Here is a 72,089-nt window from a genome sequence, read left to right on the forward strand (position 1 = left end):
TCCCGATGCTCTGCAAGCCCCCCTGTGTCGAGTGGAAGCAGAGGCTTCAGAAACCGGAGTCCCAGATCAGGGGAGCCAAGTCAGTCTTTCTCTAGGTCTGCATTTGTCAGAAGGCAAGATGAGGGGGGCAGAGGCTGGCTGGGACACAGTTTCAAGCCCCTCCAGTTCAGGTCCATGGACCCACTTTCTCTCTTTACCTTTGAACTCTTCCTAAAATGCTTTAACTGAAATGAGCACTGAAAGGAGGAGAAAATTGGAATGCTAGAAATATTTTTTAGGTTCTAAAGGTCAGGCTCCATTCCTTAACACCCAAGTGTTCTCTTTTAGAGGACTTTGGAATTTTAAGGTCGATTTTTCTCATTGTAGAAACACTAGAGAAAGTTTGAAAACTATCTGGAGGTGTAAGGAAGAATAAAAGTCACTCATAATACCTAGAATTAACCATCGGTAGTACTGCGTGTATGTAAGCACATAAGAAATAAAGGTGGTCATTACATGAATGTTAGCTTAAAAAGGAACAAAAACTGCCTACAAGCAGTATGTTGGGTGTATATATTTTTCAATAGCTTATTGCAGTGAAGCGTATATAATAAAACATGCCACTTGAGCCATTTTTTTTTTTTTAAGGAGCATAATTCGGTGGCAGTAACACTCCTCTTTCCTATCCCCGTTGCTGTGGGACAGACACACTGGTCGTGGCTCTTCGAGCTTCCATGCCCATGGCAGGTGCACAAAGGGAACATCAGCAACCATGGCCTGGGAAGAGGGAAGGGACCAAGGCTCAGAGACGCAGAAGGGGAACCCCCGCTGAGGTGTGCCTAGAGGTTCGAGGATGTGCCAGCAAGAGACAGAGCATCCGCTGCACTTGCGGGGTCCCCGAAGAATAAGGAAAGGATCTCTCCCACTTAAACCCCAGCCCATCGTCAAGGCTCTGGTGTAGAGCCCACCATGGAAGGGTGGGTCTTCTAAGTCAAGAGCTGAAACCTGCAGCGTTCAGAAGGGACACGGATCCCTTTGAAGCAAGCCTGGGTTTTTCAGTGAGGAGAGTCTGGATCACTCTACTAGGCAGCACCCGAGGCCTGCTGACGTGCAGGCTGAGCAGGGGAGAAAGCCCTAATGGGTAACGGAGGGGAGAGGGGTTGGTCACTTACAAGCTGGGGGGCTACCCGCGGTCGTGCAGCTGGAGCTTGTCCCGCTCACCCACCTGTCTGGACTCCGGCAGACGCTGCGGTGAGCCATGCTCGTGGAAGGAGACTGCACTGAGCAATCTCGCAACAGGGCAGAGGCGGCGACTGGGCAGGACTAGGATAAAGGAGGGGCTGTGTCAGGCACCTCTGGGGCTCTGCCACCTGTCCTTCAGCCCTCCCGTCCCCTCACCCATCGCTGCCGCACCAGCCTCACGCAGGCCTAAGTTTTCAATACCTCCTGTCTTCTCACTTTTTGCCCCACGTCTTCTTTGACACCTCAGAATGTGAGGTCCACAGAAGCTCACTCAACACTCATGCTTGTGCTGCCCTGGACATAGAGGGAGGCCACTGATGGGTAAGCTTTGACCAATGAGGAATGGAGTTGGGGGACATAGCCTCCCCTCCCCCATCCATTCAAAGGATTCTGAAGCACATTCTCTATAGCTCTTCAGAGGGTCCTAGTGGGACAGAGCCCACCCTCCCCTTGCTTACAGGGTAACAAGCTCCATAACATCCTTGCACTGGCTTTCTCTCTTTTCCTGTCTCACTCCTTCTATCCCTCTACTGCTCTTTCCTCAAATAACTTCCCCAAGTTATATGCTTGCAAGCCCTTATCTTAGGCTATGCTTTCTAGGAGAACCCAAGGCTCAGACTGGCAGTGTGCGTCCAATTCCACGTCAATATCATAAGCCTGTCTCCCTATCAGTATCAAGTATATAACATTTTTAATGGTTCTAACATAAGGCAGGCTCTGGGGCTACCCTGCATGTTAAGTAACCTTGGACGAGTTAACTTTGGTGTCGATTTTCTTATACATCAGTAAAAATAGGAATACCTTCATAGAGTTGAGAATGTTAATTCAGATTGTTTTGGACTTTGCCTGGCTCAGAATAGCTAACACAATTTTCCCACTGCTTCCACAGTTTTTCCACTGTTTAATTCACTGTGTGAACCCGATCCGCATGAACAGTCTGTCGTTAACAATGCCCACTGTAGGAACAGGCTCGGTGAGCCATTTCTGCATTTCAGACCATTTCTTTGGGAAAGAATTCTACAAGTAGGGTTTACGGGTCCAAATAGCCCCTACCTATTGCTATGACAGCACTTAGCCTGCTGTCGTCCATTAGCCCCAAAATAGAAGTCCTTGGACTTTTTGAAACTTGTTGTATCCCCAGCACTTGACAAATTGAGCCCCTCCTATGGGTCAGCCCCAATGTTCAATAAACACAAACTACAGTATTGGTATACATTTTTGGAGTGTTTTCCAGAATAGGGGATACATCTTTAATGTATTTTTAGTTAGCTTATAGAGTATAAAGATCTAAAATTGATCATGTGGTCAGAGTTGACAGAACTGACACTCGGAATATATTACTATAATGTAAACATACCTATCCACCCCCATGTTAAAAAAAAAAAAAGTAAACATGTTTCATATTCCAACTGTGTCAACAACCAAGGGGTAGAAATGGATCTCTTAAGAAAATAAACATTTGGCCTTCGTAATTAAAAGTCAGTATTAGACAAAGACCCCAAATGGGAGGCAGGTAATTGCCTTGCCTCTTAGCTCATGCCTTGGTGGTTCCTCCCTACAGACCATGAGAGGAACAGCTGCTTTGCCAAGGCTCACCTGGTTAGAATTTTTCATGGAGCGTGACTTCAAGGAAAAAAAAAAAAAGCCCAGTCAAGCAAAACTGTGCAAATTAATTTGGGTTTATGTTACCAAGTGCGTATCCCAACCGGGTGTCTGCAAATGGGTCTAAGGGAAAATTGAAACATAAAATGCTATATAAACAGAAAAATAATTGACTACTTTGGAAGCAATAAAATTAGTACCTTCTGGAAAATTAAACTCAGTTACAAAGGAATACTAAGTGTAAACACAACTGATGGAAAGGACATGACATACACAGCTATTAATTTGGAGATGGTGGGATTTTAGAAACTTCGACCTATCAAGTGTGCATCTTCGTGCCTGTCGTGGTATGTACCAGAGGCGTGGGGCTGAGGGCGTTCGCTCTTCCACCAAGATTATATAGTCACAGTGCAATGCAGGTTTTAACGAAGTACAATGGGAGCACAGATGCTGTAGCGATTCGCTTTGCTTGTCATCAGGGGGATGGTTATGGAGACCTTTTCTTGTATCTATTTCCAGGAATAATGAAGACAAGAGGAGTCACCCTGCTCTTTAAGATCCAAAAGTATTTTCACTTGACCACCATCTCACAAGATGAGAAACCCACTGCCCTAGTCATCTCCTTTGGAATTCTAGGGTGGGAGGCCTCTGGGGAGGTTTGTGCTTCTCCTGATTATATAACAGCTATGGCGAGGAGTTCCCGATTCTAACGAATTAGACCATTTTATCCATTACCTGGCTGTCTATATGGGTGGGTGGGTCCCTTTTCCCTGGTTCATGGTCCCATCTTTTACCCCTTGACCACCACCGATACCAGCTGTGTGGCACCAGACTTACTGAGTGGTTGGACAATGGGGGGGCGGGTCTCACAGTATAGCATCAACAGCAATTCAACTTGAGTGTTTAAAGATTATTTCTTGAAGGTCACAGCAAAGGCAATATGGTCAAAGATACTGTAACAGCACTGTATGGTGACGAGGTAGCTACACTTGTCGTAGCAGAAAAGCAGAGTCACTGCTGTACACCTAATGTAATCTTGTGTGTCAACTATATTCAGATTTACAAAAAAGACTTAATCTAATATTTTTTAGAAATAAGACTATCTACTTGGCCACTAGGAGTGTGACTTATTTCTTACTCCCTTCAACTTGTGCTTCTTGATGCTGTTCACCCCAAACACCCTATTTTTGATAGCTAAATTATTCTATGTTAAAATTTTTATTTCCCTTTAATAGATTTTTTTTGGGATCTATTATGGTAGTTTCTTAAAAAATGGGGTGGGGTGCATAATTAGTGCTGTAACGGGGAAAAAAATAACGGGGACACTGGAGTCCAAAAGAACGCTTTTCAAAACCTGGATCTTTTCTGAATTGTGTAACCAAGGACAAATTAGCATCTGAGCCACTGTGCCCTTGAACTGAACAGGACAACTCTCAGCTAGCTCACAAGATGTTGGAGGAGTTGGTGAAATGATATATGGGGGACATCCACAGATAGGAAAAACCATGGAGAATTTAGGGAAAGATGGAAGGAATCTGGCAGCCTGTGGCCAATGAGCCTAGAGACAAATGGGCTTTTGTATTTTTTGTTTCTTCACATACTCATTCTTTTCCGGCCAGGTTAGTTGTAATGGGTTTTTTTGTTTCATTTTGTTTTAATAGACTATTCTGGTTATCCAAACTTAAAAGTTCGAAAAGTTTTAAAAGACTGGGCCTGTCTTCTCCCAGGCCATGACTAGTGGGAGCTTTAGTAATGAACTGCCCCATCCTAGCGGGCTGGTGTCAATCATTTCTGCTAGCTACTGGCCTCCATCGGCTTTGGGGGGCTGCAACACCCCTCCTACTTGTGATTCCAGGACCATGCTGCTGAAGGCAAACATACAACAGCTGGTCTGACAAGGTTGCGGGCAGTTGTGAACATATCAGGACAACAACGATAGAGATTGGGATTCTCCTGGAACATCTGCAACACGGTTTCTAGAGTAACGGGACGATGGAGGACAGAAGGCAGCAAGAGGCTGGGATGGGATGGAAATGAAGAACCCAGGTTAGGGCCAAGCTCGGCAGTCCCACCTGACCTCCGTGGAGCTTTTACAGCAAAAAGAGCTTTAGTTTCTAGGAGTCGGAGTTCCTTCTTGCCCTGTTTCCTCTTATCTTATCAAAACACAATTTCAGCAGCTAGAGAATGCAGGTAGGTAGGGCCCCTCTGTCTGCTGATTCCTTCCATATGTGGGTTATTTCATTTTCCAAGGGGCCCCGGGTTTGGGGAAAACTACTTGTCCACTGTAATCACCTATGAGCTAGTATAAACTCAAGCTTTACTGCAATTTATTAGTCACTGACATGCCAAAAGGAAAAAAAAAGTTTAAAGGAACTAAGAAAACAGCCACTCAAGATTTTAATCTGAGGTTCATTTGAGCATGTTCGGGGTTTAAAAATTTTTTTTAAAAATAGCAGATCCATTTCTATCAGCATCCATACAATATCCTGCATAGCTATTTTAAAGCCCACATGGCTTGTGTGAGCCCACGTTTCCAAAACAGTTCTAGAATGGGTTTCCGTGGCTCTCCCCTGATCCCCAGGAATACTGGTGTTTGAAGTCCTCTCATGAGAAATCAAACACTGGGTCTGTAGGAATCTTGCTCTGTCAATTCCAGATTGCTCGAAACCTCTTTTAGGGCAAGGGTATGCCCTAGGGCTGGTGAAGGTCTTTTCTATCATCTGAAAAGCCACCCCCTTAGCGTTAAGCTTCCTACACAGAAGCTTAGCTTCCTACACAGAAGTAGGACTGGGATAAGTACTATAGAGAAGTGTAGGCATAAACCTGTTTCATCTGCACCACTGTGGTACTTCCAAGAGAAATGCTAAGTAGAAGAGATCAAGGCTGAGTAGGCATTAACTGGGCAGACCATGTCAAGTCATGGGGTGGTGGTTCACGCTGCCCAGAACATGAAGCCTTGGGAGATTTGGATTCTGGGCAGTGGCAGAAGGAATACTCTGCTCACTGTTCTTTAGGATCTGCATCTCCTACCCCAAGGTAGCCCTCCATTTGGAGATGGAGTTTGGAGTTTTAAGATGTTGCCACTCCTGCTCTTAATGGTTTTAAGCATTTCTGGGCAGTGCGCCTCCTTGGCATTGTAAATGCTTGATTACTTTCCTTCCCGAGTCCAGGGACTACTGCAGAATCTAGAATTGCTGAGATTTCTGCTTGTCTCCCTTATTTGCTTACATGCTGGTAGAAGTGTTAATGGACAGAAATCTTCCAAGCTAGTTTCCAAATTTTCCAATCCTGTAAAAAAGAAAAAGGAGGAACTCCCTGACTAATTGGACTTTAAGTCAAAAATTTTTCCCTCTGAATTGGTTGTCAGAAATCAATGACCAGTGAATGATGTGCAGATTTCTCCCACATTCAAGCCTCGCCTGCTCACATTGCTGTACGGGATTAGAGTAAACGGAAAATGTCAACAGCCAGACCCATGATGAGGGGCACCTGGATATCTTGGCCCCCATTCTGTAGTAATGATCATTGGATGCTTCATTAGTGAGAATGTTAACAAGATTAAGTAAATATTTCTGCTGAATCAGCTCCAGTCAAAATTATATTGCTTTTGGCCACAAACATCGCAAGACCTATGGAGCAAAGGTCAGTTATAACGTATTCTAATTATCATTGGGAACGTTCACATCAAAAAGTCATTCTAACCTTGTTTATATTAGATCCACAAAAAGAATTACTCCTTCATTGTTGTCAGTGTGTAGTCATTTTATTTTTTATTTTTTTTTTAATTTTATTATGTTGTGTTAGTCACCATACATTAGTTTTTGATGTAGTGTTCCATGATTCATTGTTTGCGTATAACATCCAGTGCTCCATGCAGTACGTGCCCTCCTTAATACCCATCACCGGGCTAACCAATCCCCCTCCCCCTCCCCTCTAGAACCCTCAGTTTGTTTCTCAGAGTCCATAGTCTCTCATGGTTCATCTCTCCCTCTGATTTCCCTCCCTTCATTTTTCCCTTCCTTCTCCTAATGTCACCTTAAAAAAGTGATTTTTCACATTTTTAGACATAGTTCAAAAATGCAAAAGGGAAAGAGCTCGTGACATATTGCCATATTTCCTAAGTTGTTCTTTTCCCATTTCTCTAACATGCAAAGCAGTTGTCCAGCAGTCTCCTTTCCCTTCCCAAACTTCCTGAATTCTAAACCTCAACTGGAGTGCCTCCCACTTTTGTAACTTAACTACCTGGATATATCCATTTCTCTTCTGCCACAAAATGCCTGCCCTCTCCAATGTAAATTACTATTTGGGTCATGTAACTGCTCGTAATTCTTTCCCTTATTAATTACCCTAATTCTGCAAAATAAGTGTCCAGGAACCAAGGTGGTAAGATGGAATTTTCTTCTGGAAAGTGTACCTGTATGAGGGAGGAAGGAATGAATCTGTGACAAGGGAACAGTTAGTGTACAAATATCCACAACCCCTTTGTTTTAGTCTTATAGGGCCACTTCTTCCACTGTTGTAAATCCCTGCAGGGAAAGGAATAAACCTGACCATGCATAGAAGAGGCCCCTGGCCATTGGATTAAGCAGTACACTAGGAGTTGGGTATACAAATAAGCTTGTTGGAAACCATTTTAAGATTTATTGGTCAGTGGAATCTTTGCCAATCATCCACTCTAATCATCATGGAGCACCTAACATGTGGTTCTCGGAGATCCTGAGAGCAGATAACCCATGCACTTGTGGAACTTTCGTTTCATTATGGCCCATTAAAACATCACCTTTCTTCAGGGCAATGAATGTTTCAGAGCCCCTGTTTAACCTCATGCAGCAGAGACAGGACTCCCAAGTCTGAACAGGGTTGTCTGAGACACATTGCTCTCCCACCTTATAAGGGCAGCATTCATTCCTATGGAACCATATACACAATGCCTCCCTAGGGGCCTCCCTTGGCTGGTGCTCTGAGCCACCTGATCCTTCCCATCTCAGAACCTGTTTGATTCTCCCTGTATGTGAATCAGCTGCCCTAATGACATACACTATTCCAGCTCCCTTCCTTATATGGCAAACCAGGTTTCCATGAGTTAGCAAGAGAACTAACTGGTTATATTCTTTTCATGCTTTCCCCATATTTATTCTATAAATATCTCTTGAGACCTGAGCTATGAAAATCATTGTGGCTGATGCCGGCAAAAAAACCCAGAAAGATTATCAAACTTCTTGTGAATAGGGACAGCCTGATTGGGTGAGTGGGGTTAGTTAGAAGGTGAGAGGTTTCACCCTTTATTAGATACAAAAGGTGATCAATAGTGCTGGGAGATATGGACGTCTGATGCTTTAGCATATAGAGGGATGTCTGACTCAGGCAGGGAAGAGGGTGGTCGTCATCAGAGGAGTCTTCATGGAAGAGACTCCAGAAATGAGTTATGAAAAATAAGTGGGAAATTCACCAAATCAAAAGTGAGCCGGTGTTCTCTAGAAAGCCGAGCCTGAGGAAAGGATTAAAGTGCTGAGGATTTATTTAAGGGATGCCACACCAGGGAAGCAAGGAGAGGAGAAAGGGAAGGGAGGCAAGGAAGGATTGAAGCAAAGTTAAGTGCTACATTATACTGGCAGCTACTTTGTGATAAACTGAAGAGACCTAGCATACTGCTTGGCAGATGTGCTTGTAACAGCATGGGGGACTTCTCCAGAGAGGCCCCAAGGAGAAATTGCACCTGAGAATACTCCATGGCAGAGAAGATCTTTTATCTCCCCAGTTATCTCCCACATCATGGAGCACCTAACATGTGGTTTGTTAAATCTGGACTGTGGCAAACACCATGCTATGCTTTGAGGATATGGAAATAAATCAGACAATCTTGCTATGATGAACACCCTATTCCCAGCATTTTATAGACCGCATTAAGATTTTATACAGCAACTGAAGTCCCAGTCTACTGTAGTCACAAAACCATTCATCGGGATAGGGCATTTAATCTTACAGCCCTGTGAGATTACATCTGGTGTTTCCACAGCCCTGCCTAGGATGTCTGCCTCTATCAACTTCCTGATCTAATTATTCTGGATGATCTCACTTCTCCGCCAAGGCTGGTTCTGTTGGCGAAGTCAAGACAAGTAGTCATGATAGCAGCTTATATTTAGAGTCCCTTAAAGCATGTTACATACTTAAAATGATAAACCGTTTTTCATCAATTGTGGAAACCACTGTATAATGAAGTTTCTCAAAGTATGGTCCACTTCAAATACCTGGGGATACTTTTTATAACAGACTCTTGGGCCTTACTCTCGAATAACTTAGATCTATAGGGCTGAGGAATCGATTTTCAGCTCTCCCTGAAGTTATGGGCATGGAAGTGTGAGACTCAAAGTAATTCCTACCTCTCTTCTTCATGATAGATTAGGAGACAGCCTTTGGGCTCCCTAGTAACACTATTAGTAGATAGTAGGGCCAGGACCCATGTGCCCTTAACCTTTAGGGAAGACTTTCCCAACCTCACACCATTGACATTTTGGACCAGATAATTATTGAAGGCGCTCTTCTGTTCATTGTGGGATATTTGCATCTACTCACCAGATGTCAGTAACGTACCTCCAAGTTGTGATAGCCAAAATTATCTCCAGCCATTGCCAAATGTTTTCTGGGGAGCCCAGTTGCCATCCCTACCGTGGTTGAGAACCACTGCTTTTATTTCATAAGCAATAATTATGCCATGAGTTCTCCTATCAGATGGACTTGTGTTTGAATCTTGGCTTCACCACTTATCAGTTATAGGATCTTAAGTCAGAATCTTAACAAGCATATGAAATAGATAGTGAGAACTCAAAGTCATAGCTTCAAGGGAGAAAGTCATACCTCCCCCCAACATATTCAGATTCCTCCTCCCCATAGGCCTTATCGAAGCAGCATACCACCACTATGTTTCTCCAGGAAGAGACTGGTTGCTTGCCATACCAAGACTGCTTCAAGACAAGTCCTCTTGGTCCTACTCCCCACTTTAGGCTTTACTGCCCATAGGACCCTCAAATATTGACATAGCATGGGCAGTATTAATATTTCCTCTAAAATGGGAACAGAGTAAGGCAGACTTCATCAGTGCAACCTTTATCCCTCAGCATTGATGGCTTTATTGTGTTCCAATCAGCTCCCAGTGACTGCATCTCTGCTATCTCCAGAATGCTGCCTAGCTGCCACATGGATGTGGGGATTGACCACCACCCAGAAGCAGCCCTCAACTAAGGATGGCTGAGAGAGTGATGTAAATGCCTCAGTTGTCTTGCCACTCAGTGGGGAAATCCTGAGGGATACACCATTCTGAGATTAAGCTCCAGCCACCAACTGTGGTAGCTAGCTTAATACATTCACTACTGACTGTATTCCCTCTTTTTCTCCATTCCCCTGCCTGTGCTCACTGCACCTTCCAAGTCAACCACTTGCATCACATCTTTGTCTCAGGGTCTGCATCTGGGGGAACAAAGTCTCCAAAAAGTTAACATTTGTAAAGTATCTGGTTCATTGTCTTTCAGCTCACCCCAGTAGTAAAGTCCACCTCTCATGGGAGAAAGGCTATTCAACCAAGATGCTTTAAATCACTATTAACCCTGTCCCAAATTTACTGTAAGGCAAGAATTGACAGCAGAGGGAAGAAACTATGTACTCTGAACACTTTGCATCGCAAGTGCTCCAATGTGTCCGTTCTCAGCAAGAAGGTAGTATATTAGGAAAGGCAGTTGAGCCTTGACAGTGTTGCTGTTTCTCCATTCCACAGAATTGGAGAGAGCCCAGGAAGCCTCTGGAAGCTTTCCACCATCAATTGCCATTGCACAGCCTAGAAAGAACATGACACTCTCCCCAAAAATCAAGATCCACGGATTTTGTTAAGTCTTCACCAACTGTTTTATATTTTATCAGCCTAAACACAGAAAAGTCTTTCAACAGATGGATTGCATCAGATTCTGTAAACATTGTAATTGTTTGGCAGGATTACTGCTTACGCGGAAAAATGTAATTTGCAAGGATACACACAGATGACATATTCCCCCAATACACACAGTGACACAGTTTGCTGTAAATGAGACCCCATCGTATTCCTTTTGTATGGTGCTAACACATCAAATCTAGAATTAAACAGCAATTATCTCCAACACCTCAGACTGCTGTTTCTGCCATTTTGCTGTTTCATGGGAGCTTGAGCAATGAAATAATGCACATCTTCCATGCTTTTCTTCCCAGCATGTTCGGAGACCCTGGAGGGCAGCCAAGTGATACAGCATTACAATGAAATCAGCCCTTTTGATGAGGTGTGGGCAGAGCAGGTCTTTTATTTTACAACAAGAGAAGCATCCCGAAGCTGAAGCATTTCGTTGTCATTGTTCTGGGACATTGACAAAGACACTGGTCTAGTTTACAAAGAGCTCTTCTCATACGATTATTCTGGGAAGGAATCAGAGGGCTTGGGGAAGGAACCATCTTAACTTACATAATTTCATCAACCTCCCATTTTCATGGAGTATTTTATTGCTAAAAGTCAAGGAGGGAAGAAATTGCAAGTAAATTGATCTGGCATGCTGCCAGGCACATAAACCTAGGTCCACAGAAAGTTCAAGGCTGAAGAGCGAGCCCTTCACTCAAGACTTCATCAGGAAAATTGTGGGTTTATCATGTTGATAACTGAAGGCTTCCTCTGTGCCAGGCACTGGGTGAAGCAGGTCACTCCTTAGGTGGAGACATAAATGATTTTTAAGTGAGAGAATTAAAGCTTGTGGGCTTTAGTAACTTGCTCAAGGTGATTACGATCAGACCTGGATTCAAACTTTGTTTTCACAAAGTTCCAGGCTCTGAACCTGTGCTGAGACAGGTTGTTCATGTTTCTAAACCTATTTTTGACAAATCTTCAAGGGGATCCCTGCTGTTTCTAAAACTTATGTAGCCCACCAGGAAGAAACCGGCTTTTTTCTTTCCTGAATACTCAAAATTGAGTAATGGAGAAAAGGCAAGCTCCTAAACAGTGGGGGATCGGGAGGAAAAAAAAAATGTTGGTTAACAATGAAGTTATCTTAAAATATTTAAGTTCTCTCCTCTCCCAAATCTGAAAGAGTTCACAGCCAAACTTTGTAGCAGAATAGGTTTTTTTGTTCATCCAAAGATAGAGGTGCAGTCATTACATACAATATTACTTCGGTAAATTCTGATTACAGAAAAGTAGCCCAATTCTCAGGTTCAAAGTCAAAAGGATACACTGAAAAGATAGAAAAGCACAAAGAAAAATTCAATCCAGAGTAATCACTATTCACTTAAGACATTTTACTGAGTTGTAATATATACAGAAAAGCACAAAAATTGTCACAGCTGTGTGATTTAAAGCAACATAAAAAATCTTTGTGGAGCAATACTCCCCACCTAATTCAAGAGACCTTATCAGCTGAAGATCCCCTGGTCCCCTTAGATCACTAGCCTCTTATTCCCCACGTACTAACCACTATCTTGATTTCTAAACTATCATTGAGCTCTGACCAAGTTTTGTGTAGAGACATTTTTGCTCAACAATTCATGTTGAGCATGTGGCTAGAGTCCGTTGATTTTCATCGTTGTGTAGTATTCCAGTATGTTCCCAGATTCAGCAAACATTTAAGATACCCAGTTTTTGGTATGTCCCATGCACTATTTGTGATGTTTACACTTAGAAATCTTGTTTACCTGAAAGCTTAGATTGGCATCCTGTATTTTGTCTGGAAATTCTCATTTTAGGACATACAGAATTTATCTACTACTTTACTTTTGGATTGTTTCAGCTTTCAGCTATTGCATTTCTGCTGAGGGCAATCTTGCACGCATCTTAAGATTGTAAAGCAAACTATTTCTTCCTTTTTCAACATGTGAATACATACTTGTAATAAAAATCAAATATAGTATCAGTTCTGCATGTTCTAAATATTAAGTATTCTATTGGGTGTGTAGTATTCCTTCGGCTGACTGCAATTATGTTACTGTAAAATTATGGTAATTTTGTTGTCTATTTAGATATTCAATTCACAGTTCTAGAGAACTATGGTAGAGTTTAAGGAACACAAGATAAGTAAACAAAAATGAAAATGTAGTTGCAGAACAAGCAAATAGGAGCACTTGCAACTTGCCTCAGGCTTTTTTCTCGAGAGCATAAGCTAACACATCATTCGAGGAATAATCCCAAGGAAGGAGGAATGGAGAGAAAGAAGTGGAGGAGAAAGGAAGAAAAGCAATCACAGCTGGGGGGGATTACTGAGCTGGCATAGCTTCAAGAAAACTTTACAGCAGGTTGCTTAATCACAGGAGAGGTCCTTAGAGAGGCATATGGGTCCACGGAGTCTGACAGAAGCATCGGAGAAAAATACAAGTGATTTTTTTTTGTCTTTTATTTAAATTCAATGTAGTTAACATGTAGCATATTATTAGTTTCAGGGGTAGAATTTAATGATTCATCAGTTGCATATAACACCCAGTGCTCATCACAACAAGTGCCCTCCTTAATGCCCATCACCCAGTTACCCCATCTCCCATCTGCCCTCCAGCAACCCTGTTTCCTATAGTTTAGGGTCACTTATGGTTTGCCTCCCTGTTTTTATCTCATTTTTCCTTCCGTTCCCCTTTGTTCATCTGTTTTGTTTCTTAAATTCCACATGAGTGAAATCATATGGTATTGGTGTTGGACTTATGTTGCTTAGCATAATACTCTCTAGTTCCATCCATATCCTTGTAAATGTCAAGATACCAATTTTTTTTGATGGCTGAGTAATATTCCATTGTTTATCTATACCACATCTTTAATTCATTCATCCCTTGATAGATATCTGGGCTCTCTCCACATTTTGGCTATTGTGGACATGGCTGCTGTAAACATTGGGGTGTATGTGCCCCTTTGAATCACTTTGTATTCTTTGGATAAATACCTAGTAGTGCAATTGCTGGGTTGTAAGGTAGTTTTATTTTTAACTTTGAGGAATCTCCATGTTTTCCAGAGTGGCTGCACCAGCTTGCATTCCCACCAACATAGTAAGAGGGTTCCCCTTTCCCTGCATCCTCGCCAACTTCTGTTTCTTGACTTGTTAATTTTAGCCATTCTAACCAGTGTGAGGTGGTAGCTTATTGTATAAGTGATTCATCTTTAAGTGTGCCTGGGGGGTGGTAACTCTCATACTTCCAAGTCTGGATATCTATCCTCCCTGTTAAGACACTGGGGAAGGAGTGCCTGGGTGGCTCAGTCAGTTAAGCATCTGCCTTTGGCTCAGGTCATGATCCCAGGGTCCTGGGATCCAGCCCGCCATCAGGCTCCCTGCTCAGTGGAGAGCCCGCTTCTCCCTCTGCTGCTCCCCCTGCTTGTGTGCACTGTCAAATATTAAAAAAAAAAAAAAAAGACACTGGGGAAGTCCCATGCTGTGTGGTTACCATCTAGTCAGACCTAGCCACTCTGCAACTCCCATGAGAAGGTGGAGGTCTTGTAGAAGGTCTTCCTATCCCCCCTGCCCCCAAGAAATGGCAATCAACTGATGATAGAAGGTGAGGCCATGGCTGTGCCCACCAGGGTGGTACAGTCCTAGATAGGAAAAGCTGTCACTGTAACTGCTCCTGGAGACAAGTTTCGAGGGATCAAGGGGAAGATGGGGATTGAACCCATCTGGAGTGTCAGATTATGGGGAATACAACTTTGATTTTCAAGAGGAACACAGAGTAGATAAAAACATGGTAAGCCAAAACCCAACTGTGGCCATATAAAGAGTCACAAATAAGAAACCCAGGATTTGTATTTCTTCGCTTTCATATAGTTTTCCAACACTTTATTACAAGATTGATAAACATAAAGACAAACTGCAAGAATGATACAGCGAACACTTGTGTCCACAACTTAAATTCTACATTTTCGTTTATCTACCATTAATTCAACATTTTTAATGCACTTTGACTTTTGGAATCCTACTTTACCTCTGAGCACTTCATGTAAATTATCAAAAGGCATTTCATATTTTAGCTTCAGTTAAAATGTACAGTGCAATACACTTGAAATACACAGGCCTTCAAGTTTTCACACGGTATGTAACTCAGACTTCATTTGTATTTCCTTTGTGACTAATGACTTTGAGCATTTCTCATGTACTCATTGGCTGTTCCTATAGCTTTGCCAAGTTTTTATTACAATGTTTTGCTGAGTTTTTATTGAGTCTTGAGTTTGAGAATTCTTTATTCTGGACATTAGTCCTTTGTCAGGACTTTTTTTTAAAAATATGTCAGGCATGTAATTTCTCCTAGTTTCTACCATACTTCGTTTTCTTAAAAATATTATCAAAAGATACCATTTTGATGTATTTTTTTTTTTAAAGATTTTATTTATTTATTTGAGAGAGAGAATGAGATAGAGCATGAGAGGGGGGAAGGGTCAGGGGGAGAAGCAGGCTCTCCACTGAGCAGGGAGCCCGATGTGGGACTCGATCCCGGGACTCCAGGATCATGACCTGAGCCTAAGGCAGTCGCTCAACCAACTGAGCCACCCAGGTGCCCTTGATGTACTCTTATTCATGTTTTCTTTAAGCGGTATTGCATTGTTGTCCTGTTCAAAAATAAAGTATCCTCAAGTACTTATCTCCAAAAACAAAAACAAAAAAAGTATAGTCTGAAGTTCTTCTAGAAGCTTTATAGTTTTAATTGTATAAATCCATCTGAAGTTCTATCTGCTCTGAGACAGGAATGGAGGTTCATTTTTTTCTAAGTGGATGTCTAGCAATTCTAGCACCATGTGTTGGAGATTTTCTACCATGGTGCCTTTGTCAAAAATCAAGTTACAATTAGGTGTGGCTTTATTTCTGGAATCTCAATTCATTTTCATTGACTTCTTTGTTGATCCTTATGCCAGTACTACACTATCTTAATTAGAGAACTTTGTAGTTAGCCTTGAACTCTGTTTGGGTCCTCCAAGTTTGTCCTTTTTCAAGATGGCATTGGATAGTTCAGGTCTCTCACATCTTTATATAAATTTTAGAATAGTTTTAATATCTACAAGAAAACCCCGGTGGGATTGTGATTAGGATTTCACAGGATCCATAGGTTTGGGGAGAACTGAGGGCTTAATAACATTGACTATCAATTAATGAACACAATATAGATCTCCATTTATTTAGCTCTTAAAATTTCTCAGGAGAGCACTTCTAGAACATTAGCACCTCTGAAAATCCACTCCTCTACAAAAGTAACAAGAACACTAGCAAAAAACTTCTCAAAAAGTGAATTTTTTGACAACTCTGAAAATTAGTCAAAGACCTGCGACAATTTGTGGAGACTTTTATTCAAGGACAGGATGTTGGTAACAGCAGCAAACCTGGTGGTATTTTAACTTGCCTTATTCCGATGCCCCTCTCCCCAGATCATGGTAGCCCTAAAAAGCAACAGCCTCACAATCACGTTAGGAAAAATAGAAGCCTAGCACTGGAGGGTCAAAAAGGGCTTGATGCTGCCCTCAAAGTTCAAACTTCCAGAGAATAGGCTTTATCTGGCCTGTCTGGCAGTTCCCTGGAAGTCTTCGGAGACCTTGTCTTTATTTGACCTGACTCAGACCTCCCTCTCTGCAAACTGCCTTTTCCCAAGGGCATTTTTCAAGTAACTATCCTCAGCAATCTTTCAACATCACATGGCCTGAGGTGGCAATAAGGGTTGGTGTAAACAAAACGCGGACCAACAAACTTACAAGGAAAAAGCTGGGGAATGACAGGTCCATCAGGGGGTTGGAAAAGCTCCAACATATTCCCGGGAATCTAGAAGGCCACACACACGTAGAGCTAACTGTGCATGTTCCCAGAGTTCTGGCTTGCTCAGCAAAGACCTGAGAGGGTCGGAGAATCTCTTGCTTATACAGCATCTCAAGGTTAGCCAGAGGCAAGGGTGAAAGCCAAGGTGGAGCTGTCAGCTTCCTGCCAGACCTTGAAGACATGCCTCAAAGCACACACAGAGCCCCTCAGCACAGGATAGGGGACCTGTTAATTTAGGGCATTTAAGGAAGTCTGTTCCATCATTAATTGGCCACAAAGCTACCAACACGGACTTCAGTAGCCACCCACTTAAAGTGATGGTTCTTCTATTTCATGTACTCCGGAAACAAACCGGGAGAACCTAAACTTAAATCTCGGATTGTACACTCAGATTCTCAATCAGGCCATCTGGGATAGAGGCCAGGAATCTGTGTCATCTTGACAGATCAGGATTTTGACTGCCTCTTCAATAGGACAAAACCTGCACCTCAGGAATACAGATAAGCTTATGGAAAGTATTTTTCTAAACGGAACCATAAGTCTCCATTAGTGTTTCTTTATCGATGGAATAGGGCAAAAGAGCTGGGATAGAGGAGGCTGATGAGAATGAGGAGTCTGCTCATTTCTGTTGTAAGTACACAGAGGTGCCTATAGGATTTGTGCTGAGATTGGTAGCAGAAAGAGGATAAAGCTCCGTCTTCGGCCCCAGATTTGCATGGCAATCTGCTAGGGAGAAATGTTAGAAATGGTCGAAGTTACCAAAGGAGAACAAATACTTTCCTGTATTTCCTGTGTCTGCACTTGCTCCTTAGAAGGCAATTAGACGGGGTCCTGAGACAGTACTTTAGTGAGAACAAAGTGCCTCTATAGGTCTTGGTTTTCAGCATCAGGAACCTCTGGGTTCTAGCTCTGCTTTGCCCTCCAAGTTTATCATTTCATTCTATGCATTTCTGAAACAGTTGAAAGTTGGATGTTGTAAAATTTTTCAACCTTTATTAGAAATGGTCATTTAAAGTTTTATTTCCTAGTATGTGGCATAGTGAAAGTCATTGTTAATTAGTCTTGAATTTTTAGTGTAGAAAAATATGTGGACACTTTTGAGATTAAGGGGTTTATTTTTGTCATAGGACCTAATAGGTGCACATAACACACGTGTTGCAGGTCAGTTTCTCAAGAAAGCGGTCTGAGATGCACAACTGAATGCAGAAAGTTTGCTGGGGAGTGCTCTGTGGAGCAGTGCCCTTGGGGAGGGGAAGGAAGCAGGATTGAGCCAAGGGGGAAGTTGAGCTATGATGCAGTCACAATAAGGCCCTTAGCCAATCCTGCAGATAACTCTGGATCCCGGATGGCCTTTCAGAATCATCCTCAAGTGGAACAAAAGTCCTGGTACTTTTGTCCCCATGCCAAATAGTCACTGAATACAGGCTAGCTCTGGCAGCAAGCGCGATCTTGGGCTGGCAGCTCTTTTCAGCCAAAGCAAGATGAAGTAAGAGTCAGCCAAGTACTATTAGCTGCCAACATTTCCAGAAGCTGAGAGACTAAAGGGTGTTTAACCCTGAAGTGTGTATAGGGACAGGGAGGGGGGCAGTGGATCCGGGTGGCACCAGAGCCTTCTCTGGTGTTCAGTCCATGTGCTACTTGAGTGAACTTGCCTCCCGAGTTCTGGAAGAAGTTCTTACTGGGCTTCTTTCTCTAGGGGCAACAGAAGAGTTAGAATCAACTATAGTCCCTACAGCTGTAGCCAGTCTCAAGGCCATAAGTGATGTTCATTATTTCCTTCCCATTAGAGGATTTCCCTGGCCCTTGCCTAGCTCCTCCGCTGACCTTGTTATTTGCCCTACTCTAGAGTAATAGTGCAGGCCAATGCCTTGATGGCAGAAAGACATGACAGGTGTCCGCCTCTGGTCACATGCCCTTCCCAGGTCAGTGTTGTTCTCTCTCTTTTACTATCCATTTTGGGGAAAACCCATAGGTGCCCAAGCGGCCAACTGAGTTCCACACATACCATGCCTCCACTTTATAACAGCAGCCCTACCACCTCCTAATCATCAGGCCAGGATGGTAAACTCTTGCCTGCTAATTTCTTTGCATGAGGGCATGGAAGTGACTAGGTGCTAGCCATAGCTTGAACTCTCATAGGACTTTTGCTATATCCCCTAATGGAAACATTACCTTTCTAATAACCAGTCTTGGCAAAACTAAAGAGCTCAAAAGTTGCAAGAACTAGAATTACACATGACCAAATGTGGTCATTAGGAGTGATAAAGATGGGGCCATTTTTGCTTTTACCCATTGGTTCCTGAGCCCAGGTATTCCACCTGTGGGTGATAAAGCACCATATAATGGTTGATTTAGTTCGTACCATCACAGCATACAGTCCTCCAAGATGATCTCTGAGCTGGGATCTCAGCTATACTTTTAGCAGGCTGTCCTATCGCTTCAAACCTGGCACTCTGGGTGTTGCAGTATAGAATATGGCCAGTAAATCCCATGGCTGTGTGCTTACTGCTACCCTACTTTGCTGAAAGTTGCTCTCCTGCCCCATGTGACCCACAAGGTTCTCTGCCACTGGATCAAACACCTTCTTGGCCTTAGGATAGTAGTCCTGGCCAAGCCCCCGCTGGCAGAAAAGGCAAACCCAGCCAGGATTAGGTCTATTCTTGTCAAATAAACTGCCAGATGACAGGTTGGTGTCGAGATGGTGCCATATTCTGAGGTTCAAGATTTCTTTTTGTTGCTGGCATTTTATATATTTGGCAGCAGGAATAACTAGTCCAGCTTTGGTGAATGGGAGTCAATCCTTTGGGGGCACAAGGATAGCTTTCATCTCTGTAACCATGGCTACTCCACTCATGTACTTACTGGGAAAGGATGGAGATCACTATTAAGAGATTGGTTGATTCAACTGGCAGCACCATTCTGTCTACCTTATTATAGTGTCTACTCCAGGGTAAAAGCTTTCTGGTGGGTCTTAATGCAAAGGTCCTCCTGTGTTATGCCCATTCCCACATGTACACCCACACACCTCCTCCCCAGACCTCTTTACCCCTCATCTTTCAACCTTTTTGCTTCCAGCTTCCCCATTTGCTACTATTAGCCACTATTCATGATTCCATATTTAACTCTAAGTTACATCTTTTTCCAAAGTGTGTATCTAAGTACACCCCTCAAGGCTCTGACTACTTGGAAGGGTTTTCTCTCTCCAGTATCTGAGTTGAGCTGTATATATTAGCAGTCCTTTGTAGTCACATATGGGATGACCCATCTGGGCCCAAACTCCATCTTTTTACCTCTGTAAGCTGATCATAAGAAATCCCCTATATGACTCTAGGCGTGAGTTGAGGGAGAAGTATCCGTGAGACATTTGTGGATGACACGGCAGGCTGGGCCACATAACTATAGCTTACTTGTGTTTGATCCTGGATGTATAGCTTCCATTTTATGATGCATTACTGCTGACCTGAATCAATGACTGGAATTCCATAGTCCTCTACTCAGAATAGACCGTTCTGGCCACACCGTCCCTTGGTGTCCCAGGATAAGGTGCTATTGGGTCTAATTGCATAGTCCGCTACTTTTCCAAAGCTATAGAGTTGAGACCGAAGGCATGGCCTTGTCTTAACACCAAAGATCTAGGTTGTGATTGTTAGAATGTGCCATTAGTTCTACATGTTTTTCTTCCATCACAGATACCTCTAATACCTTAGGATAGGCCAGGTCATATGGCCCAAGTAGCAGGGCCCTTCCCAACTCTGGGAACCACTCAATGTTGGCAGCCTTTTGTGTCATCCGGTATATAATTCAGAATGTCATTCCCAAGGGTAGCACATGCTGCCTCTATAACCTGAAAAGGCTTATCGGTCCTGGATTGTGCTTCTTTCTTCATGTTAAGGGGTATCCTTTGAGGCCACGTTCTAGTGTGTCCCACTAGACTCCTAAGAACTTCACTAAAATGACAGGCCCTTGAATCTTCATTGGTTAACTCTTACTCTCTGGTGTGCCTCCAATGTATATGCCACTTCTTGTTTTCTGGGCCAGTTAGGTCATCAATATAGCAAACCAGTACAGTGTTCTGAAAGATGTCCAGATGTACCAGTTCCTTTAGATTTTGAAAGCTATAATCAATATAGCTTCGGGAAGACAAACATGTATAACCTTGTCCCAGGGCTGTGCACCTGAGGCTGTGTTACCCAGTTACATAGCAAAATACCTCATCTACTGAACTGAATTTAGAGTAATCCTTTCTCCAGGAACTTTCTTCTGGAACTTGGCTTTTGCAGGGGCCAAGTTGATGGTTTAAGGAAAGCATGGTAAAAGGATGCTAATTTTTCTTTCAGTATGTATATATTTAATGCTTTAAGTTGAATTTAGTTAACATATACTGTATTAGTTTCTGGGGTAGAATTTAGTGACCCATCAGTTGCATCTAACACCCTGTGCTCATTATATCAAGTGCCCTCCTTAATGCCCATCACCCAGTTATCCCTTCCCTCCACCGACCTCCCCTCCTGCAACCCTCCCTTTGTTTCCTAGAGTTCAGCATCTCTTTTGGTTTGCCTCCCTGTGTATTTTCATCTTATTTTTTGAAACGACGCTCTTACTATTTTTTTTAGATGGTAGCACTTATGTTTTCCATTTCTTTCAAAGACATATTTAATATATATCCTGACCAAAAGGAAGTTTCTAAAACTCACCCTCTAATGGCCATCTCCATAAGGATAGTTCCTATTCCACCAGCTAAGACAACAGTCATGGGATTCAGCCAGTGACCAAGCATTTTCACTCCACTTACACAGTCAGGTGCTAGGGAACTGATCACTGAGTACATCTGTGGACACTGAGCTTGTGTCAGAACTGAATTATCTGGCTCAATGTATAACCTAACAGATGATTCTGCTCCAGATATCAGTGTTGTCTTGGAATCTGTGTTTTGTGGTCATGAAGTTTGGGGAGAAATACCCAGTGTTGATGATCCCAGTTATTACATTTGGGTCCCTTTGGTGAAGTAATTGAACTGAAGTAATTGAATACTTGCCATGGTGTTTTAGGATCTTTGATCCTGGGAAATCCAGGCTCTATTAGATTCTTGGTTTCCAGGTCTAGAAACTTGGCAAAAGATCAGGACTCTTAGCACAGCTACCTTTGGCCTCACCATTCATGCTTGATTTCTTCTGTTTTCATAGATCAAGCTATGCTATTATTGCCTGTCCATCCATCTTGCTCCCAGGGACACCTTGATCTGGTAACAATTCTCCATTAGGTCCTCTCTATTGATCTTTTCTCATTGTAATAATTTCCCAACCTTTGGGTGATGGTTAAGCACCGATGCTAGTTTATACCATTTCTGGATTGTATCATCCACACTGCTTTTGAGAAGTCTAGATTTGTAATGTCATTTTGTTTTCAGCCCTGGACTACAGAGAACAGCCACCAGTGTGTTTCTTAATTATGCTAGTTTCTCCTCGATGGTACACTGCTTATTGTTTGTTAAACAGTGATTACTGGGCCTTTCTGTGGGATAGTCATCTGGTGGGTTTTTCCATCTTGATATTCCAACATCCCCACTTCTAATTTTTTTTAATCCTTTATGTCATGACCAAGACCCTTAGCAGATACTGGAAGGAGGTTTTTCTGTTGATGGGTTTGGGGGAAAAAAAAAAAAAATCAAGATCTGTACATTTTGTTATCCTGGCATTATGATGATAGCAAGACCAAGAGGTGGTCTGGATTCGAGATCTACAAGCTGATCTCAGAAGCTGTTGCCAGCCACTGAATTGAGATAATCACCAGTGAACTACACTATTAAATTGGCTAAGTTAACCTCTACAGAATATTCTAGAAAAACAAGGATGCAATTTTAATCCAATTCCTTGGAATTGTGAATTCCTAGATAAAGAAGTATGACATCCATGGCTAGTCATAGAGGATGATCAACAGTGGCTAAGTGGCATTATGTCATGTCTTGATTCTAAGATCTGGTACTTCTAGTCTTTGACTGGACTTAGTTACTGGGTGATTTCATTCCCTTAGTTTTGTGCTGAGAATTTTTAGAATAAATTATGCTCTTAGTAAGTGATATCTTGAGTTATACAGTGATCAATACTATCGGATCACAGTTCCTTTTCTTTATACATTTTCCATGGCTGAAGACCTAGGAATACTGGACTCTAGTGGCAGAAACATCAACAGAAGGTGCCATAAGGATAGTTATAGCCTCCAACAGCCACATCTCCAAATTCCTTAGATTATCTATACGAAGGCCACTTTCCCCACCAGGTTGCTCACAGCTAGAAGTTAAGCATGACTGGTTACTAAATCTGGATCTGTCTTGCTTAGTGTGTGAATCCTTCTATAGTTTTTGCCCTGGAAATCCATGATGTCCTGGCTGAGACTTTCTCAGAGCTGTCCTTTAATCCAATTCTCCTACCCAGTCTTCCTCTCTCATATGTATTAGACCAGCATTTGAACCCCATCTATTCCTGATCATTCTTTTCGTCCTTCTCAGGCATTGCCTTCAAATCTCTTAAGTGTTTGATTCCATCTTGACACACACTTGTCAGAAGACCTGGACAGACAGCAATGGGAATAATCCAAGAGATCAGGAGATATGATGAGGTCTCAAGGTCTCCAATGGAGTGTAGGGTATGTAGAAAAATCTCAGGATCACAGTGGCTGCCCAATTGCTGAAGATTTTACTGCTGGTAATCTGGGAAAATCTCCAAGAGAGATTGCTATTGGCAATGTGATAATAAGAGCACTGACTGATATAGAGGCATTAAGAAATATCTAGGACAGCAGAGATGGCTAACTGTTCCTAAGCCAAATCAACATTCTGCAGATTTTTAGTGAGTAACTGAGGGTTGTTACCAAGTAAAAGCTAAATATAAGGGCCAAAAGGCATCTCTATTATCTTACGAAGATGCTCTTACCTTACAGTGGAAACACCTGAGTGGGTCCTTTATGATTCTAACTCCTCAAACCTCCCTGAGGCAAGGGGAACCAAGGAGGAATTGCTTCTCAAACATGTACCTCCCAAATTTATTTCTCCATAGAAGTAGTAACCCCTGGTGTCATGTAGATGTGCTGTTCAGATTTCCTTTAAAGATAATCATGTGAAAACAAATTAGATGGGGGGACATCCTCCAGCTGCTGCCCCTCTAAACTGCTACAGAGTCCACACAGGCCACATTCTTGGGATGCTTGAAGCTAGTGACTGAGAATGGCATGGTTATAGGAATATGGCCATTCCTGTCAGATGCAGGACTGTTCTAGACAATCTATGAGAAAGTTTTGGCCAACCAATAGGAAAACCCAGTTAGAACTGCACTGTAGTCTAGGTCTTCTCCTACCCAATCCTTCCTTTTTCTCTTGCAATGCAGATCTGACACCTAAATATTTCAAAGCCTCTCCCCACCATCCTTACATCCTTATTTTCCCCAAAGTAGTTCCATCTGGTGCCTGATTTTTGGAGAACCTTAACTCACAATATCCTTCTAATCTTATGGATGCTAACTTTGAGATAGGTCATGTAACAAAGTTAAAAAGTCATCTGGGAAGATATCATTGCTTGGTTCTCAGGTAAAGCCCTGACTTTCTGACCTGGAAGCATTGTTGTCAATTCACACACTCACATTTCATTCCTCAGGGCTTCTAGGTCATTACATCTGAGCCTCACAGCCATGGAGGTGAAAAATAAAAGGGCCATGCCAGCATGTCCTAAGCCACTATTACTCTCAAAGAGGTCCAAAGACATACTCAGGGGCACTTTTTCCTACAAATGTTTTCACTCTGATTGGAGTCAGAATAGCATAGGAAATAGGTCTGCCCCACAAAGGGTGGACAAATTCAAGTGATCCCAGTGTCATACTTAAAAGTTGGTACAAAGCCATAGATTATCAACCTTTCACCCTTGAGCAGCTTAACCTATCTAGAGTCTGTGGGAATGAACCAATTCCTTTTCTCAGGTCCAAGGATTTGGTAAGGATTTGGGGGTGGGGGGAGATTAAAAACATACTTTTAAGGCTACACAGTCATCAATAAATAGAAGTGTGGGAAGCATGATCTCCTTGCACAGGATTCCCTCAGAGACCTATTTCAGAGAGGAAATTGACCAACAGGTCCAGTAGCTGCTCTGTGAAATCCATCTCTACATTTGCATCAAGATCATACATCCAAAGGGCTGCTGCCCACTGACAACATGGCTGGGGCACTAAGGTCCAGTTTCTTGGGAGACAGGGGACCCTACCAAGACAGGATTTTGGAATTGGATCACTTGTCAACTGGCTGGCAGTGAGGTCCTCCTCACTTTTGGTAGGTGGACAAAAGGTAGCCCCTCCGAACAAGAGGTTCCCACTACTGAAATATTCACAGTATATGAGAGGAGAGTACATTAACTGGTATTATCAGCTAAGGAATCTTGCACGGAATCTTATCTAGACCTCCAATCACTACCCAAAGTCCTGATGGCTTCTCTAAACTTTTTGTCTCCCTAGCATACTACTCTGGTTCCATTAAGATTGAATGATCAACCCTAGGACTCAGTGCTTCTGATCCATCTAGAATGTACTACAGCCTTCCACAATCTCAATCCTCCCACAGACTGAATTTGAATGGAGCTAGTACCTCTCCATTCAGATTACAACTTTGCCACTAATGGGACAAGAAAAGGGTTATTAAACTTGATTCCAGGGCCAAGCCTCAGTCCAGGTTTTTCCTTAAGGCCACCTCTGGTAGTTCTACTTCTTAGAACCTTAGAGCACCTCAGGTTTTAAAGCCATGAGGCTAGGTCACCAAATAGGATGATCTGTGGGTCTCTTTAGATCAAGCATTTATTGGTATTTAATAATTCTTAATTTCTAGGATTAAGATATGTATAGCATGATATATGTAAGTTGTTTGATAGAGTATGATCAACATTTAAGTTTAAAGTACAGGGTATTGCACAGAGCTTTAAAAAATTGAAATACTAATGATTTCAGTTCTAATGAAACATTTTCAAAGTGGAACCTCAAGGCTACAAATGTTCATTTCTCAATAATTCTTTCTGCAGACACAGAACTCAGAAGTTTATAGATGCAAACTCAGTAGAAGAATCCTCTATGAGTAATTTTTGCCCTGTTAATGGCCTAAGAATTTCTCAGAGCTACCTTGAAATTGAATCTCCTTTCTACCCAAAACTTTCCTCAGACCAGCACTGAACCCCATCTATTCCTGCTCACTCTTCTCTTCATCCTTCACAGGAATTTCCCTCAATAGATCTTGTATGTTGACTTCTATCTTGATGCTTATACCTTAGAAGACCTAGATGGACACTGTAATGGCAGTGGTTCAAGAGAATAAGCAGGATGGGTTTGATGATCAATGAAATGTCATCAATGAAAATCTCAGGAATACAGTGGCTAAAGATTTCACTGCTAGGAACTTGAGAAAGTATCACTCTAGGGGATAATGCTATTGGCAATGCAATGATACAAGCATTGAACAGTACAGGGTAACAATATCTAGAAGGCCAGGAGAGATGGCTAGTTGGTCCTAAATGGAGTCAATATTCTGAAGAGGGAGAGAGTAAATGAGAATGGTTAACAAACAGGTAAAGGGTATGTGGTAGAGGCATCTCTGATAACTTACCAAAAAGTCCCTTATCTCCTTCATAAAAGCAGAAGACTGAGAAGTCAACTTAGAAATCAATATTGAAATATTGCATGCTCAGCTAAGGAGCTGAGATCAAGGCTAAGATCAATGCTCTGTCTGGAAAAACATGGGGGGGCTGAAAAAACTGGAGACATCTGGGTGGGTCCTCAACAGTTTTAGCAATTCATGCTTCCTTGAGCCCATGAGACAGGAGGCATTACTTCTCAACCATGTACCTAACCTATTTCTCCACTCAAGAGGTAATCCCTGGTGTCAGGGATTTGTGTTCAAATTTTCCTTCGAGAGAATCATCTGCAAGGAGTAGTTGGTGGAGACATCCTCCAGTTGCTGCCTTTTCAAATCTGCTGCAGCATTCACTGAGGCCACATTCTCCTCTGAATCCTGCCAGCCAATGACCACACACTCCTGTCTGGCTCAGTACTCCTTTATAGGCAATCACAGACTGCAGTGTATATCTGAGAAAGTTTTGTTCAGCCAAGGGGCAGCCCCAAAGTCTGTTCACTAATTCTTCCTTTTCTTTCCAGTTTCAGGTGTCAGACTTGCTATATACTCCAAAGTCTCTCCCCACCCATTCTTCTCCCTTCTCCCCTTTATCCTTTACAGGTATGGCTGATACAGTCCCCAGGTTAAGCATTCAAGAGTTGTCTTATTTCCTAGACAATGTGCCCAGACTGGCTTTATTGTTGTTAATATCTGAAGTGCTTCAGCCAAGGCTCCAAGGAGACTCCAGGAAATCTCAGGAAATAAACTCAGGCAAGGGTAGGACAAAGGTAGAAGAGCACTGTGTCAGGAGTTCAACAGTACACCCTTATGTTCTGGTTCTTTCCCTTCACATTACCCACTCTTCCCTTACTTTAAGCTATCTGCATCTAAATCCTTGTCTCTTGCTCTACTTCTGGGAGAGAACCCAAAGTAAGGCATTCGCAAATTGGAATACTAAGTAGGATCATTGGTCTAGGCTGGGATTATAAGAAAATCCTAGTGGTAGTCTACTCAGTCTAGTAAAATAGGAAGATTTACATTCTTCCACACATATTTTCTGGCTATAAGAGCAGAATCAGCCTGGTATGTTCCTGAAACATGAGAACTACTGTTTTCAAAGGCAGGTCTGAGCCATTGACAGCAGCTTTCAGACATTGGGCCCATGTGGGAGGAGTCATGGAATGGGAAGCTATAGCCTTTGAAGCCTTATCATTGGTGCACATGGTGCCAAAACCTCACCCACCCCCCAATAACCTAGATTTGAATGGAGCTGGAACATTTCCCTTTATGCAGATTACAACTTTACCACTAACAGGATAGGACACGGGACTATTGAACTTGAATCCAGGACCAATCCAAGCCTCAGTCCAGGTCTTTTTCCTTAAAGGCCACCCTCAATACTTCTCAGAACCATGAAGAGCTTCAGGCTTTAAAGACAAGGGACTAGGTCACCATTAAATAGAATGACCTTTGTGTCCCTTTAGACCAAACACTTGATAGTTCAACGACTTCTAGGTTTAAGATATTTGTAGAATATTGTATAATCCCTACCATGAAGAGTTTTTGTTGATAGCTTATTAAAATCTTGAAGTACATGGTATTTTCCAGCTTTTAAGCAGCATGATTTAGATGTACTTACTCTAGTTCCTACAGGATATTCCAAAAATGGGACCCTCAAGACTAAAAATTTTCCATTGTTCAACTACAAGGCTAAAAATGTTCAATAATTCTTCTACAGATGCCAAACACCTATTTTTCCACTTGCACTTCAACATCTGTATTTGCTCACAAAAGGTTTTAAATTCTAAGAGTGGGAATGGTAGGTTATTCACCAAGACTTCTTATTGGGCCATAGATAACAAGCATGAAAAGAAGGTCTATAAAAGTTGTGCAATTAGTTTATGCCTAGGTTGAGCAAGGCTGTGGCTCATCCACCCCTATGCTCTTTTGTCTTTTAGAATCGTCAAAACAATGGGCTATTTCTTCAACATTAAGGTTTATATCGTGGGGACCAGAATACAGACATGCTTGCTAATTTTAGAGACAGGCCTTTCCCAATACTATGTGGGGTTATTATCCCAATTTCTGCCCAATAGTTTCCTTTTATAATCAAAGATAGAAAACACTCCTGTAAGTTCTTTAAAAATTGTCAAGTTAGTTATTAAACAATCTTATCAGTGTGTAGTATATGTATATCCTAATGGATACTATAATTTCCCAGTAGTCACAATAGTAAAGGAAACTGACCTCATAACTATTATAACCACCATTCAGTCAGAAATGATTCATACTGGTTTAGATGTAGGCAAAAATAGAAGCCATATCAAATTGCTTAATCATGTAAAAATACAGTATTTTGTGAACTAAACCTCAATTTGGATATTTAGAAGTTTCATAGGGGTTTACTAATGTACTAATGTACATTAAAATAAGGAATATCAAATGTCAGTTTAACACTAAACACAGAACAAGCATAATTTCTAACCTTTTCTGTATGTTCTACCACCATGCCATGCAGTTAAATGTTTAAAGTTAACAGTACTCCAACACGGGATTTGTATGGCCAGTTCTGAGATACAGCGAGAAAGTCAACGTGTTTCTCTTGAACATTGAATAGCACCGTTTGGACAAAGGCTGAGAATTGAGAGACTTGAAAAGCACTTTCATCAATTTGAGGGAAATACGGAGATAACCTCAGAACAGAAAAAGCAAATAACTTTTCACATAGCAAGGATGTCACATCACTCCCTGAGGGCAGGCATTGATAAGTCAACCCACTACTGTTTTCTGATGCTTACAAAAACATTGGGAACTTTATGTCCAATTCTATTAGGCACCTGCTTCTCAGAAGACCCTACCAGACACATTAAGGAGGCAGGAGTTTATCCTTTTGGTGCCAAGATTGATAATCCGAAGGCAAGATTTTCTAAGCTGGCAGTAGAGAGCAAGACAGGAAAGATGATCTGCAAGAGGCAGATTCCTCTTCTAGGTTCCTGCCAGACATTAGTGTAGAAGGACAAAGCACATTTTGGGGGCCTGTGTTTCTAACAGACCATGCCAGAAAGGATCCTGAGAACACACAGTTGATCTCCTGCCTTCTTTGGATATGACTGGGTACATGTTTTATTCATCCACTAACCGTCTTGGCTCACTGGTCATCTCTGATGGAGTGATCACTGGTGTCTGTTTAGCAGTTGCTCTATACATCTGGGTACTGCAAACATTAATATGGACAATGCTCAGATTTTGTAGTAAAGAACAATTGCACATTAGTTGAGAGTAACTTGCCATTTCTGGTCTATGTAATTAGAAAAAATTCAAGGCTACATAATCTCGATTTTTATAACCAAAAAGGACTCTGGTATATTAGTGACCTCTATAGCACTTCAAAAATACATAGATACACAAATATTGGGAGCCTGATATGAAACTCAAACTGCATGGGAATAGTTCAAATACCTCCCCAGAATCTTAGCCCTCCATATCTCCTGTGACACACAGCTTCACAATTGGAATGAGAACCTGGTTGCTTCCTGTGGCAACATTTGCAGTCACAGGCTGTCCAGCATGAGGCCCAGCTTTGGCATGACCCACATCACATTCTTCCATGCAGGAGCTGAAGCAGCTCTAATACTTAGGCCAGACCTAGGAGGCCCAGAAAAACTGGTCCTTCTATTTTGAGATGCAATGGAGCACTATGTTGGGAGTTGTGAAGTCTGGCCACTTACTGTTATTGTTTCAGGTAGAAAGATTTCAAAATTTGTTCTGTGTTACTGGCTGGTCATGTGGAAGAGGACAATTAAGCCCAACCTTATAGTGTACAGAGCAGTGAATTCAAGGAGAAAAATTTAAGGGTAAATAGCAATACGGAAACTTGAGATCTAGAAGCTTCTGTCTCCCTAGGAAAATACCTTAGATTATAAGCAGAAAGAAGTCCACACTTCCCAAGTGTGCTAGACCTCAGGATTAGCTCATCTATTCTACTTAGAACATCTTCCACAAACCGTTAATCCTTGACAAGGGGAGCAAGTCAAACAGGGAATAGGCTCCTTCAGTACTTTCTTCTGTCCAGAGTAGATGCCTATCTTCTACTGACATAATCCCTCTACTCTTGTTATGTTAACCTTGACACAAGTTACCCACAAAGTTTAAAAGTCCTCTGGAAAGATATGTTGTTACCTTGTTCTTCTGTCAGGCCCAGACCACTTGACGTGGAAACACTGTAGTCAAGTCACTTTAACCACACTTCATTCTTCCGGGCTTCTGTGTATTGCCCCTAAGCCTCAGACCTGGGAGGTGAAATTTGATTAAAGGTCATGCCAGCATGTTCAGAGACTGTTGCTCTCAAATGGCCCCAAAGACAAATTCGGAGGACTTTTTTTTTTTCCTACACATGCCTTCACTCAGTGACAGAAGTGTTAAGAAGAAACATAGGAAATAGATCTTCCCATAGAAGGGCAAATAAATCCAAGGCAATCACAGTGTTCTACTTAAAAGAAGCTGATACATAATCATAAATTAAGCTGTTCAAGGGTGAAAGGTCGGTGATTTGTGCCTAGAGTCTACCATTCCTAACCAACTCCTTTGCCTAGATCCAAGGCTTTGGATAAATCAGGACTTGGTGTTCACGTGAAGGTTATTATTTTGAATACCCAGAGTTGTGAGATCCATGGTCTTGGACTACACACACCTTCAAGGAGGGAATGGACTCAGGGTCCAGCAGCTGCTCTTTGAAATTGTTTTACATGGTCACTGAAGCCACACCCATGAGAGCTGCTGCCCAGTAGCCTGGCCGAGGTACTAAGGCAGACCTTTACCTGGGAGATAGGGGATGCTTTGGCAACTGAAGCACTTGCCTACAGCTGTGTTAAACCTTCTTTAAACTACATGGCTGACCTGGATGCTTCCAAACTTCCCTTAACTGGGGTCATGCATCACAAAACCTGTCGCTTGCCCATTCTTCCCAAGCTTCTTCCATTTTTACCTCGAGGCAGGCTTTTTTTTATTGAACATAATCTTTACATGTTTAATTGCATCTTGGCATCTGAGTACTATAGAATCCAGCCTAACAATTCAATGTGAATAAGAAAAACTTTCTGGAGTCCTACAGGAATATATTCAGTTTGTTGGGGAGACATGTTTTACCATTTCTAGTTCTTGAAGGTTTTTAGTTTAAGCAAATACCAGGTATTCCCCTCTTCTAGTTCTACATGCCTTCCTACCTCCTTTCAAACCAATTTGGTCCTATGTCAAAGGGTAGACTGAAATACAGAAACATCTAAAATTAAGGTATTTTATGAGATGGAACTCCCAACTGTGGGCCACCAGACAGTGGCCTGTGTATCTTATGGAAATCAAGAATGGATTTAGATATCTGGGTTTACAATCCCTTGAGTACAGATGCATGTCATCTCGGTTGTGGAATAGAATTAGGGATACTTGGGATCAGAGTATAAATTCCTAGACATCACTTCCATTCTCTTAGGAAAGTCTTGAGGCAAATGTCCTGGTCACAATACTTGGTTCTGTACTGATTCAGGTTTACCAGCTGCTAATCTGAAATCAAAGTGATGGATATGGAACCTCCCAAACATTTTATATTTTATTTTTTTATTATGTTATGTTAGTCACCATACAGTACATCATTAGTTTTTGATGTAGTGTTCCATGATTGCTTGTGTATAACACCCAGTGCTCCATGCAATATGTGCCCTCCTTAATACCCATCACCATTTTATATTTTAATGAAACCACAAGCTTGTCAGCCTTTCTCATTTTAAGAATGCACAGCGACCTCAAAGCAAAGGCACACATTCATCTTGAGATATACTGATGTTTACCACTTTCTAAGTCCTCAAAATAGCTATACTTTAAGTTTGGTTGATTCTTTTAGTCAGTTTGTATGGATAAAGCAATAAGGACCTATGGTGTTTGAATTCATCTTGGGATTAGTGAGCATCTTCTGACAAATATAAAAGCCTTCTGTTAGACTAATCTGAATTATTGAACAGATCAAATGAAGGACGTGTGAAACAAGATTTTGTTTGTGATCTTCTTGAGACAATATCTCCCAGCTTGCTTTTGTGGTTTTGTCTGAGGTACCTCAGCCAAAGCTCCACAGATACTCCTGGAAATCCCAGTTTAATCAACTCTGAAGCTCAGGTAAGGGGAGAACAAAAGGAAAGGTGCACGGTGGTGGGGTCTCAACATGTACCTCTACATAGGAGTGCCTTCCTTCCATAGTGCCTACTTCTTCATTTGCTTCGTACTATCAGCAACTAAATTCTGGTCTCTGGATTCTGCTCTGGGGTAGAACCCAAAGTAAGACAAATCAGAATATCAACTGCGATCCTTTACCTTTGTGGACTGGAATTACAGGCATAAACAGGCTTGTAGTTGATTCTGTCCAGTAATATGAAATATACATTCTTTCACATTAATTCTCTGGCTTCAGTAGCAGTATTAGCTTGGTCTGTTCTTGAAACCTGCAAACCATTGATCCCAAGAGCCCAGACCTGGCAGGAAGACCATCCTCAGGCATTGGGCCCATCTGGGATTTAGTCACAGAATGGGAAGCTCTAGCTTTTAAGGATTAGAACACAAGGGGCCTACAAAGAAAACACAAAGCAAAATTCTACCATGTGTGGTAGGTGTATACAGTGTTAATCCAGGTTAGAATGAACTGCCAGTTTCTTAATTGCCAGCTAAATTATAAAGGCTTCATTAATGTGATATTCCCATTTCCTTTTCCTGCTTGTTTACTTAATTTGTGGATTTTTCTCCTCTCGACAAAGGTTTCACCATAACCTGGTAGTACCATTTCTTTCCCTGAAGGCCCTACTGTGTCACTATGTGTTGGAAACCCATGTGCTGCAAAGGACCCCTTCAGGAATGGGCTTCTTGCTCCTGGGTATAAACAGACAGCCTTCATGTTTCAGCCCCTTCATGAATGACTTTGGTTCCAGAGAGCCACCTCATGCCAAAGGTCATCTCTCTTCGAAGGTTGACCCACATCCAGTGATCAACCCATATACAAAGATGAAGTTCTGGCCATGTAAGTCCAAGCAGGATAGCCTGAGAAACCATGTTAGCCCTACAGCTTCCCTTGTTGGTGGTTGAGGCACTTTTGGAGTACATTGCACTACAAATTCTCCCCGTCTTCTCCTGCTTCCTTCTACATTCTTTTACAGATAGAGTCCAAGAGTGTACCTTCTTAACTTCTTGCATATTGAACATTTCAGTTGGCTTCTTATGGAATCCAAGATGCTATATTACTTAGAAGAGTGGGGCAAGAAGTGACTGGCAATGAGATCATCACTTCTGGCAGCTGGAGAACAAGTAACTCCTGGCATTAGATGGGTGTTCCAGTTGTTAACATTCACAACTGTAAGTTGGAAGATACAGGAGAGTAAATTAACTGCTATTATGTATCAGCTAAGCAATATTCCATGGAATCATATTTAGATTTCCCAATCACTACCTTAAGTCCCTACGGTTCCTCTAGGGTTGTCTCTCTAGCATAATAGAACTGTGGTCCCATTGAGGTTCCATCTTCCCCGGGACCTTGTGCTTCCAATCCATCTAGGATATACTACAGCCTGCCACAATCTCAACTTTCAAACCTAATGGATCTGAATGGACCTAGGACATCTCCCATCATGCAGATTACCACTTCACCAACTGAAAGAAGCAAAACAAGGGACTGATGAATTTGAGTCCAGATCCAAACCCCAACCTCAGTCCAGGTCTTTTCCTAAAGGGCACCCTAGATACTTCTATTACTCAGAACTTTGGAGGGCTGTAGGCTTCAAAGCCATGGGGATAGATCACCAGATAGGATCATCTTTGTGTTCCTTTATATAAACCTTTATTAATACAATAATTTTTAGTTTCTAGGATTAAAATATAGCCTGATTAACTTCTATCTAACAGACTACATACAATGTTCTACCTTAGAGTACGGTCAACCTTTTTAAAGCCTAAAGTGAATGGTTTTGTAGATAGCTATTTAGTTTTAGAAGTAATTCTAGTTCCTAGGAAATATTCCAAAATGGAACCTCAAGGGTAAAAAGTTCTACTCATGATAACCCTAGATTCCTGACGTATATCCTTTCATTCTTACTTGTACCTGAATGTCAACATACCCCTCACAAAATGTTTTAAGTTCCAAAGTAGGAATGACTAAGAAAATAGTGTTAGAAGTGTGCCAACACCAAGCATTTTTATTCCATTTAGGTAGTCAGGTACCAGGGAAATGGCCATTGTGTTTGTTTGTGGACCGCAAGACTGGGCCAGGACTCTATCTGGCCAAACATGTAACTTCTCTAATAGGGACCATGATTACTCTATGTATCTCTAGACAACAGTGTTTTTGTGGGACATGGGTCTTAGTCATGAAATGTTTGGGGCAAGAAATACCAGCGTTGGTGCCCCAAGTTCATAGGATTGGGCCCTTCGAGAAAGAAATGGGAAATCAATTTATACTTGCCATGGTGTTACAGGGTCCTCCTTCCAAAGGATCTTGTTTTAGTTCCTATTTCTAGGTCTGAAGAGGCTCACATCAGGCAACTTGGCAGAAGATCACGACTGCCCTTTCTTCTGGTTGTGGATGTTGAGCAGTATCTATTATCGTATCTATTCACCTATCTCGTCCTTAGGAATGCCTTGTTCTACGGGCCTTTTTCTTAACTCTGAGTCAGCCTTGTTGACCTTGTCTCAGTTGTCCATCCTTCCTTGTGACGATTAGGCAATGCCTAATGTTGATGGTGGTAACCTCACTTCTACTACAAGGTATAGAGTTGTAACGTCAGCCCTTATGAGCCCGGGCATATGGAGAACAGCTGCCAGAGTTTCTCAATGATTCTATTTCCTTTTTGACAGTGAATTCCTTATTGCTTTGGTCAACTGTGTACACTGGGCATTTCTTAGAATAGTCACCCAGGTTTTATAGCTCTGCACTCTAGCATCCCTATGCCCGTTTCATTTTTCATTCGCCAAACCACCTAGAATCTGGTACTGAATGAAAGCTTTTCTGCTGATACTTTAATCAGAAATTTACTTCAATATCTGTAAACTCCATTCTCTCAGGAGTGCAAGGATAGTAAGATGTAGTCTGGGTTTGTGATGTGAGATGATGGTGGCTGACAACCCTGTTTCCGACATGTGTAGATAAAGACCAACTGCGTTACTGCACTGGAATGCTTTATCTTTGCAGGAGTATTCCAGAAAGGCAAGGATGCAATGTTATTCTCATTCCTTGAAGATAGAGGTTATAAGTTCTTAGAGTAGAAAATCATATCCATGTCTAGTTATGGAAGATGATCAGTAGTAAATACTGTGGTAGGTCTTGATTTAAGAATTCTGGTTCTTCTAGTCTAACTGAGGCTACTTGGTTGGCATGAGGCTCAATTCCCTTAAGGTACAAGTTTTAGTGGTTTTTTTGAACAAAGTCTTCTTGGATTTGATCAGGCACTCAAATGATTTATCCAATAGCTAGTTGAGAATAGTGACTGTCCTAATTCATTTTTCATGGCTGAAGTCATAGGAATACCTAACTGTAGTGGCAGACTCTAAGAGAAGGTACTGTAAGGATAGTTATAGCCTCAGTGGCCACACCTCCAAATTCCCCGAGGCTTTCATACCAAGGCCACAGTCCCCAGGCAGCTCATTGTCCATGATTAAGCATGACTGGTTATTCAATATGGGCCTTCCTTGTTTAGTACAAGAAACTCCCATGTGTAGTTCTTCCCTAGAAATCTAGGATGTCCTGGCTGAGACTTTCAGAGAGCTGTCTTGAAAATAGTCTCATGCTACACAGCACTTCCCCCACTCTCAACACCCTCTTTCCACCCCTTCTCCACAGGTATCAGACCAGTATTGAACCCTATTCCTGCTCAGTCTTTTCATTCTCTATAGGCATTTTCCTCAAAGTATTTAAGTGTCTAATTCCATCCTGATGCTTGCTTCTTAGAAGACCTGGATAAGCACAGTAATGGAAGTGGTCCAAAAGATCAGGGAGTTTAATATTCAATGATTTAATGGAATGTAGGTCATGCAGGAAGTCCCAGGCATATAGCAGTTGCCCAAGTTCTAAAGACTTCACAAGATATGGGGAAATGTCCCTATAGAGAAGAATTCTAATAGCAATGCAAAGATTCTAGTATTAAAAATTACAGGGCAACAATATCCAGGACTGCAGAGGTCCCTAGCTGGTCCTAAGCACAAAAATCAATTAAAAAAAAAAAATCAGTATTCTGGACACAGACAATCATGTAGTGGTTAAGCGTGAGCCAAATGGCATCTCTAGTAGCTTATGTGGAGGCCCTTATTTCCTACAAAAGAGGATGAGGAGCAAGCTGGGAATGGAGATATTGTAATAGATTGGCTTTAGTTGAGCATGCATTAAGATCAGCGTTCTGTCTAGAAAACATGAGGCCCTGAAACACTGAATGGAGGAATTTGGGTGGACCTCAGATTTCAGCCCTTCATACTTTCCTAAAATCAAGGCAACCAACAAGGAATTCTCTCAAAAACACACCTCAGATTTTCTACATTTAAGAAATAACCCTGGTGCCATGGAGTTGTGCTGCTCAGATTTCCCTTCAAGAGAAACATGTACAAGATCAGCTAGTGGGGACATCCTCCAGCTGCTGACTTTTCAAATCAGCTGCAGCATCCACTATGGCCACATTCTTCCTAGGATGCTTCCAGCTAATGATAGCACAGCAGTTACAGGAGATTGAACACTCCTGTGTGATGCAAGATCCTTCAAGAACATTCTTTGGGCCTGGGCTCTCACAGACCATTGCACATTTCTCAGAAATACACTGTAGTCTAAGCCTCCTCTTTCCCAATCATTCCTTTGTTTCAGGTGTCAGACCCACGTTCTACTCTGAAGAGTCTCTCACTCTCCCCCTTTCTTACGTTTTAGCTATTTTTTCCCCCAGTCAAGATCTTGGTGCCTACTTCTTGGAAGACTTCAACCAATGCAGTACTCTAATCTTAAGGATGTTGACTTTCTAACTTTGTGGGTAACATTGTGAAGGTTATCTGGGAGGATAAGCTTTTACCTGGATCTGTGGGTCAAGACCAGACAGCTGACCTCCATTCCTCAGGGCTTCTGTGTCATCACATCAGAGCCTCACGGATATGGGAGGTGAAAGAATTAAGGGACTTGCTATCATGCCCAAAGACACTGTCACTTTCAAACAGCCCCCAAAGACATTCAGGGGCTATTTTTTTCTACAAATACTTTAACTCAGTGATAGGAGTCAGAATAGTACAGAAATAGGACCTGCCTACAGGGCAGATGATGCTGGTATGCTACTTAAAAGAGGCTGATCAACAGCCAGAGGTTAAGCTGCTTAAGGGTAAAAAGTGGGTAAATTATCTGGAGTCTATGGCAATGAACCAACTCATTTCTCCAGGTCCCAGGTTTTGATGATTAGGACTTTCTAAAGATCTTAAGGTTTGTTTTGTGAACCTTCTTCTGATCTTCAGTAATGGAATTATGGAATCCAGGATCTTGGACCACACAGACCTTCAGGCAGAGAATGGACTAAATCCAAACATTTTTAATTTCAGCTCTACATTTGCACTGAGGCCATGCCTACCAAGCACAGCTCCCCAGTGACAACATGGCTGGGGTATTAAAGCAGATGTTTCCCTCAGAGACAAGGGATCCCTCCTTTGGCTGTTCAGGCACTCAAACAGCTTTACCAAATCTTAAGTTGTGTTGTCTTGGTTGCTTCCACCCAAACTTTTCATCTGTACTGGGGTCACACTGGTATCACAGAATGGCGGCTCTCCCATCCTTTCCTGGCTTTCCTTTTTCCCCTTTATGCAAGAATTTACCCCAGTACAATCTTTGCACGTTGAATTCCATATTGGCATCTCAATCTAACAGAGCCCAGTTTAATGTAAACAAATGTCAGTGGTAAGAAAAAGATGTTCTAGTCTCCTACAGTAATATGTTGTTTGTTGTGGACATGGTAAAGCATTTTCTAGTTAAGTATTTAACAATTACCAGGCAATCCTCTCTTCCATCAGTTCTTATAGGCCTTCCCAGCCTTTCATGTTAACTTGGCCCTTTTAAAGGGTAGACTGAAGTGCAGATAAACATCTTTAAAAAAAAAAAAAATACTTTACAGGAGGTAGAACTCTAAACTGTGGCCCTCAGATAGCCTGTACATTATAGAATAAGAATGGGATTGTCTGATTTTACAATCCCTACCTTGCCCATAAAAGTGTGTCCTCTCAAATGTTGCAAAGAACATCAACTATGGTAAAATGAAGGAGAAGGTTCTGCCTCAGATGAAGGTCCTCAGAAATGTCACCCAAAGAAAAACACCTGAGAGTCAATAATGTGTTTTTCCATTTTTTTTTAACATGCCTAATAAAACAATGAAGTAAAGTGTTTGCTGGCCAGTCTCAAGTAGGAACCTGAAAAGATCATCTACTTGAGTAAATGGCTAGTGGAACCATCTGGTAGCTTGTTCCCCCCAGCACCAGCCTCAGAGTAGCTGGATAGTTCAGATGGATGGTAACACTCATTTTGCCTAGTAAAGCAGAGAACTAGAAAACTTGGGTCAGAAAGTGACTATTCCAAACTCCTAAGATATCAGCTGTTTCTATGTTGTACAGAAGACTGAACACCCATGGCGACCATTCTCCATAGGTAACAAAAACTGATCAACTTCAACCTCTCGTCTTCTGGGAAGAGTTGGGAGCGGTCCTGCTTTCTGATCAGGAAGACACCAGCAGAAACTTCATGTCTGCCTCCTCTAGAGAACTACCTGCTTATTCCTTCTTAGTCTCAGGTCAGAGTCCCTTCAGGGAATTCAACCTTGACCTCCCAATTTAAAGTTGGATGCTAGCACACCTGCACGTCTGACTCCCTTTTATCCCAATGTAGTGTGAGCACTTTTCTGAAGGACTAGAGAGTGTACTTAGGTTCAGTCAACATTGAATTAACCTTGATGGCAGGGATATTTTTCTTACATTCACTCCATATCACCCAGGACTTATGGTGTCTGACACAGAGTAGGCACCCACTGATAGCATTTTCTTCTTAAGTTAGCAATAAGTCCTGAAAATTAGGGCTAATTCTTTCCAGGAAGCAATATTGGAGTTTCTATCTTGGCCATTAAAGGGCAAGTTTGGGAATTTCCTATTTTGTCATCTCCATGATGGTAGTTCTTACCCACAGGCTAAGGAAACTGTTAGGGTCATACCAATTACCAATTATGCAGTCTGGTAATTCTTATATTTTACAATTCTTACATTTACAATTCTTACATTCTGGCAATTCTTCTATGTTTTGATCTCTTCCATTCATTTCACTGCCTAGAGCCTTAACTGATGCCTGAAGAGACTCTTCTCTTGATGTCTTTGATTAGAAATAGATCAAGATCCATAAGTTTTCTCTTCCTGGGTGATGATACCAGACAAAGAGGTAGTTTGGCTTCATGATATGCAAGCTAATCTCAGGAGCTCTGCTGTCAGCCACCATGTCCAGATGATCAATCCTCAGCAAACTGAGCTATGTATTGAAAAAAACCTTTGTTTCTCAAGCAACGTTCCTAAGAGAAAAGGATGCAATGTTAACTCTATTCTCTGTGAATGGGTATTATAAATTGCTAGAATAGGAAGCCAGATATCCATGGCTAGTTGTAAGGGGATGATAAACAGTGGTTAAGTGACATAGCAGGTTATGATTCCAGAAGGATCTTCTAGTATCTTTCACTGGGCCTACTTGATTACAGTATAACTTCATTCCCTTTGGATAAGAATTATTTTCTGAAAACAATCTCCCTGTATTACCATCAGACACTCAGATGATGGTCTCTTGACTTATGACTAACAATCTGATCAAACTGCCCTGTCTTCATTTTCCACAACTAGTGGCAGATTCATTAGGAGAACATCATAAGGTTCTAGGAGTAGAATAGTTACAAATTTCCAGTTGCCACACCTCCAGATTCCTTGAAGCACGCATATCAAGGCCAACCTCAAACCAAGTTATAGCCAATGATTAAGCATGACTGGTCACTACAGCTGGTTTTTCCTGCTATTAGAAGTCCATCTCTACATTTATACTATGGCTCTCCAGTGACAACATTAGCAGATCCTTTCCTGGTTGACAGGGGACCTTGTGAGTAATTCAAGCACTCAACAGCAGTGCCCAGTATTCCTTAAACTGTGTGGCCATCTTAGATGTTTCTACCCAAACTTTTTCCCTTCACTGGGGTCTCACCTCCATCAGACTGATGGCTCTCACAGCCTTCATAGTCTTCCTTCTCATTTCCTTTCATGCAAGCATTTCCCTCAAAATCCTTGCACCTTTAATCCCATCTTGACACCTACTTGCAGAACCTGGTGTAACAGATGTGAATATGAAGGTTAAATATTGATTCTTACAGTATTTTCAGTGTGTTGTGAAGATGTTTTATCATGCCTATTTCTTACATGTAGTTTTAAGCTGATACCAGATATTTCTCTCCTAAATTAGGCATTTTTACATGCCTTCCTCCACCACTGCAAGCTAATTCAGTCCTTGCAAAGGGTAAAATGAAGTACAAATAAACAAAAGTCATCTTAAGAGATGGAATTTTAAACTTCAGGCTCCAAGTCACAGTGGCCAGCACATTCTAGGATTGAAATCAAGACTGGATATACAATCCCCACTGTGAGTATAGATGTCCTTTCAAGTGTCTGATCCAAACATCATTGTCAATTTCTATCCTAGTATAAATCCCTAGACACAACCTGTGATCTCTTTGCAAAGGAGCTTAAGTGATGTGCTTGTCCTAATACCTGGCTCTATTCTGACTCAGATTTACCTGTTAATCCAAAGTCAGTGATGGATATTGAATCTTCTAGCCATTTTATATTTCATACAAATCAGCTACAAGATTGCCAGCTCTACTCAAAAGAATGTAAAGTGATGTCAAAGCACACTTACCATCTTGTTCTTGATATGTAATGTTTACCACCTTCTAAGTATTCAAAATGTCTGGTTTTAAGTTTGGTTGATTCTTAGTTTTGTATAGACAATAATAGGGACCCTGTGACTTGTCTAAAGATACTAGTTCTAAGATGAATTCAAATTAGAAAATATAAAGCCCATGTTTGAGACACTGATTTGAGACCCTCACTGATTTGAAAGTGGTTGAGAAGGACGAATAAAGTGACCTGTGAAACAAGATGCTGTTTGTGATCCTATTTTCTAGGTAGGATTTCCTAGCATTTTATAATTTTTAGAGTCTGAGCCTCAGCCAAGGCTCCATGGAAGCTCCAGAAAATCTCAGGTAATATGTTCTGAAATTCAGGCAAGGGGAGAACAGAAAGGTGATTGTGTCAGGACCTCAGCATGTTCCTTTACAGTGGGGTTCCTTTCCTTTCATACTACCCACCTCCTTTGCTTTAAACTATCAGCATGCATATCCTTGCTCCTCTAGGAGAACTGAAGTTAATGTAATCATTTTGGGATACTAGACTCATTGGTCATTGAGGAATAGGACTACAGACATGTGAGTAGATTCTTTTCTGTCCAACAATTCGATTGACATTTTCACATGGATTTTTCTAAGGGCAAATGTACAAACCACTGTCTTCACTGACCCTGACCTGGCCTTGAAAACAGTTCTCAGGCATTGGACTTCTGAGATGAGCCTTGGAACAGGAAGCTATAGCCTCTAAAAGGTTTATCAACTGGTGCACATGGGCTCACCAGAAACACCACACAGCCAAAGTCTCTCTATATTGTATGTATATATGGTGTTGAGCCAAGTTAGAATGACCTGCCAGTTTTTCTTAATTGCCAGCTGACTTATAAAAGGCCCCCAATATAGGATGCTACTTTTGCCTGCTTTTATCTATTTTGTAGACTTCCCCTTTGGACAGAACTTTCACCATGCCCTAGCAGTGACACCAGGCGGCCTTCAGTGGAAGAAGGCACACCTACTCCATGTTGGACACTGATGCAAGATCCTTCCATGGAGGATTTAATGCTCCTAGTCGTGGTATAGACAACCTTTATCTACCCCTTCATGGACTGCTTTAGCTGCAGAGAGCTTAACCCATGCCTAAAGTCATCTCTTTCCACATTGACCCACATCCAGTGACCAACTCATGTGGCAAAATAGAGATATGGCTTATTAATCCACTCAGAACAAATCTGAAAGAGCATTCCAGCTCTAGAGTTTCCCTTGTGGATGGCTGAGGTGGTTTTGGGCTCACATTGAACCACAAATTCTCTACTTTTCCTACTTCCTTCTACTCCATTCTATAGGCATTGATCCCAAAAAGGTATGCCTCCTTAATCAACATCTTGTATACCAAACTTCATCTCCAGTCTGTATCTAGGGGGAACCCAAGGTTCAACACTGCTAGGATGAGTGGACAAAAAAGTCATCAAATGGGATTTTGGGAATGGATCACTTGCCAACTGGCTGAGATGCTCATTGATGGTAGCTGAAGAACAGGGTTCCTTGTACAAGATGGTGGTGCAGTTGCTAATACTCTCCCAGTTTACCAGTGAAATACCTCAGGAGAACAGAGTACATTAAATGGTACTGCATATCAGCCAAGCAGTCTCACATGGGACCCTATCTAGATCTTCCCATCTCTACCCAAAGTTCTGATGGCTCCTTTAAAACATACTACTCTGGTTCCATTAATGGTCTCCCCTAGGATCCTGCACTTCAATCTAGGATATACTGCAACCTGCCAGGATCTCAGACCTCCAATAGTCTCAATGTGAATGAAGTTAGTACACATCAGTTCATCCAGTTTACTTTTCCAGGAGTATTTAGGACAAAATAATGTGCTACGGAACTTAAGGCAGGACTAATCTTAGCCTTAATCCAGGTCTTAAGGAAAATTCTGATACTTCTATTTCTCAGAAAGTTAGAGAGTCTCAAACAAATGGAGTTAGTTCCCCAAATAGGATGATCTGCTTGTCCCTTTAGACAAGCAATTTATTGGTATCTTAATTCCCAGGATTAACATGTAATATATCATGCTTTAGATCTCTAGAATCTAGAGGAAGTTTGATACCTTAGTTAGCCAACCTCTTTAAATCTTAAAGTACATGGTATTATACAGCTTTTAAAAATCATTTAGAAGTACTAATGATTGGGAATATTTCATTAGAAACCATAATCAACCTCAAGGTTACAAATACTCTAAAAGAACCAGGGATAGAGCAATCCATCCAGAGACATTTTTATTGTGCCATAAAGTATCACCAGGACTTAAAATGGTTTTTGATCTATAGTTAAGTACCCACAGATTGAATCCTCCTCTTGTACACAGTATTTGGAAATGAAAAGTGCATTTTTAAAAAATTTTATTTTCTTATGTTAGTTACCATACAATACATCATTAGTTTTTGATGTAGTGTACTGCATGGAGCACTGGGTATTATATGAAAACAGTGAATCATGGATCACTACATCGAAAAAGTGCATTTAAAGAAAGAGCCCACAATGGGCTGAATATAAGAAATAGGGCTTTCCCTATTCTATTGACTCATTCTCCCCAAATGATAGAAGAGGTTCAGGGGACTTCATGACCAATATGTGGTTTCTGTTGTCACCATTTATGATTCTAAAATACATCCTCCAAATATTAGAGTTATGGTCTAGTCCCAAACAAGTTTCTTTTGCAGAATATCAGGACTGTTGATTGCAAACCATAGTTGTCTTTGTGGCCATAGCTGATAACTAGCGACTCTTAGATGTGACCCCTTATTAACTAAGCCAATATCCTAGAAGAAAAATTAAGTCAAATATAGAATGGAGAGTAATTACAAGACAGCAGCTGGGCAAAGTAGATTGTTCAGAGTAGCACAGGAAAATAGCACTCACGGAAGTCAAATTCTTGGGGCTTATACCATGTGAATTAACTACTAATGCTATTTCAGTGTAAGGGATAGGTGGTAGTCAGTCCAAGGAGGCTGAAATCTCACCTTCTAACAGCTATACCTCAGAGATTAACTTCATTATCTATATGGTTAAACATACCTTCATTCAGCGTCCATGTTTTTATGTGAATTTGTAGGTGTATTAAAACTCCCTGTATCCTTTTTACCAAAACTAGAGGACTGATACCATGTCTATTTCAATCAACCCTAACATATATTCTTTGGACTGGATTTTTTGTGGGTGTCTCTCTTGTGGCTAAAGTTACTTGGGCTCACATAACAAGCAGTTCCCAGGGAAGTTCTAACAAGCCCCCTAGGCACCAGTTAACTCATGGTATGCAGCTCAGTGACCATCTTCCTTTTATCACTGCACAAACTAAACCACTTGTACTGGTTAGTCACAATGCCACAGGGCCAATTTTTGCCAATGTTTGTCAGCTGTGTGGTATAAGCCTCACTACCATGATGCATTAGTACTGCTTTTCCTTGGATGCCATAATGCTGGGGATGTAGATTTTCTCCCTCTGTGCCACTGGAGGCATGCCAAGGGTAATTTTCCCCTGAACATCTTAAAGGACAGGAAATAACCTGGCCAATCTTCTCTATGGATGAGACACTGATAGATACACCACCCAGATCCCCTCTCAAAGGAAGACTTACTGCTCAGCTGCATAGAGGGAACTCAGTAGACCGCCAGTAGCTGCCAGCTCCAAAGTCTGACTCAGCTTCAGGGAGCTGTGCCACCAGGTTCAATCTCTTTGGAGAAGCAGCCCACAACCAATGACTGAGCAAGTGAGTTTATTAAATGCTTGACCCTTTCAGCCCAGTGAGGGACAACTCAAGCAATTCACAGTTCAGAGATCCCTCTCCCTGCCAGGTTGGTGGGGGGTCCTTGTTGGGACTAACTTCTACATTCAGCTTTGAAGTCCTATGGTCTATTCTAGTCCTAGGCCAAGAAATCCTTCCTGGCTACTTTGCTCTATTTAACATACTCCGTTCTAGACAAGCCAGCATTGGAATTATCATGGAGTGTCTTCCACTCTAGCTTATGTGGCAGCCATAGAGCTAGAATATTCAGATCTCCCTTCCAGAAAGAAGGGACCTCTAGCTGCAGAATATGACCTTGTTCTGGATGAAGCCATGCTATTCCCAGAAGCTTCTGTGCAAATAATTGGGCACTGGGGGAGAACTAGAGCATGACCACTTCCCAGAATTCTATGAGCCATCTTCGGACTGGAGCTCTGTTGGGCTGGCTGAAACTTTCTCAGAGGTGCACTGCAGTTTTGAGTTCTTCCTAGTCAATTCTTTTTAAAAGTGTTAAAGCCTACAGAGCAACGTGAAAATGTTCTCTCTAATCCTGTCTCTTTTCCCCTTTATCTTCCTTAGGTGTTAACCCCAATAAAACTTTTGGACTTCTATCTTGAGTCTGAACTTAAGTGAACTCAGATTTGGTTGACAGAACTTTTCAAACTGCTTCAAGTGTTTCCATGAAGGTCCAGAGTGAGGATACTACCACTGAACTATTAGACCTTAGTCAAGGCCTGAAAAGTATTTTAACACAACCACTGTTTTCTTGGTTCTAAGAGAAAAAACTCATGTGGCAACATCACATTTCAAACTGATTTAAGGAACAGGAAGTTCAAGGTGGGCCCCAAGTTATCTATTAGGTGACAAGATAAAGTAGCCGAGAACTACTAAAAGCAAGAATTCCCTGACAGACAGTGCTATTTTCCAAACAGTTGGCCTTACCTTTTGTCAGGATTTACTATAGTTATGTACAAGCTGAAAGTACTTGTTCTATATTCTAGACCATTAGGGAAATCTACCAGTTACAGACTTTAACAGATCGAGGGGTCATAGAACTATAGGACCAAGTATGAGCTCTTACTTGCTTCTGGGCAACATTTAACTCCAAGCTCAATCCTTCCAATGATCCCAATAGTCCTAGAATAAGATACAACCCACCTCCACTATGAAAATGGTCTGGGGCTTTATTAGCTGTTGGTGTCCTGTATTAAGGAACAGGAGGGAAAAAGAACCAAGACTTAAGTGCTCATACAAATAATCTAGGTTACAAACAGGATTATTTAAGGAACGAACATTTTCATTTTAGTAGGTACCGCAGAATTCAAGTAGCAGCTTCTATGTAACTAATACCACCTTTCGTTAAGGTAACTGGTGCCAGAGGCTTTTATGGTTTTTTGTTCAACTGCAGCTCTGCACCCAAAGACAGCCACCAACGTGGATTTCAGAGTTCAAGATTCCCAACCAACCATTACTACACATGCTCAACTGCATGGCTAGTGTGAACTTCAGCAATATGCAGAACTCCATCTTGAGTTCATTCTACCTTGAACACTTCTCCTTCCCTTGTCATTCCGCATTAGACCAGTTTGTTCACTGTAAGCCCATGGGGGAACTAGTGGACTTAGATTTCAATGGGAGCACTGAACTAGGACATCTAACACATGACACCAAGTCAACTAATCAGCACCTTCCTGGAGGTCAACTGAAGACCTCTGATTGCTCCCATCAGGGTGGCATCTGTAGCTCCTGTCTTTTTGCTTCCCTGTTCTCCTTTAAAATCCACTGCCTACCTTAGGAGATCAGGATGGCTTTTCAGGACATTACTCAAGAACTCCAGCAAACAGCTAAGATGGCAGACTGCAGTCACTTTCCTTGCCTTGACATCTTGTATTAGAACTTACTGTCCTGTCCTGTGGGGAGTAGATTGGACCTGTGTTCGATAACTTTGGTAAGTCAGCCAGGAGGGGTGCTTGCTTATGGTTAGCCAGCCCATACCAGGGAGACTTTGGGGACCATCCCTTGCAGCTGCCAGAACTACTCTGGTTTCGGGACTCTCCCTCTGTTTCCCCTACTGCAGTGTAGGTTGCCCCAGCACTCTTCATTGGAGCAAGGAACTGACCTCTGGGGGAGGAGAGAGTGCATACAATCAAGAACTCCATTGTCCTTGCCATGTAGGCTATGCACCATTTGTTTGACTCATCTAAACAGGTACCTCAAACTGAACTTTTTACCCAGGTTGGTTTTGGTTTGTCAGGAGAGCTCTTTTGTGATTGTGATAATCATGGGAAATTCAGTGTGTATTTCAGCTGACTGCCCACTCAGGTACATTTTGAAGAAATGTCTCAATTCCAGTTGTTCACCCCTAAAAAGATAGTGGTCTTTTATTGTAGTACAGCATGGCTTCTGTGTACTTTGGAATCTGAACAATGGCTTTTAAAAAGCTCCTTAAAATATTTTTCACCTGGAGCTCTACAGCCAGAGAGCTGGCAAAGAGGAGAACCCCTATGTGCAAGCCTTTATGCTCATCCACCAGCCAACTAAAAAGGAGGTATCTAAGCTGATGGTATGGAGACCAGGAGAGGCTATTGCCTTGGTACTACAAGATGATGGGACAATTAAGACCATAGGAGATTATAAGCTCTAAATCCTTTATCTGCCCTTCCACCCCTGCCTATGCTCCTGGATTTGCCAAATCCTGCTGAAATGCTTGAGCCTCTGGGAACTTCTAGGGCTTCAGCATCTCAATGGAAGCTCAGGGAAGCACGGAGGCTGAAGCAGTCTCCTCTTGGAGGGCCCAGCAAGGGACCCAATTTGGCCAGGGAGCAATTCCAACTGGAGCAGGTCAATTCCCATTGAGGCAGTTTCCCCACCAGTCGTATACACCAGCATGGACAACTGGCTGGATAACTGAGGACTTACCGTCACTCTTCTACTTCTGATCTAACTGGAGAAACAATAACCCCTCCTACTAGGATGATCCTCTTAATGACAACTGAGCTATTTACCTCCATATTTGCAACCCACTGACCTTAGGTAGATATTCAAGCTTTTAAAAATCTGCTTCTCACAGCTGACGAGAAACCTATTAGTAAGAGAAAAGGCTCTGAAGAGGCATGTAGCCTCCATTTAGAGGATGCTGACTGAAGTCCCAAGGCTGGTGTTACCATTTCCTTGGTGGAACCAGACTGGGATCCTAATGACAGGAACATGCCTAGATTACTACAAAAGTACGTTTTGATTGGTCTCAAAGGGGGTTCCCAAACAGCCTTAACACAGGAATTACAACAGAAACCTAATGAGGATCCCTCTTATTCAAACATACTGAAAGAATGCAGTGTACTGCAAGTATACAGATGGTGATCCTGAGGCACTTGAAAATGTCCCGATAGTTTATATGACCTTTATCTGACAGCATGCTCCTGACGTTAAAAACATAAAAGTTGGATGGAACATTAGGGATGACCCTGCTGGAGCTGGTGGATATAGCATCCACGGCGTACTATAGCAGAAAACACAAAAAAAAGATGCAAAGAGACTGTGGAAGCCCTGGGCAGCTCTCACAAATCTGGGGTTCTTAGGAAAATCAGGGAGGTCCCTCGGGTTAAAAAAAAAAAAAAATCAACGTGCCTACCTCTAAGGAAGGACGACACTGAAAAAAATAGAAAGGCTGGGGGGCAGGGGGAGGAGAAAAAGTTTCAAGTGATGGAGTAAGATGCAGGCTCTGATAAGGAATAAAGGGGCCCAGGGAACTCCCATTTTTCCTGCTAAGCCAATAGTCCTTTCCTCTCAGGAGCCCTGGGGAAAGTGGACAGTATGTAATTGATTAATGGACCTAGTCCACAGTGGAGCCACCTATTCAGTTACTAAACAAAGTCCCAGTAGAAGAGTTTATAACAGGATTTATGGGGGAACAATAAAAAGGCTTTCTGTAGCCTACAGAATGTAAGTTGGGAGAACAGAAATTGACAGTTTTTATACATGCCTGAGTATCCCATCCCCTGGAGACTTGCTCTGTAAATTCAATGCTCAAGTCACCCTTTCTGCAGAAAAAGAGCAGTGGAGACATCCAGTTGTGCCCTATCCATACATGCTCCTGACCACTATACCCAGGAGCTATGGCTGATTCTGTCTTGGGTTAGAAAGATCTTCTGTATTCTAGTGGATAAGGCCCAGCTGTTACTTGCCTTTGAATGACAGGAACCAGATTCTAAAACTGCCCACCACTACTGTTGGACAGTTTTACCTCAGGGGTTTAAGAATTCCTTTTACTACTTGGGGGAGGGAGTGGGTGGGATTACTGTTCAGAGACTTGAAGATCCTCCAGTTGATAGAGGGAGTCCTTTTGCAGTATGTGGATGATCTACTGGTGCTTAGTCGTACTTATACAAGCTGTTTTGAGAACACCACCCTTGTAGGAAGTCATATGGCTGACTGGGTACAAAGTATGCTCCCCCCAAGGTACAGATTTGCAGAAGTTAGTTACCTGGGCTATTACCTAACACTAGGTAAGAAAGCCCATTGAGCAAGACTTCCCATGCTCAAAGGACCGGATGCCAATTGTGGGGGGGATTCCTAAGCATTGCTGGATTCTGCCACTTTTGGATTCCAAACCATGGACTGATACTTTAGCCCTTGTATGAGGTGTTAGAAGGATTAGATGCTGAGCCACGCATTTGAACAAGAGTGCCAGAGAACCTTTGATACTATAAAGTCTGATATCAAACCCCACCTTGGGGTTGCCTGATCTAAGGAAATCCCTCTATATGTGCATGAAAGACAAGGCATGGGATTGGGAGTATTAAACTAAATTCTGGGGATTTTTCCCAATCTGTTGCTTTTTTCTCCCCCAAAACAGAGGAAGACAAAGGGTGGCCACCCTGCCTCTGAGCAAGCACTACTGTTCATGCTGTTTTACGGAATGCCAAAAAATTGACACTTGGTCAACCAATAGCGGTCTAAGCACTTGATGAGCTACATACTCTGTTGAGACAGAAGGGAGGATTTTGGCTTACTACCAGCTGAATGCGAAGTATCAGGCAATTCTACCTGATAACTCTAATGTGAAATTGTAGGTTACTTCTGCCTTAAACTTGGCTATTTTGCTCTCTGATCCTCAGGATCTTGAGCTTGATTGTTTAGATATTGTTGACTTAGTATATTCTAGCAGGCCAGATCTTACAGACCAGCCTTTGGAGTACCTGGACTGGAAACTAAGGATGGAGGCAGCTCTATGGAACAAGGGCAGCAGAAGGCTGGAGATCCTATGGTGACAAGACACAGTTGAGGCCAAACAACTGCCCCAGGAAGCTCAGCTCAGAAGGGCTGAATCATTACCCTAACAAGAGCTCTCCTTTTGTCTTCTGGTGGAAAGGTCAATCTATACACCAACTCTCACCAAGCTTTTTTGGTAGTGCATGCTCATTATGCCATTGGGAAGGAATGGTCACTGTGGACATCTAATAAGGATATTAAAACACCCTATGGAAACTAGCTTTACTGGACGATGTACAACAGCCAACTGGGTTGGCAATCACCTATCACTCAGGATATCAGAAAGGGGAAACCCCTAGAGGTAAAAGAAATCAGCTAGCAGGCATTGTGGCCAATCAGGCCACTAAAGCAGTGATGTTTTGGGTTCCCTGATTCCTCCTATTGATTTCTCCAGTTATGACTCCCAGGGTATTACAAGAGACCATGAACAAGCCACAGAATGGGGATTTACCAATACAGGAAAAAAAAGCTTACAAATAGAAGATGAAGAGACATAGGACCTTATTATCACCTGAAGCTTTGGACTATCCTGTAGTAAAACATTTGCATTAGAGCTCCCATTATGAGTGAGATGCCTTAAGAGATCAGGTCCCTTCAAATAGGGTTGGACCCAACTTACAAACACATAAGGGATATATAGTTGATGCCAAAAATAATCCTAAGACTGAAAAACTTTCCATCAAACTGGGAGTAGGACATAGAGAATATATTCGAGGGAGGACTGTCAAATGTTATACCCAGAAGCCCCAGGCCTCTGGTAATTTTAAGTACTTAGTTTTGAGGGCACCTCCTCAGGATGCATGAAGGCTTATCCTAACCGCATTGAAAGGGCTTCAGAAGTGGTAAAATTATTGAAGTTGTCCCACATTTTGAGCTGCCAAGTTCAATCCAAAATGATAGTGGCCCAGCTTTTGTTTCTAGGGTCTAACATAACCTATTGTGACTACTCTTCTTGGAGGCCTCAATCTATAGAGAAGACGAGTCATGCCTTTAACAATATATATGTAGTTAAAATTTGTGAACAGACCAGCTTAACTTGGGGTAAGGTATTGCCTTGCCTTTCTCCAAATAGGGGTAGCTCCCCAAAGTGGGCTAAAATTAAGCCCCTTTGAACTTATGTGTGGGAGATCTTTTTTGGCTACCGCACTGACCCCCCTGACCTCTGAAATCAAAATTAAGTGTTACACAGTATGTTCAAACTTTAAGTCAAATATTTAGTATACATGAGTTTGTTTCCACCCAGTCCAGTTACCCATCTGACAAACCACTGTATCCTTTAGTCTTCAGTGACCAAGTACAACTCAGGACAACTCAGGACTGGAGTGAACCAGATCACCAGCTTGCTGAGAAGTAGATGGGACCACATGACCTATTACTGACCATCTACTTGTCTCAAGTTGGCTAGGGCAAAATCTTGGGTACATCACATCAAGTGAGGTGAACCCCACCTGAGGAATCAGGAACACAACCTGAAGCTTCCTTGTGGATGTGTGAGCCAGTGGAAAACTTAAGATATGTATTCTATAAGCTTCCTTAAACTTTATGCTACTCATTTTCGCAAGGATTGTGCATATTCCTACCTGGCTGGTAGGATAATTCTTTTATGCATAGCTCCCAAGCTATAGCCTCTGCCAACTGTTGGATTTCCCACCCCAAACATTCTGTACACAATCATGGAAACCCACTGGTACATCCTGTTTATAATTTCAGATACACCTGCATGTTGGCACCATAAATCCTAAGGTACAAGGAGTTGTCCATCCTATAAGGGTCACTCATTTTTCATTTGAGACAAAACCTCTCACATTTAACTGTTTCTGTTAAACAGTGAATAACCTGGATAGCAAATGATGCTTGAGGCAGCTACAGCCCTGCCTCTGTTCAAAATGGTACTAAAATTCCTATTTCTGAGAATACCCATTACAGACTTTAATAACTCCTTCTGCAATTCACTCAGAAGCAGAACACTGGACTAGTTCAAAGATCCCCACCCCCACATTACTATAAATCTTCCCAGGGGAACACCAGATGGAGGTTTCTTTGGTTACACCCTACTTGATGGGCAATGACACCCACCATGCAACATGTACTCTCAAACTTATCCTGTACTTATAGTTACCACTAATGAAACTTTGGCCAGTATACAAAAGTCTCTGTATCATTTAACAATAGTTTTAATGATAGAATAGCCCTGGATTGAATATTGGCAGAACAAGGTAGCATTTGTGTAGTTGCTAATTCATGCTGTTCAATACATTAATACCTCTGCCCAAGTTAAAACAAGTACCAACAGAATAAGGGAACAAGTCCCTTGGCTTCACCAGACCCTAGAACATCAGTTTTATAACTTGAGGGAGACTCGTTCTTTGGTTTGTACTCCTGGATATTTTTGGGCTTTCAGTCTATATTAGAAGGATTTAAAATAGGCTTAACATTTGTAATAAGAGTTGGCATGCATGTGTTGTCAAGTTGATGATTTGCATGGCTCAGGGATGTTCCAGAGAGAACTGCTGAGACAAGTGCCAGTCTTTAAGTCCTCACACCTAGAAGGAACACCAAGACTTATTTCCTAAAACAAGTTGTTTCACTCTATGACCGCCCTGACCAACTCCAGTTCAGCAGCAAGCAAACTTCAGGCGACTGAGTTCCAAGAAAGCTATGGAAGGAAACCATGGAGAGTGGGGAATTAGAGCAAAGCTCCACCTTGCATTCATTCTGTCTTGAGCACTTCTCCCCCATTATTCCATGTTAGACCTGTTTATACACTGTAAGCTCATTGAGGAACTAGTGGACTTAGTTCAGTGCTCCCACTGAAATCCAAGACCCAGAACACATTGCACAAAGTCAACTAATCAGCACATGCCTAGATGTCAACTAAAGACCTCTGATTGCTCAAGGCTGAGTGGCAGCTATAGCTGGTATCTTTTTGCTTCTTTTATCCCCCTTTAAAACCCTTGCCTGCACCAAGAGGTCAGGATGGTTTCTCAGGACATTAGTCGGCCAACTTCTCAGTTAACTGGCACTCTTGAATAGAGTCACTTTCTGTGCCTCAGCAACTTGGCTCTTGACTTACTGGCCTGTTGTGCAGCAAGCCCATTAGACCTGGGTTTGGTAACAGTAAGGTGTACTGACAAACCCATGCTGATGTTGCAATACTGATGCAATCTATGCCCCACCACATGCCAATGCATAGCATGATTCACATGGTGAGGACTTTTATCATATGAACACTTACGTGTAGGCTCTGGCAAACACAAAGATGTCCCCTGCCCCCCCCCCAAAAAAAAAATCGAGCCATAGATGAAAAAGAGGTCATCAAATACAAAGAGGGCAATCTTGGCAATCGTGAACAAGCTATAGGAGAACCTTTACAATACCCAAGAGGGAGCCAAATCTCCCCTCTTTTGCTGGATATGAAACTTTGGGTTAAGTATCAAGATTAGAGGAGCACACAGTAAATATCTGAGCAGGTGGCTCTTAGGATTCTTCCAAAGTAGTCCCAAGATAGGACAAACTTCAGATATAGTATATAGCCATTAAAGTTAGAAAGGCAGGTTTCAAGAATGGGTAAGAGCTTTTTAGGATTTGTAGTCCATTCTATGTGACCACCTTTAGGAGTCTAAATTTGTGCTTAAAAAAACAAAAACATGGGACGCCTGGGTGGCTCAGTCGGTTAAGCGGCTGCCTTCGGCTCAGGTCATGATCCCAGGGTCCTGGGATCGAGTCCCACATCAGGCTCCTTGCTCGTCGGGGAGCGTGCTTCTCCCTCTGCCTGCCTCTCCCCCTGCTTGTGTTCTGTCTCTGACAAGTAAAATCTTTAAAAAAAATTAAAAATAAAAAAAAACACAAAACACAAAAAACACTTGAGTTGGGAAGACAGCATCAGAAGATTACGTGCATATGCTGAATATATTTTGCTTGCCCCTCTGTATCCTGCTTTCTCCTCTATTAGGCCAACCTGTAACATTTTTCATGCAGGACTGCTAGGCTGTCTGGTTTTGATCAAGGTATAGTCTCAGCAAGAAGTCAGAAGAGGGGAATATCAGGACAATTGTTCTCTTGGCATCCTCTAGTGAAATCACTTTCTCACAAGGCAGCCAACTCCTATCTCTAGGTTCTGTATGCATGGCCTTCCCTTTGAGCCTTCAATGATACTTCATTGGTAGGTAAGTCTTTGGTTATTAGCTCTGGGTTATTGATTTCGCCTTTGCAGATTTGTCACTTCATATGCAACCCTCATTGCATTTTAATTTGAGCATGCTATTTGATTTCTTTTGGGTCGCTAATAAAGTGCCAGGCCTTGGTAATGAATCCTATGATACAGATACTGCATAGTATTCAAGGGAAAGTGATAACCTCTAAGCCTTAGTTTTATTTTTCTATAAAATTGGGAGGACATTAAAAGCATCCTTCAAGCCCCCATACTTTGTGTTAATGCAGTTATCAGTAATAGCAAAGTATTATTGAGAACAGGTTTGGATTATTTACTGGATAAAAGATCATTTAAAAGATCCTGAGAATTGACAGCAACATTGCAAGAATCAGGCAATTTGTGTTCTGTATATAGGATTTCAACATTCAAACTGATAAATGAGTTGTTTTGAAAGGCACTAGCAAACATGTCAATGTCCTTTTACTTGCATCATCATGAAGATAGAGCACAAGGTCAGCTTCTAATATTCCTTCTCAGGTAAAATAAATTTACACCTAGGTTTAAAACCATCATGCAATAGTTTGAAACAACTATCTGAGGGATGTTTAGCTCTATTTCAGCTTACTTTCAAGCTCCTTCATCTTCCTTTCCAAATGGGATCCCTATTTTCTTGTTCATAAAAAAATAGGAAGAGGTATAGTTTGCGTATGAAAGAGACCAAGTATGAAAGACTGAAGCATAGCATCAAGCTCAAGTTTCTCTGTATGCAATTTACCATGGATTCTTGAACTCCGGCTAGCTTATTGTAGTATTTAACTAGACCTTAGAATCAAGCAAACATTGCAGTTTAAATAAGGGGTCTTTACATAACTCAGACCCACACAAGTATCCAGAGTACATATGTTCTGGCAGTTCTCAGTGGGAAACAAGTCTTATAACAAGAAAATGCAAATTTGTAAGGTTCGAAATCCTGGGAAGCCTGGTCCTCCTTGATCTCCAAGCTAAAGAGCAGAGAGAAGGCCAAACCCAGAACCCCCAAAAAGACTGGCTGAAGGAGTACTCAAGGACATCACAGTAGCAGCCATTCCCGAAGGACAAGCAGAAGGTCTAGGTTATGGGTCACCTTGGTACACTACCAGGTCTGCAGCTCCTTCTTTGGATAAGGCACATACACTAGAAGACAGTGATCAAATAATTCAAAGATTTACTACTCACTTGGGCATATACATAAGGGAGGGGAGTCTCAGGGAGAGAGTACATCACCAGTAGGAAGGCTGAGGATAGTGAAGAGAAACAGCCTGGTTCTAGAACAGAATATATCCTATCTCCCACTGGCAGAATTTGAATAATGCCAGAGGCAGACTGATTTCTCACAGCTTGTCCTGGTGGGGAAGGCAAGAAAGGAACAAGATCAGAGGGGCAAGGTGAATTGCTTTGGTATTTAGCTAAAATAGTTTTGTTGTGACTTTTCCCCCAGCTCTTTCTGCACAGTAATTCACCTTCACAGCAGAAGGTCAGACAACCGGAGAGAAGATACCAGTCCAAGACCGTGGTGAAAGGGACGCATCTCCTAGGGCAAGGCCCAAGACCAGCAAGATGGAAGTCTCCAAGACCAGAAGATAGGGGACTTCTCAAGTATAAGGGCAGGGCTCAGCATAGCCACCATCATACCATCTAAGTGGCGGGGGGGGCGCACATAGGGAAAGCAATGGCCAATTGCCAGGATGAGGTGATCAGCTCCCCAATGCTCATGAGCCAGGGATTCTTGAGTGCAAGTACAGCCTCTTGCCAGGAAGGTCTTCAGAACAGAAAGATCTAACTTTTCACAGGAGTTTCTCCTTTTGCAGGATTTTGGCTTATTCTTACCATGCTGACCACATAGCTCAGACTCTAGTTAAGAAAAAAGTCACAGAAGTTGTTCTGTGATTAGGTTCTCAGGTAATTTTTTTCACTCAAAGACAAAAGAATCATATTGCCAAGAGTCCCCGGAAGGTATAAGCAATATTCGATCTACTATGGGAGTTTAGTTTATACTTGGTTGTTGAAAAATGTGTGAATAAATCAGGATTTTAAAAGCAGTCAGGTATAGAAAAGCTACCACTGTTAAATGAGAAAAGCTTCTAGAGACTGAATGAGATGGAGTTCAGTGAAAGGTATAGGAGATTTTTAAAAAGTGAAAAGAAGCCAGTTCACCTCCACAGACAGAGCTATTGAGGTCTACCTTTGAATGCTTTTTCTATTTAATAACTTAGAAAAGTATTGATAGTGTGGCTTGGAAAGTTTAAGTCTGAAGGTTTATTTGAACTCACCTGCCTGGTAGAAGGTTAAGTGGCCCATGGGAACTTCTAGTAGCTTCTCCCTCTAGGCAGGAACCTCAGAGGCAGTTGGGTTTCTTGAATGGAAGGTACAGCTACACATTTGGTTTTGGCTGGTAAAGCAAATGATTAGAGGACTTGAGGTCAGAATGAGGCTTACTCCATATTCAAGCAGGAGAATAGTTGGTCTGTTTTAAGATTTTGACAGAGAGAGAGACAGACCGCGAGAAAGGGAACACAAGCAGGGGGAGTGGGAGACAGAAGCAGGCTTCCTGCTGAGCAGGCAGCCTGACACGGGGCTCGATCCCAGGACCTGGGGATCATGACCCAAGCCGAAGGCAGACACCCAACGACTGAGCTACCCAGGTGCCCCAGTTGGTCTGTTTAAGTTTATAGATTCAAAAGGTTATTCTGAACATGGGCTGCTCTTATCCCCACCCAGATACAAAAAGCTGGAAATACCTATGCTTGGAGTCAAGGAAAAGGCCTTGCCTAGACACAGAAAGGCCTATTTGAGGCACAGCCACCACATGGAAGTGCTGACAGTGAACTGTTTTCAGTGGGGCACAGAAGGCCAGGTATTCCTGAAAGCTGCCCCCCACGAGAGTTAGGAGAACACTAGGTTCCAGGCCTAGGGACCGGGGTTGGGGATAGGCGTGGGGAGTAGAAGCTAGGAAGCAATGATTTTAGAACAAGGAGATATGTAGAATTCATTATTAATGGGCACCGGGGGGGAAAATTTTAACATGGGAAAAAGAACAGCCCAATCAACTTTAAACCCAGAGGGCTTCTGCCGGCAGAGCAGATGGTAGAGTTACAGAATACACAGGTATCAGTAACTATTAAGAACCCTTAAAGCAGAAGTGGGGAAGCATTCCATAAGAATAGGTCAAGACTAAGCATGTTATTCCTTCTAAGAACTCCCAGAATGAATAGTCTAGTGCAACTCCACTTAGGATTTGTAAGTCACCTTATGATTGGGGCCTTCTGTAGACAGCTTCAGGTTGTCCTTGGACTCCAAGGAAGAAATTCAGAGAACATATTCTTCTAGGGTATCTTGTAATCTTTCTCCAAACTTTGGGACTGAAGTAAGGATGTCTCCAAAATGGTTTCCTAGCCAACTAGGCTAGATTACTCATAGTTCATCAAGTCCAAGAGTATGTGCCCAATCTGGACCTAACAGTAATTCATGGGCCACCATGGTTTTATTTCCTGCTTATTAGCTGAGATGCTAAATGATCACTCCATAGCCAGTGTTAGGGATAAAAGGTATCCCTTAGGTGAGTGGTCTAAATTCACCCTCTGAACACTGCACAAACCCTCAGATGGTCCCCAAAAAGGAGCTCAGTCACATCACCACCTATACCCCAGAGTAGTACATGCTTTTATTCTAGGCTCAGGATTTCACCCTTACACATAAGGAGTCTGTTCAGGTACTTTTAAAGTTATCTCTTTCCTCCCAAGACAGGCTTATTCCAGACTCTCAGCTACCTATCACATCAATGTTTTCCAAACGTGTCCTCCTACCACCACCAGGTAAGCTGGTTATAGGCCCCAATTCCAGGCCTCCAGGCCTTATTTGCAAGGCAAAAGCCTTTCCTGTGACACAGCCACTCTTAGCAACTAACATCTTGGAAATTTATTCTCCTTAGTAGCAAGACATTTCAAGATTGTTCTATCCTCTAGGGCAGAGGTATCTGTTGGTGTCCTTTTACCACTGATAGGCACTTAAGCTTTGGGAATCTTTCCAGCACCCATGAAATGTATAACAGGTATGTATTTGTACATAGTCACTTGAGTTGAAACACAGGAGGCATAGAATTTTTCATTAGCTATTCTCAAAATAGGAGTATCTCAAATTGCTACATAGGACTTGGATTAATAGTCTTTGTCAATCCCGATTCTCTGATCAAAGTGACTGGTACACCTTATGCTTTTCAGGCTGAGGTCAGTCTTCCTTCTGGAAAAGGTTGGGAAGGAGAAATCATGCAGTAGGACTCCAAAGAGTGGTGAAATAAGGGATACAGATGTCCCAGTAAGACATATAAGCCATATAAGGTACTTCCCACTATAGATGCAGTCTTGGTCTGCATTGCTGATTTCAAGCAGATGCTAGGGGTTCTAGTGCCCACCTGGGATGAACCCTGACCCATGGTTACAACTGCCTATTCCCCATTTACTTGGTCTGGTGTTCTATTCAACACTCCAGAATTAGGCCTTTCAGTGAAGACGTAGTAAAGAACTGCAAAGCTGGTTGAACTAGTTGCATGAGAATGGACTAGAGAACTCTGCTGCATGATACTTCAACACAGAAGTCCAGCCCCGTCCAGAGGTTTACTCAATGGGCACAATCAAGAAGGCATATTGGCAAGGTAAGATGTAGTCAGGGCTCAAGTGACACTCACAAATCTCATTCAGCTCCTGCATGAGCAAGAATCTTTTCTAAGACTGAATCCTAATCCTATAAAAGCTACAGAGTAAATGCAATTGCATCATTTTGTCCTGTATGTGGGCCACCCATGGAATTTCCCACAGGATAAAGTATGTATCTCCACCAGCCCAGGCTTAGGATCCACTAATTCAATACATTACATTAGGCTCACATCAGGGATATAAATGATACCAGATTTTAGCAGGAAGAACTGCAGTTATACCACGGCACACCATTAGATGCTCTGGATACTGAAGATTAAAAATGCTGACTGTTCTTGCAAAGCACTCAGTGACATACCATCAAGCCTGCGAAAGCCATCTTACCATCAGCCTAAGTAACTACTGAAAAGGATTCTATTCACAGAATAACTATTATTCGTAGCTCTTTAAGGGATACAATTCAGTTTGATAAGACTACCAATGGTTCTTAGACTGCATGGTTGATACCATTTTTATTCTGGAGGCAGGAGCCATATTCTAATTCTGCCCCAAAATAAAAGTTAGAGACTACCAAAAACTAGCATTTCAGACCACTCAGTGAGAACAATGGTCACATTAAGGGGAGCCATGTTTTAGCTTGAGTAGAAGCCTTGTGAATCTCACTAAGGGAACTTTAGTCTGTTATTTACTTTGGCAGTTGAATGATGACTGAATATGACCGTTTAGTAGCACCCTTAGAACCCAGGAGAAAAATGCAAGCAAAGCTCCAAGTGTATTCCATTACCATTAAGTGGTATGTTAATTTGGTAAGATCTTTAAAGACAGACACCTCAATAGTCCATTTTTTCAAGAAATAACTACATATGGCATTTACAAAATAAGTTTATCATAGAGCCATGCTCTGATAAGGTCTGCCAAAATCTTGCTTGGATACTCTTTCCAACTCTGTTCAGACCTAGTTTTGTTTTTTGTTTTGTTTTTTTAAAGATTTTTTATTTATTTATCTGAGAGAGAGAATGGGAGACAGAGAGCATGAGAGGGGGAGGATCAGAGGGAGAAGCAGACTCCCCGCCGAGCAGGGAGCCCGATGTGGGACTCGATCCCGGGACTCCAGGATCATGACCTGAGCCGAAGGCAGTTGCTTAACCAACTGAGCCACCCAGGTGCCCCTGTTCAGACCTAGCTTTAAGTATAGGATTAAAGAGTCTTCTTTCATGTGGTCTGGGGTGTTTTCTTACATCAACCAGTTTTCTGACACCAACTGGGTGTCCAACAATTCAACTGACACAGCCTACCTGGAATTATGGTCAGATACCAGCTCAAGAACTCCATATCATAAAAAGGCTTCTAATTCAGAAGAGGGGGAAGAGCAACATGGACTTCTGCCCCCACTTGACTATAAGTCTGGGGTTCTTACATCCCCTCCTTAGGTTCAATTTATTACAACAGTTCATGGAACTCAGGAAAACACTTATATCACTTATAATAAACCGGTAAACAACTCATCAACAGCCAAGTTGAAGAGATACATAGGGCAAATGGGGAGGTGGGGAGGAAGGGCTGGTAGCTGGTGCAGAGCTTTCATGACCTCTGGGCACACCACCCTTCTGGCACCTCTAGGTGTTCACCAACCCAGAAACTCATCAGATCTCATTGTTTAGGAGTTCTAGAGCTTGACCCCCACCCCCCACACTTCCCTTTCCTGGAAGTCAGTGGATAGGGATGAAACATCCGACCCTCCAATCATTTGTTCATTCTGGGACAGCCCCATCCAGAGGTTATTTAGGGCGACCCTCTGTCACTTCGTTAGCATTAACTCAGGGGATCAAAGAGTCTCCTTATGAATAACAGAAGACATTCCTACCACTCACAGGAAATTCTAAGGGTTTTTTTGGAACTTTGTGCCAGGAACCAGGGACAAAGACCAAATACAGGTCTTCTACCACAGAGTCAAAGTGGTTTCCTTCAAGTTCATTTAAATACCATATGCCACTTTTTGTAGGTTTCTCTTACTAAAGCCCAGTTTGTCTAGTTTTCTACCTTCTACTCAAAAACTAGTGCTGGCTGTTACGTGGATTTTATAGGTTGCATTTTAACCATAGAACAGAAAAACCTAAAAACTCGTGATACAACCATTATAAAAGTTTGGTAAGAGTACCTTTTTAAGAGGAACCAGGGTGAAAAGACTGGGCACTACACTGATCCTCACTTGTATCACACTCTATTACCCGGACACAGTATTTTCATTATTAAAGCCTGTAATATGTGTTAAAAACAAACCTGTTTTGATGGCACTTTCACTGAAAAGCAGTCTTGAACGAAACACTCCAGCAAGTGCTGCACGGATCCCTATGGGTTAAAGGAGGGCTTGGAATGGCTTCCTAAGGGTCAGATGGGCTGGCTTTGAGGACAGGAAAGTAGAGACCTTAGTCTGTTTCCAGAGCAGAAAGGTAATATTAGGCAGCTTTCTAGCCACAGATGAGAAACCATTCCCTTCGAAGAATTTATACAAGGAAACACTATCAGAAATGTTAAAACCAGAGTGATGGAAGAAACAAAAGGAGGCATAAGAAAGCAGCATTTTTACAAACCTATATAAAAGGGAAAGAGGAACCACCTACATATGCCAAACAGACTTTCCAAGACCAATCATGCCAAGAATTTGTACCACAAGATTAGATCATTACTATACACACAGAACCCAGGCTTGTATTGAAAGATTTTCTCCAGCAAGGATGTGTGGAGTTTTACCACTAAGAGTTTATAAACATGTTTCTTAGGTCTCTCTCATATCAGGAATTGTCTGGACAATGTATTCCCTAGTCCTGAGGCCAAGTCCATAGTCCTCACGCTTGCTCACTTATTTTCATGCACAAGAAGTGGCTCACTGTCCAAAATCCACCAAAACCGGAGGACGTTGGTCACCCTTTATCCACAGTTCCACCTTGCATGGTTCAGTTACCTGTGGTCAGTCACAGTGCAGAAACAGACCATCCTCCTGACTGTCAGGTCCGTGGTGGCTGTGGTAGTGTCCTTCACCTTTTTGTCACAGGTAGTTTTAGCCTTTCCATCACAAGGGTGAGTAGAGTGTAATAGGGTTTTAAGAGAACACATTCATTTACTTAATAGGTTATAATTCTATTTTACCATCTGTTATTGTGCCTATTAAACTTTTTCCTAAACACACCTATGACAAAGTTCTATGTAGGGCTTGGTATGATCTAGGGTTTCAGACAGCCCCTAGGAATCTTGGATGGGGGAGGGACCTCAAGTTATGGGGCAGCTGACATGGAAACTTAACATGAACATTTGAGAAAGAGTGGTTTCTCTGGGGAGAAGATTTTTAAAGAACTAAGCTTTAGAATGAAGTAAAGAGGTTTTAAATTCAGCTGCCTCCTTTTTGTTTTAACAGATTTCAATAGAAGAGGAACAGGATAAATGGCATTTGTACAGATAGATGTAAGCTGGGGTAAGGTAGGAAAGCCCAGAAATGTAGGTGCAAGCAGGGAGCAGGATGGAACATAGGTCCACAGCTTTTTTTCAACCAAGGTCTTAAACCAGGCCCTGGGGAACAGCGGTTGGATTATAGTCTCTAGGCCAATAAAAGGAATTGGTTTCTATAATCACATAACGATTAGGTAACCAGATAAGAAGTTGCCATCCCCACCCCTCAGGATAGTCCAGTAGTGCCCGAAGCCAGTAAATGCTGTTTGCTAATGTACCTGTTCCTTCCCCACTACCGAGTCCAGACTGAAGTACAGAGACAGGAATACAAATGGTAGAGGTCATGGTTCAGGCAACACTCTACCTGCCCTTGATTTCTTTATGACACCCACCAAGATCTACCTTTCCCAAGGCAGGGGATTTTATCACCCCCATCCACGCTGCCAGATTCCCACACATTGTCGTCTCCTAGCAACAGGAACCCTGGCAGGATATTCTGGCTGGTACCACTCTTACCTTTCTGCGGTCCAAAGGTCAGTTGTAAGATGGAGTCTTCATGGGGGGGGGGGGGGGCGGGGAAATCACCACTGGTGGCAGAAATGCTAAGCTGTGTGCACTTGAGATTGGGGTCTGGTGGAAAGTAAGCCTTTAAAAGAAATCCTACACAACAGTACCCACTTCCAGGGCCTCCTCACAGACCCTAGACTACTGCCCAAAGCCACCTGGGGATCTCGGGGGTAGGAGACGAAGTACCCCTGGGAGAATGCCAAAGCCTCCTAAGCATGGGCCTGCAGTCAAGTTGGAGCTGGGCATCCTTACGTGGAGAGATTTATCCAGATTTCTCTACAGGCTCCTAGGATCCTATGGAATTCAATTAGAATGATACAACTTACACAAATTATGATCTCAAATCCTAGCTGGGACTGTTGAATATTCTTCTAACATTGTCACTGGCCCTGGGTTGAGGATAAGGGGAGGAAGTTGTTAAAGGGATATAAAGGATGATGAGGGTCTCAATTAGTCTGGTAGCAGGAGTATCAAAAATCCAGATTTAGACACTACAAACAAGGTCAAGACTGGTGGCAAGAGGTTTCTTAGTAATAACTGAAGACCTCATGTTCCAATGGTGCTCCTCAGGCAACAGGAGGGAGAAAACAATTGGACACTAATCCTTCAAGTAAACCCGTATGTCAATGGAACTCAGACCGAAAAGAACAAACTCAAGGGCTGGTGAACAAAACTGTAGTTCCATAGGCAAAGCCTACACATGCTCCAGTTTTCCACAACCAGTAAAGCTTAACACTGGACAAGAATACAGAAAAACCTTAATGGCCTTTGAAAGAATGCAACCCCTGGTACAAGTTTGAGGGGTAAGAGTATTTCACCTATTCAGTTCAGATACTAGGGATTTTAAATGGAGCCATTGTGGGAGGGTGGATACTGGAAGATTTCCTTGTCTGATAGGAGAAGGAAACCATTAACAGATGCAGTCTTTTTTTTTTTTAAAGATTTTATTTATTCATTCGAGAGAGAGAGAGAGAGCGCACATGAGAGGGGGAGGGCCAGAGGGAGAAGCAGACTCCCCGCCGAGCAGGGAGCCCGATGCGGGACTCGATCCCGGGACTCCAGGATCACGACCCGAGCCGAAGGCAGTCGCCCAACCAACTGAGCCACCCAGGCGCCCAACAGATGCAGTCTTGAGACACACAGGATAGTATGTAGATAGGTATCCCTGAAAGAAATGGAGTGAAACTAAAGCGAGTTTTCCTTAGCTGAAGGAGGATTTAAGAGGGCAATCCAGGAAGGACTGACACCTACCTAAACATACCCTGGAAGTTGTGCTGGGGTCTAAGCAGGAAGATCATTCAAGCCTTTAGAGAGAAGGATATTTTCCATAAGATTGACTTGTTGGCATCTGTTGGTATCTAGGCAGATGCAGGGAAAGGAGTCCCACTCCTTAGGCTTTGCAGATCCACTGGGATTTGAGCTGGCTGCTGCAGAGGACACTGAAAGCCTCTAGCAAGCCACAAAACATGCCTTCTCCCAGCAACAGTTATACTATGTTTAGAAAGCCACTCCAGGCCCATTCCTGGGCCCTTCCAGAGCCCAAGACACGAAGCAACTATCCAACCTGAGTGGTTTATCAACAACTGGGCACCTGATGATGCAAGTGTCTGTAATGGGGCGGGGTGGGGGTTGGTGCACAAGGAACAAATCCCTTGGGAGAAAAGAACACACTATCAGGCCCTTGGCAGGTGTTGAAAACCGGACTCTTCTGGAAGATGTTGAAAAGGAGTTATGCATGCACAGGGTTTATTGGAGGGTAACACCTGTGATGTAAGGGGGCGGGGGGAGGAAACCAGATTGGACAGGGAGGACTGTCAGACAATCACACCAACCTAGTTGTCTCTGCCAGTCCCAAAGTTTCAGAGCCCATTAGAGGAGTCCAGCCTATGGTGATAGTGGTACCATGCTGTACCATCACCATGCTGGATCATTGGCTAGGGTCTGTCCTGAGAGGATGATCCTGGGTACCACTACCGTGCTCACTCATCTACCAGGAGCTTCCCATGTGAGCCCCTATCAGTGACCAAGACTGGTGTATAAATGCCCCAGCTCCTCCTGCACCTCAGATGGGAGAATTACAAGGTATATTTCACACCATTTCCCAGGATTTTCTTAAGATACACTATTGTGCCGGGCACTCGTGGAGCATAGTATTATTCAATGCCTTCTCCCTGTATCACTTTTCTACCAGCTTTGCTGCATCTCCAAATTAAACCCTTCACAATTGAATCCACATCTGAGAAGCCACCTTAGAGGGGAAACCCCAAGTGATGCTTATTCTAGGGGACTAGAATAAGGCCAACCTCTGCTTAATTTAAAAAAAAAAAAAAAAAAACCAAACAAAAACGACTTCTCCCCTCACTTCATAGTCCTCCATTTTTCTTCCACACAAAACTCAGGAAAACTCAAACTTGCCAACCCATTGTAGCCTAAGGTACCACTGATGCCTCACTTAATGGCCACTTGAGGGGACTTCTGACCACAGGTGTGAGTAGGCTTCTCTTTTAGGGTGTTCAACTCCCCCTGGAGGGAAACTGGGCGGGGGGGTGGGGGCAAGAACAAATAGATTCTCTGGAGTTAGAACATTCTTCACCATCCTGTTCCTTCCATTAAACTTACGTGTTTGCATCAGTAAAATCTGCATCACTTTGAAGTTTTGTCCTCCAATCTGATTGGACTTTAGAATTGCAATGGCATTGAAGGAAATGGTGTCCAGTTAGTGGTTAGAAATATGAAGCTGATAAGACTGTCAAAGAACGCAAGTTAGGAACAGAAAGACCTCGAAGTTGTCAAAAGAGCCGATCAAAAGGCAGTGAGGAAGATGTTGCAAAGACTTTACTGTTTCCACGTCTGGTATTCGAAAAGGCCAGATCTTCTAGAAAAACAGATGTGAACACCCAGATGTTGGTAATTTTTAAGATTCAGCTAAACTGTCAAGTAATGAGCATGTTAATGTTGCAAGAGGACTAAAATGAAAGCAGCCAACTCTATGGTGAGACTCTACCCTGGAAGTTTCTGCTGAGGTCCCTGTGACCAGAGTTTTGGTTTATATAAGCAGCACAGGGCAGAGACATGAGACCTCTAGAGAACCCACCCAGAGCTTGAAAGATGAACTAGAAAAACCAGCTCAAGTTTTAAACTCTCCAGAAACATACCTTTATTGAGAAAGCTAGCTTTCATAAACAGGGAAGGGAACCTGCCTCAGTCTTAGCCCTGGGTTGTAGTGAGAATTCTCTTTGGGGGCTAAACTGAGCTGTCAAAAGCAGGCATAAGTAGAAAATCTCCAGGTGTCTTGGGGGTAGAGTCAGGGAAAGAGGACCCAGAAGGCTTGGTAGGACATTGCTGCCATTTCTGAGCCAGCTACCAGTTCTTGGAACAGAGCCCTCCACTGGTAACAACCATCTGCTTCCATCTGGTAAGGTTGGGCCAGCCACTGTTCCAAATACCCTGAGGAATTACTGCAGGGAAGATGGTCAGCAGCCCATAGAGGTGCAGGTGCTGGCCCATGATGAAAGCTGTGGCCTCCAAGGGGAGAGGAGCTTCATGGTAAACAGGGACTCTTGGAGAGCTATTGTAACTTCAGGAAAGGCGATATAGCCACAACTGCTGGAAAGCACCCAGGAGGAGATCGGTGACAAGCTACAGAGGTCTAGATTCTAGTCACAGTCTCTACCAGTCCTCTCACTCCTGAATTTTTCCTGTACCACTGAGAGCTAAGCCCCCAGAGCTGGGGTCAAGTGGGAGCCCTAGGTGATTATTCATGGTTTCCCATGCATGCCCAAGTGCCCCAGGTCCTCTGAGCTTCTGCCCCAAACTCCCTTCTCCACCCACCACCCCCCCCACCCCACGGCTCCCAGATTTTGGTCCATTCCCTCCTGCTACTGCTCCAGAGGCCTGCTCCACCTCCGACAGTAAGCACTCTCCCACCTTCAGTGAAAAACCCACCCAGATATGGCTCATGACCCATGACCTTCCTCCATAATGACACTGTTTGCCCTTTTGAGCCTCCTAAACAGCAGAGGCTTCAAGCTACAGACCCTACTCCAGACCTTCAAGCTTTCCATTCTAATCGAGTGAACCAGCTTCACAGTTCAAAGCCAGTTACTGTGTCTGCAGCACCTTCAGGGCCCAACAGTGTGGGAGGCAACTGGCACACAGCTTTGAATGCATGAATTTGTTCAGAAATGTCATAAAAGATCATGCCACGAGGGGTATTCTGGCCACCTCAGTGCATTTGTATTGGTGTGCATTTGTTGTCAACACCTGGAGTTGCTATGTGCAGGTAAAGTTCATCATGTCTTCTAGCAGAGTTGTGCCCTTGAAACAATGTATATCTTAATCTCACGTCTTATCAAATACCAATCAAATCCCAATGACTAAGTAGACTTCTACTCAAATACCAATGATGAACTTTATCTGCACATAGCAACTCCAGGTGGTGACAACAAATGCACACCAATACAAATGCACTGAGGTGGCCAGAATACCCCTCGTGGCATGATCTTTTATGACATTTCTGAATATACATGTCATAAATATACATGGTAGACTTCTACTTAGAAAGTCTACAGGTATTGAAATAAGACATTTCAGAAGTATAAGAACTTCACTGTTACACCAATGCTATAGGGGAGGTGTTATTTGTTTAGTTAGGGAAACTGGCATTGAAGTTAAAGGTCATGCACAGGTAAACACAGTAGGGGATGCAGAACTGGAACCAAAGTGGTTTGCCATGCTAGGTCCTCCATTGTCTAAGGATACTTGAGTTTCAACCACAATATTTTGTTGTATCCTAAGCCACATACAGTAGTAGGAAATCTTTAGAAGGAAAAATACCAAATATTAATGAAGACCACCAATAGTGTAACTCAAGACCAAGAATGGTCTGACATTTAAGAACCAAGTAACTCTTTCAAGTAGGTTAGTTGTACCCAGATAGCAACTCACAGGTACCCTGGCACCACAGTGCATTCAAGGACTGGCTCTCAGCACAGCAAGTACAGCCACTAGAAGTCATGGTTTCAGTTCCCTGCGGTCAACCAACAGTCTGGAAGTAGGTGATCCTCCTTCTGACTTATCTTCAGAAGGTCAATAGTAGCCTCGTGCTACGTCATAATGCCATCATTTACCACTGAAATCACTTCATCTCATCACGTCGGCAATTTTGGCATCACATCACATTTCACATATACAGCTCAGTAAGATTGAGAAACTACATTCACAACTTCCATTACAGTAGGTTGCTCTATTTGTTCTATTTCACTGTTCATTGATAAACTAGGCACAGTAAGATCAAGCTTTAGCAGATATGTACAAACAGGAAAAATAGAGGGTTCAGTATTATTGTCCATTTCAAGCATCCACGGGGGGGGGGGTCTTGGAACCTATCCCCCTCCGATAAGGGGCACTACTGTACGTGGCTTAGGATACAACACAAATCTGCTTAAAGTGTTAGGACGCCGAGCTTTGGGTGGGTGATAGCTCATCTATATTCTTAGCCTGACTATACTGCAGTTCAATACTCTCAAAGGGTAGCATTTACTTTTATCAATGGGGGCACTGAAGGGGTGAAGGGACTTTGCCATAATCACATGACTGGTAAGTGTCAAAGGACTTGAAACTAAGTTGAAAAATATGGAAGTTATTTGTCTAGTAGGGGAATTTAAAAAATGTTTGCATGTTTAGTTTGATGTGCAGCAGATTCTAATGCACCTTTAAAGAAAGTGTTTAAGGTATCCTTAGACATTTCTTACTATTGAGACTTCTCAAAATTCTGTTGACTTGCAGATATTCTTATTCAAAGAACCACACTAAGTTGCAAACAAGTTACCTTAGTTATATCCCAGTAGGGTGATGCGTTGTGCACAGTTAAACGCATTTTGATTTATGGCCACTATTTTCTCTCCATTTTTCCAGAGTATTCAGCCCCTCATGAGTCTGTTCTCACCTAGCAGTGTCCAAAGATCTTAATTCCCCGTCCTGTACCACAGAATGTTGCTGGTAACGTACAAACATACACTTACTGAAGTCAGTGGCTAAGCTGGTTTGTAGGGGCTTTAACCACATGGTCATAGGTGTCTTTGGTAGGTCATGGAAGTTCATGGATGTTTTAGAGGTATTTGAAGAAACTTGTTGGGGTTTGAGAGAGGCTGGAATGGTGGTTTTCCCTGACTTAAAATAGTCTGATTTCCTGCTACCCAAGTGATACTTAACGTTTTCAGGCGAAGATTGGTATTTGATAAGACATGAGATTAAGATATACATTGTTTCTCGGGCACAACTCTGCTAGAAGACCTGATGAACTTTACCTGTACATAGCAACTCCAGGTGGTGACAAATGCACACCAATACAAATGCACTGAGGTGGCCAGAATACCCCTCGTGGCATGATCTTTTATGACATTTCTGAATATACATTTACACAACTTTACCAAAAGCCAAACTTGCCCAGAGAAAAAGATAGCTATTAACCAGTGTAAGTTACATTCGAAGCTCAGATTTAAGTTAAAAAAACAAAAACAACCAGAACAATCTACATGTAATTTATGCACAGGGTTGGGCTGTTAACAGTTAGAGAGATCCAGCATTCTGGAGCTTCTGGAACCCTGCCCACTGCCAGTATTGACAGCCTCCAGTGATTGGGACAATTAGAATGGCCACCGTAAGTTTCCAAAACATCTGGGCTGTGGGGGGTGAGTGAGCATGACTGTCGCTCTTGGAAGGCACTGCATTGTATTGTCCACCACCACTGAGCTCTTAATTTTGCAGTCCACACTTGAGGACATCAAAATGCCAGAGTTGCAGTTGACAGCAGTAGGAGGCTCCTCACCATTGTTCTGGGGGCAGAATACATGAGTCAGGAGTTAAGGAGTGCTTTCCTATTGTGTAACTCACGAGCTTCCAGAGGCCAATGTACCTTGGACATATGAGTGTGGAGTAGTGAAGAGAAATGGCTTTGAAATCAGACTGTATATGGTTAAGCTGAGGAATAGTAAGGAAACGGTCCATTTTCATGTTGCTGAGACTGCTCTTAAAAGTGGACAGTTTCTACCACATGGGTTTGTGAGGACACCCTAGAGTGCTTGATGTAAACAGGACTATTAAGTTTTGTCCTAGGCTGACACTACCAAGTTAGGTAGCTCATAGAGTCCCTTCAGGGGCACCTAGGTGGCTCAGTTGGTTAAGTGTCTGCCTTAGGCTCGGGTCATGATCTCAGGGTCCTGGGACCGAGCCCCGCGTCAGGTTCCCTGCTCAGCAGGGAGTCTGCTTCCCTTTCCCTCTGCCCTTCCCCTGCACCCCCACTCATGCTTGCTCAAATAAGTCTTCGGGGAAAAAGGTGTAATAACTTAGGGAACTCAGGAAGTTCCTCTAAATTTTTTTTTTAAAGATTTTATTTGAGAGACAGAATGAGAGAGAGAGAGAGAGAGCGTGCACATGAGAGGGGGGAGGGTCAGAGGGAGAAGCAGACTCCCTGCTGAGCAGGGAGCCCGATGTGGGACTTGATCCCCGGACTCCAGGATCATGACCTGAGCTGAAGGCAGTCGCTCAACCAACTGAGCCACCCAGGCGCCCTCTAAAATCCCTTCTTAAAAATTGCGTTTGTAGACCCCTTTCCAGAGCCCAGAACTGCATTTGTGTGAATGGAGATAGGTGTGGAGCCATGAGCACATGCCTAGATGTTTCCTAAGCTGTCCATTTCCTCACTTTGTGTTCCTAGGGCTCCATATTTGAGGAACATTTACTTTGTTATGACTAGACAGTACTTCAGGTGTTTAAAACTCTTGGTAGTCATGAAGAAAAACCTGAACATTGGCATGCCTTTTCCACTAAGTTTAAGATAAGCTCATCACTGATCAAAACCAAGTTAAATTTCCAAAAGATCAAGGCATCTGTTTCACATTTTCTTTTATGACTCGAAATATTTTACTGGTATTCCTATTGTGGTATAATTGTTTGAGGAGAAATGTCCGCGGTCTTCTGCTTCCCAGAACTGTAAGAACACCAAATGGGATCAGTCAGTCCTGGGGGGACAATTTGCATGTGAACAACTGATTAGTCAGCTGCTCTGTTCAGTTTTATATGAACTGCATGTCCGACAATGCCTCATATCCTATTAGGGGCCTTCCATTTCCATTTGGAGCATTTCAAGAATTTGGTGACCTGGAGTAATCTGCCTTCTAAGCATGAAGACAATGGGTAATATTTTCCATCCTTTTCCTTGATGAGCCAAAAACTCAAGGTGCAAATGGGATTAGGCCTTTAAGAGGCTTTCTGTTGTACTTCACCTAACTCTTCTCTCCAGCCCCCAGAGAGAAGAATTTGAACCATAACAAAAGGAAACAAGGCTCTTGGCATTCAAGTCCCTCCAGCTTTTCAACCTTCAATTGATATTTACTGTTCCCAGCATCATTTATTATCATCTTCACAAATTCCCTAATTTTGGCTTGTTAGTAGTATTCATCCAAGACCAACTCAAATGGCAGCCTCCAGGCGGCCTTCTCACCGTCCAAAAACCTCAGAACCAATCTTCACTGCTGTGCAGTGTTGCTACTTACGTAAACCTTAAGTCCTTCTAACCCCGTATGAATGTATGTGACAGCCTTTTTTCTCCTGAGCACCTTAATTACCTCTTTCATTGCACATTTACTCTGAGGCACCACAAGGCTCAATGTTCTAGAAGATACTTAAACCTATCATTCCCAATAAGACCTGAACTAGTAGCCACCAACAGGATTACATGAAGTCAGGGTAGAAGTTCAACTACACGGTTTGCCCTCTGTTGAGATCGGTGTTCTTCCTTACCTTATGGGCATAACCAAGCAGAAAAAGCATTTGGCTTTTCTTCAACTATAAGAGCTTCCAGCTGCTTAAAAGCTTTCCTGGGGAATTCCACCACAGTGAAGACAAGCAGCAGGAATCAGCCATTTCTACACTCCATTATCCAACATCCCTACATCAATTCTTGGGACCATGGAGGTATGCCATGGATCTTTCCAGGAGGAGAGCCT

Source organism: Leptonychotes weddellii, chromosome 4 (genome assembly GCF_054177405.1).
Source record: "Leptonychotes weddellii isolate Sample4059 chromosome 4, ASM5417740v2, whole genome shotgun sequence".
NCBI lineage: Eukaryota > Metazoa > Chordata > Mammalia > Carnivora > Phocidae > Leptonychotes > Leptonychotes weddellii.